We start from the raw sequence: 71,017 nt of genomic DNA, 5'->3' as shown, positions 1-71,017 counted from the left end.
AATCAGCGTTGATACCAATGGTTACATGAAGACCGGCAAAGCTGGTGTGCTTCCATCTAATGCCAGATGAAGGAGGAGAGACTGCAGCCTCCTCCTGCTGTCAGTTCTCTGCAGGGGGCAGATGTGATGAATGGCACTGCTCACATTTCCACATGGGTATAACATCTGCATTAGTTTGGCTATGCTGGAAAAGCTGGTGGCATTTTGGGCCGCAAGCTGTGCTAAGCTGCCCTTATATCTCCTGCTCCCTTCTCGTCTAGGTGGCTGGCTTCTTCAAAGGCATGTCCTTCCCTCTGGCCAGCATTGCTGTTTACAGCTCAGTGGTGTTTGGTGTCTTCAGCAACACACAGAGGCTACTGGGCCAGTTGAGGCATGGGGATGCATCCCATGCACCGGCACTGGTGGATGTGGCTCTTGCCAGCACAGTGGCCGGGTTCATCTCCGTCGGCATCGGCACGCCTGTTGAACTGGTGAAGATCAGGCTGCAAATGCAAACGCAGACATACAGCACAGGTAGGAACGCAAGCTTTCCTTCTTCCTTGCTCTGCAGGTCTTCTGTGTATTTGGAATCCTGGCGTAGATTTACCTTCCGTGGCCACTGCTACCACATACAGGGCTGTGTGAGAATTGCAGCGGGCAGCACCGATACCTGTGGTCAAATCTTTCTTCCTCAGGATGGTTTTTCTCTTTTTTCCAGACCGTTTTTCACCTTCCCAGCTAATGAGCCTGTTGCCACAAATGCTTGTTTCTGTGCAAATGAGGGGTATCTGAGGATGTATCTCTCAGGGAGGCCAACTGCACTTCCCAGGGATGCTTCTGGCTCTTAGGCTGGCTTCCCAGGTCTGCCAGTATTACAGCAGACACCCTCTTCTATCCATATGTCTCCCTTTATAACCATGTTGCCTCTGTGGCTGCTCCCATTGCCCAGAGCTGCCAGGTCTCCTGGAGGGCCCACCAACAGCACCGTGGCTGCTTTGATAAAATAACATGATGCCCATTTTTAAAAGCTTCCTTGCAGCTTAGCAACCAAGTGCTTTTCCAAAAGCATCTCACTCCTCTGCATTGGAAGGGTCAGATGCTGAAGAGGTCGAGGCTTTCAGAGGGGCATTTTGGCACCAGATGTGGAATCCTATGAAAATTGGGCACATAGCCTTCAAGTCATTTGGAAGTTCCACTGAATACATACGCATTGGGCTGCATGAATTGCATCTAAGAAAAATTGAAGTATCCAAACTTCAGGTATCCATCTATTGAAACTAGACCTAAGTCTTCTTTCTAAAAACTTATTTTCCCAGGGTTTCTATTGATCTCAAAAAAAAAAACCAAAAAACCAATGATGATGGCAGTGATCTCTGTCCGCTGGGTGTTGGGAGGCTTTTGCAAGGAACTCTAGTGATATAGCTATTATATTGTAATGTCATATCTTTTTAAAAAAAAAATACCTTTTTTTCTTTCTTTTTTTTTTTCTTCCAGCCAATGTTAAACTGAAGCCTACAGTTCCTGGCTTTCCTGTGTATCAAGGCCCTATTCACTGCTTTAGGACAGTCCTACAGAAAGAAGGGATAGCAGGGATATACCGAGGCATGGGAGCGATGCTGCTGAGGGATGTTCCTGGGTACTGCCTGTATTTCATCCCTTACACGTTTTTCTGTGGTTGGATTACCCCTGACGGATGCATTTCCCCTAATCCTGCTTCCATCTGGCTTGCAGGGGGTGTTGCAGGTAAAACACCTTTTGCCCCACAGTTGGCCAAAAAAGGACAGGAGTGTCTTGGGGCTGGGATCCAGGGCTAGCTTGGGGCTGCCTGTCAGGAGGGGACATGAGGCTGATGACTTTTTCCTTCCCCAAGGCCATGGTGGAACACCTGTGCACACCTGCCTGGATGGCTGCAGTGTGCACCTTGACAGGCCCGTGTGTGCAAGTTCACTCATATGCTCCCTACCCACTCCCTGGTGGTTTCTAAGTTGCAGATCCCTAAAGGCAGATCAATCTTAAGGTCATGTAATTATTAAAACCCACTTTATCTGTTCTTACTGTAAATAAACGGAGCCGTGGCCCATCTGGACAACTTCTCTAGTATGCCTCAACTCTCACGTAGATCCAGACTTGCTCTTGTCAGTCCAGCTGTGCCATATATTGCAGTCACATGCAAGGAAATTTCATAACCCGGGACATCTCTCTGCAAGGGAACAACGTGATGTGTCTGGGGAAGTGGGAACAACTGGAGACTATTTGCTGCACGTGTACAAGACTGACACGTAGCAGCTCTGTTCTGCTGGAAGCACCACTGAGATTTTAGAGGGGCAAGAATGTCTCATCTAACTGCAGGCTAATTGGTTTAAATTGAGGGTTTCTGTATACAGGAATGATGAGATGGCTGTATGGAGCCTAACCCTGGCTGCATGGAAAGAAAACAGCCTCTTATTCTCGACTCAAAATATTGTCTGAGGACTTCAGCTTTCCTGACATGGTCCCAGATGGCAGCTCCTTGCAGTTTGGGTGTTCTGCTTCCACCAGACCATGTCCCTGTCTGCCTGCTGGGCTGCCTGCGTTTGATTACCCGTGTAACCCCTCAAATCTCACTGTTTCTTTCTGCAACAGGGAACTTTGCTCCCAGAAATGCAGTTTCTGCACCTGAGCAGGGTGAATGCCCTGAGAGCCCCATCATGGTGCAGCAGGCGAGGCAGCGTGCTCCCATTTGCTGGCCTGAAGCCAAGGCAATACTGAGAAGTTGTTCAAACACCACTTCGTGGCCAAAGCCCAGGTGTGTGTATGGGGATAAAGAAAGGATTTGCTTCTGTGTTCTTCTTCTAGGAGCCATTTCCTGGGGGACTGCTACTCCAATGGATGTTGTGAAAAGTCGGCTCCAGGCTGATGGAGTTTATCTAAACAAGTACAAGGGGATTACTGACTGTATCTTGCAGAGCTACCGGAATGAAGGGCTAAAAGTAAGTACTGTTTGAAGGAAAATCTGGGTGTCGGGCATCTGCTTGTTAGCTGGGAAATACAATGGCTGTTATAAAGCCATCTGCAGGGTTAAGAGACAGCTAAAACCAGTTACTTCTCAATTATAGTAGTGGCAGTAGATAATTATAGCATGGATTCTTTCCAAAACATAATAGTAAGAGTAATAATCTGCATTGCAGATAGGGGGAAAAAATGGGTGACCAGGGGTCATGGTCCTTGGTGGTGCTAAATTAAAACAACACTGTTGTCATGGTCCTTAACTGAGGAAATCATTTGACTTCTTGTAATTTAGAGGTAGAAAATACTCTTAAATCAGAATTGCTTCAGCTTCCAATGTGAAGAAGGGCTGTGCGCCAAAAAACACCATTCTTTTTCTGACTTTATCTAGTAGTGTAATAAAAGTTGTTTGTTCTGTCTGCAAACCTTGTCTCAATTAGATGTGAATGGCAGAGAACCAGAGATTGCAGCTTCATTGCACCACCGATGCGTGCTTATGGGAAGTGGTGTCTTCTGATATGGAATTCCACCTGCATTTAAGCTGTCATCAAAATGTCGCGTGGGCTCTGAGCTCCCAAGTGTTAGTTTTCACATGCTGAGGAAAGAGTAACCAGTTGCAGAAAGGAAACTAACCTACAAAGTTGCAAGTGGGTGGGATTTCAGCATTTGACCACGTGCCTCTACGTTACGCCAGCTGTCAGAGGAGCTTGCAGCCTGGTTTGGTTTTGGCTGCTGCATGAAGGGAGTCATACTGCTGTAAAGCACAACACCTGGAGAGCTGCTAAGGAGTGTGCTTGGTCATCCTCACCTCCATGCTCGCTGTCCTGCCTGAATAATTAGAGTTAATTCAAGCACTCGGTGTTCTTGCCTGGGGTCTGTGCAGCTTGTGGTTTGGCTGCTGTTGCTCCTGGACAGGGCGTGCAGTAGGGCTGAGCAACAGTGGTGTGACCTTTCCATCGTAAGAAAAATCCTTTTGTGCTTCAGGAGATGGCAGACCCAGGCCTGAACGTTTTCATGCTGGGACTGAGGAGCAGCATTCTCAGTCATGCACAGAAATGTACATGTAGCACTTTTCTTTCTCTGTAGCCGGGTGTGTTTGCTCTGATGAGAAAAAATTTACCCCTCTGGGCTTTTCTTCATAAATCTTCATTATTACTTAACTTGGCTCTTTCATGTTACCTGATGGATACTAGAAATATTTGAATTTCCTTCCAGAAAATTGTGTCTTTCCAGACCAAAAAACCCAGGAAAATCAGGCAATATCCCAGATATTCAAACAGCCCAATTTCACATTGCAAACTCCATCCTAAACAACGTGAACACGTACATTTCTGTCTCTGAGGCCTGGATGGGAGCTTGCCTTGCTGATGCTAATTCCCTTGTCTGGTGTTTGGACTGCAGTGATTAGCCGCAGTGGTTAATGGGTTGATTTTGTGAGAAGGACAGATTGTTCCTTCACTCCAAATCCCCTAAATGGTGGCAGCTCACACGCTGTTCCTTCTCCAGTTCCCAAATATCTTCATAGAATGGCTTGGGTTGGAAGGGACATCAATGATCATCAAGCTCCAACCCAGCTGTGCAGGCAGGGCCACCGACCTCCACATTTAATACTGGACCAGTGACCAGTATCTTCCAAACTCATAGACCCAACTCCAGAAACTTGAACATTTGTTATATAAAAGCAGCAGCTTTCTTATGGTACCATAGGGTCTGCACAATTGCTTGTGTATGCGATGGGAGGAAGGAGCTGTAGTGAGCTAGGAGGAGCTCTGCTCTCTACCAGTGGTGTGAGGCCGCTGGCTCTTGCTGGCAGATGCAGAAGGGAGTCTGTCTACAAGGAACACAGAGCAGACTGATGCCAAACCAGCCATTTCACCATTGCTTTTCAGTTCTCCAGTTCATACGTCAGCAAAGTGGGAGAATATCTCTTGAGCAAACCATGGTTGGGTTCAGTAATCCACCATGACTTAGTTCATTGTTTTCTTCTTGGAACAGCCGGTGTATTCCTATACTCTAACCTTTCTCCATCCCCAACAGGTCTTTTTTAGGGGCATCACGATCAATGCAGTACGAGGATTTCCAACGAGTTCAGCCATGTTTCTTGGCTATGAACTTTCCCTCAAAGCAATGAAAAGAGACCAAACTGAGACCAATCCTTAACTTCCAGGTCAGCGCATAAAGACCCTCTAGTTTTTTCCTAAAATTAGAGAACTAATCCTTTAATCAAATGGAATTGCAATGGTAGAGATCCTCTGGAAGTCAGGTAACTTACATGGGTACCTACCAGGATAGTCAAACACCTTCCAAATTTGGGTCTGTGGGATTTGGAGTGCCAAAATCCGTATCAGTGGGATTTTGGTTTCATTCCAGATCTACTGGCATGTTGTTGCAATCCATCCTGATTGTTGTGATTGTCTTGACTGGTGTGAACAAGAAAAGATAATCTGAAAGGACAGTATTGTCTATGATCGTATGAGTTGTGAAATATCATTCTGACTGGTTTGTGCACAGTATCCTTTCCTCCCTTGATCCATCCACAAAGATGTGAAGCTAAGCCTTTCCAAAGTGTCTTGACTATCAGCTCACAGTTTTACTTTCATTCACAAACCCAGGCTTGATTATAGGAGCAGCATTAAAAATATCTCATTACAGACTTCGTTTTGCCAGCTAAGAACTCCACATTATACTTGGCAGTCTACTATTTTATGTCATATTTCATAAACCTCCTTTGCTCTCATTTTTAAAGCGTTGCCAAGAAGACCTGACCAGCGTCCTCCTTTCCTGAGCCCAACCAACAGCCTGGGAGAGGTGAGGGCTCGCTGGTTTCACCAAAGACTCCAGGCACTGCAAAAGCCCACAGCGATGGCATCTGCTTTCCCTTCTGCGTGGCCTTGGGCCCTGAAGGGCTCCAAACCTACATCAGCTCAACCAAATCCAAAGACCATTTTATTTTTAAATCTCTCACTGTTGTCTAGAGCACTTTACTAATTCCCATGGTGCGTTGCACTTTTTCACTAATGACATTTTCCTCACTGAGCTGAAAGAACAACTTTCCTTACCTGCACAGATGAGGTACACCCAAAATGACCCCACATGAGTTGAGTGAATGCATTTTGCGTGGTGCCATGCATAACGCTCTTCTTCTTTGTGAACAAGGATCTCCTGCTCTGGAAAGAGAAGGGATGAACACTTTGGGTACACGGGTGTGTTTTGTGTAGGAAGGTTTGGATTCCTATCAAATCCCAACTTGCTTTCACCATCAAAGAAGCAGATGGCTGTGCCCATATGAATGATTGCTCCTGTTTTGCATCACAGAATTCCCCAGTTGTACCACAGCACGACCCATTACCTTGTAAAGAGATGACTTTCACTTTATTATCTAAGATATAAATTGGGAAACATCAAGATGTTAAATTCAGATTCTAAGCTGCTCTTTTTCTTCAGGAAGTAATAAAACTAACCTCACTTCATACAGACAGCTGCCTATTGACTGAACTGACTTTTGCTGTGTAGCCCTCCAGGGGCCTGCTAGAGGCACGTGGGTACCTGATAGAGCATCTGATGGGACAGTCCAGCTGCCAAATCCTAATGACTGCCTTGCTTTGCACTCTTCAGCAGATACCACCGAAGGAAGAGTCTCTGAACTATGCAAAGTCTGTCCCAGGGTATGTTCTCTCAAATACAAAGACCAGCTTTAGATCTCCAACTCTGCTGCAATCCCACTGAGATGACTGTGGGGCACCCAGGTCTCTCTTTGGTCTACCTCAGTCTTTCAGCTCATCTGAAGACCTCTTACATTGTGATTATTTCTCTCTGTGCTCGTGAATACCTCCACTCTTTATTTCCTAAGCACGGAGCTTCTGATGCCAAAAGACCAAGCAGAACTGCTGAGCCAGGAGGACTCTTGTGGCAGTAGCAGGAGAGCTGAAGGATCGTAAGGGACGTGCAGCATGGAGGAATGGTCTGGAACAATGCTGTCCTCTGGGAAGTGCATGGCTTCCCCCACCCTCTGGAGCAGTGGATAAAGCCCAGCAGATATTCATAACAACAGCCATCCAGATTCTCTCCATAAGAGAAGAAGGAATAAGCAGCTTGCACGATCCTGTCCCTCAATGCTTTGAGGAACTGGTCACAGTACTTGAAGACCTCAACAGAAATTGCCTACAGTCTCAGGCCTGGAGCAGTATTTGGAAATGGGCTCCCTGACCACCCAGAGCAGCGTGGGCTCCTCTTTGCTGGGACCTGAATTACAGCCCCACGTGTGGCTTCACTCAAAAGCAGCCTGAAGAAGTGTGAGAAACAGCTGCTATTGCTTCATCTCAGGCCTTGTAGGCAAAGAGGCTCACAATGCCATTCAGCTTGGCAAGAACAGAAATAACTGCTTTTGATAAACAATATATATAAAATTGATGAGCCTTCACCTAAGTATTTGTTGCAGGCTACATTTAATGTGTCAATGCTTCCTATTTTAATGTATATGCATAGAACCTGTTTTAGATGTGCAATGCCTTATGTCTCCAGGGATAATGTTTAGGGACTGTATTTTCAATGCAAAGAAACTGTCAGTTATCTGCCTGTATTATGTTAAATAGACTGTGAATGAATTAAATTGATGAGCTTTGCAATGAGCTGCATACCTGTATGACACTGCCCAGGTTTGAGGCTTTCAGTGCCTCTTGGCGCGCATTCCGTGTTGGCAACGCGTGGCGATTTTTCCTGGTATCCTTCCTCCAGCAAAACCACCGTTGAGGTGGGTGCTCAGGATTTACCCGTGCAAAGCTCTGCGGTAACACTCGGGAGCTGAAAGAAAGCGCTGGTGTTGAAAGGAAAGCACGAAACGTTTAATGCAAAGTGGGAAGGAAGCGACTGCGTTTGGCCACTTGATGGCATTCTCGTCCAACGCAGGGACCGGCTTGGGCTCGGCAATCTCTTCCCGTGGCCGCTCAGCCCCAGACTGCTGCCCGACCGATGCACGCCGTCTTCAAACGCTTTCTTTTTGACAGATAATATTGATATCGCCCACTGAAAGAGAACAGGATTTCTAAGGGATTCTTTTGGCTGTTTCACGTCCCATGTATGAGTCCCAATTGCATGTTTTGGTGGATTTGTCCCTGAATTACCAGCTATGCACCTGCTCTTTTGCCAGCACGGTGGCACGTCCCCCAGCCCACAGGCTGAAGGGACAGTCCTTCTGCTTGGCTGCTCATGCACAGAGCCTCCCAGAGCCCCACGTTGCTATTACAAGAGCAGTCAAGTGCTGAACTTGGTAAAAAAAAATGAGAAGGGAGACGAGGAGAACCAGAGATATCTATTTCTGAGCTTTTCTTGCCTGGAACACAGAAGAATACTCAGACCTGTCATGCTTTAAACGAGTCTGTAATTGCTTCATTTTCTTGTTGCTGGTGGTGTTCCATCTCTTACAACACCACATATTACTTAACAAGGTGCAGGCTGTTCAGCTGCTTTTCCCAGTTCATATGCTACTCAAAACAATAGGAAAGAAAGGTAACAGTAGTTTATCCCTTCCGATCCCTTCCCTACCTCCACTCTCCTTTTTATTAATGAACAAACAGGAACCAATTTGCATTGGTTGGAACTGGCCATTTTTCTGGCCACCAGCCCTGGGCTGCAGGAAGCTCATGGGTGCTGGGAGCAGCCCTGTAGTGCCCGTGGGGTGTGAGATGAGACCAGGCTCAGGTAGGGGGAAGCAGAGGGCCACCTCCCCTTGTGTCCCCTGGTTCTGTGTCCCCACAGCTCCTGGGGACAGTAGATATTATAATCTACCTACTTGCTTTAGCTAAAGTCATCTTTTGTAGTAGAGGTTGGTATGGTAAAGATTTTTCTCCTGCTCTAGGAAGACAGGAAGGCCAGTGCTTTTCTTGTGCCTGTGAAGGAAATGTAAAATGTGGATTCAGGAAAAAAACGTTGAGATCCAAAGAGATGAGTGTGAAAAAGTTCAAGCTGCTAAATATTGACTGCACAGGATCTGCTTCCTTTCTCTAAAGCCATCTTCTTCCTATATATCTTCCTATAGAAACACATTGATGGGTTGCTACTAACTTAGATAAGTCATATGGAAAGTCTGCATCCTTTGGTGGCATCTGGAGGGAATTAAACCATGCAGTGAGGAAATCTAAGCAGTTACAGTGATTTCCAAAAGAGTTTTGCTAAACTGAGTGTTCCACAACAGCTCCAGAGTCAAGCAAACCTGTAAGAGCCATACAAAACAGCAGAATGAAAGTGTCTTCTAAGAAGCCTTCAGAGGTGCTGTATGAGCTTTCATAACAACAGATGTAAGACACTGAATGAAACAAGAAATCCTGACTTAGCATAGCTGAATTAAGGCTACAGAATGGCAAAGCACCAAATCTCTGGAAAGAATATGAAGCTTCACTTGAGTCGTAAAGAAAGCAAGGGATAATTTGGGATTATGAAAAGAGTGGTTTGGAGAAGCAAGAAGCTTGCAGCTGGGGCTGTCCTGCTGCCAGCACCTGGTGCTTGGAGGCTGGCACCCACCTGCAGCCACATCTGCAAGAGCACCAGGACAGCTCATCTTCATGGATTGCACTGGTCTGTTCTCCCTTGTTTCAAAACATTTTAATGTAAAATATTTTGCCCATAGTATAGAAAATCCTGCCAACTGCTGTGGAAGAGGGCCAACCTATCCTTACTCACGCAACTAGGTGTGACTCAACAGCTGTGCTGACTTCTTTATTAAATTGTGATCACCGCCTTTCCATCAAGCAGTCTGCAGGTGGATTTTCAGTGCTTCCAGTGTGGAAAGCAAGCTGCAATGCAGATAGAGCCGGTGGAGGGCTCTAACACAGGCATGAAGTGAAGCCTTGTGCTCTGCATTCCTCCAGGCAAAGCCCAGCTGCGGGATGTGCAAGGAAGGGTGAGTGAGATTACGATATGAGAGCTCTGCCATGTTTCTCTGTCCTGATATGAGAATGCTGAAACTTTAAAATACAGAGATCTGACGACATCCGTTGACCATTCCTGCTTTCCTCTGCTTGCTGCTGGTTGTGAGATGCAGTTGCAGTAAGCACCACACCCAGCACAGCTGGCATGCTGCTCTTTGGGCTTTCTGCTTTTAGATGCCTCAGCTCTGGGTAAGTGCTGTTGCGGCACAGGATGCTTGGCTTCCCTTGCTAGAAAGCCCTGGAAAGTGCCGGTGGCTGTAGTATTGCATGAGACAGGGATGGTTTACAGCTCTCAACATCCCTCATGGGTGTGCCCCAGCATGTTTGCTCCTCACTCTGAAAGCTCCCAAGCATCATGAGTTGTTTTGGTTAGTTAATTTAAACAGTTTCAAATTAATTAAGGAATAGGGGTTCTGTTGCCCACAGGAGCTAATGTGTGTGCTGAGGACATCCCGTGGCCCATCTGCTGGGGCAGAGCAGACTGTGTGGCTCTCAGGAGATGCTGCTGCCTCCCTTGAGCTGGCTTTTACATCTTTTTGTCACAGGCAGTCTTGGTATTACTAAAGCATGGTTTGCACTTTCACTGGGGAATCAAAATGACCCCAGTTCAGCTTTTGTTTTCTCCAACAGCGTATGACGTCATTATCAAAAAGAAAGGGGAAAAAACCACCTCCAAAAGAGCTTGTCTCTGGAAAATAAAGCTGTTCATTGCATCTTTTCATTTGTGGTCTTTGTGAGATCTTACGTCTTGATCAGCGTGCGCAGCAAGCGTAAAATAAGCTCATGTGTTATCTTAGCATTTTTCATTTACGAGGAATCTTTTATTCACATTAAAAAAAATAACCAAACCCAACTCCTCCCCATGTCCCCTGCACAGAGTTTCTGGGAAACACTACAGTGGGCTACAAATTCTCTCAGGGGAATTCAAAATGTCTGAAGGTTGGTGCATGCCAAGCTAAAATAGCAGTGCAAAATTGGAGATTTGTGTGGGGTTTTCAGTCAATCTACCCACCTTCAAAAGAGGTGCATCAGAAGAAAATATATCCCGAAGTATTTGTGCATAAACAAGAGGCTTACAGGATGTTGGGTGAGAATTCCCAAAGGAGCCAGAGGGAGCCAGCACAGGAGAATTTTGCATGCTCACGTTTTCTAAATTGGGGCTGAAATCTTACAGTTGTGTCACTGGAGAACTGTGACTGTGACACAGGCTCCATCAGCTGATGCACTGCCTCAGGTTAGGGAGCTCTGTGTCCCACTCCACGCTCTGTTTATTCACTGCACCCCTTAAGGATCCCATGTGAAATGTGGATATCTGACCTTCCACAGCCTGACCACGGCGAGTTCTCCACTCTGGTTTCCCAGTGGTGATGTAGGAGGTGTCTTTACAGGCTAACGCACCTTTGACCTCAGTTCTTCATCTGATTTGAATTTTGCAGCCAGAAAGCTTCAAAGGGAAAAAGAGAAGCTTTGGAAAGGCCAGACTGAACTGTGGTGGCTCTCCCTTTTGGCAATGGGCCATCTGAGGGTTGCAGTCTGTGGTTCCTCTGGTTCTTCGCAGGGAAGTGGGCTCAGTAGTCACCTTCCTACCTACTGCTATTTGAAGTTAGCATTCTAGCTACTGCTTTCTTTCTTTCTTTTTTTTAATTTATTGTGTAAAAAAAAATCTGAATTTTCTCTCCATGTTTTTTTTCTGTATCTATTAAAGAGAAATTAAAGGATAGGAACGGGGGGAGATCAGACACCAAGACAAAGCGTAAACTGCTGACTGTATTTAACATGCAAATTATAGCATATATGTGAAAAGTCATTAAAATTTATAGCTGAAGAATTTTAAAGTATCAAAGCATAATGAAAAATGGAAGGTTATGTATAGAAAATCATATGTATCAAACCTTGTCCTTTTGCTGCTGGGGTGGCACCAGTTTCCAGGTGTCACGGGTTTGGCTAGGATAGAGTTTGTTGTTTGTCTTTTCATAGAGTGCATGTGTGTGCATGGAGAAATTCCTGGATTCCTGGATTTAAGCTTCTGCTGTATCAAGGAGATGGATCCCAGCTGTCTCCTCTCATCCCCTGAAGTTCTCATGTTGACCCAGCAGCACATGCTTACACACGCCTTGTCCTCCTGGGATCTGGGCCCAGGAACAAGCTGTCTTATCAGTTGGCTGTTTAGCAAATGTAATTACATCTGATGGAGGGAAAGGTCTTAATTATGTATCTTACACAGCATGTACGACACCAATGATTTTCGCTTACAGAGCATGGCAGCTGTATTGCAATATTGTTCCTCAGGCAAAGAACCTCATCAGTGGGCCCTGCTAAGTGTATCAGCTGTGTAAAATCCTTCCAAAGACAAAATGCAGCCTCTACAGGAAAAAATGTGATTGCAAATGGACGCGTTTTTCTTAAAACCAAGAAGCAGTAGCAATGCTTGGCTGTTAGGAGACCTCCCCACCCTGTTCTCCCCATATCCCTTGCGCAGCTTTGGCCGAATCCGAGAGGCTTGTGAATTCCACTCTTGAAATGATGAAAAATAGTGTTTCCAGCCATCTGAGATACCAAGGGTCCCAGAGATGTTATGCAGCGTTGATTTTGCGTGGAGATTTATGCACTGAACTGATTGGTCTCGTTCTTGCCATGGGGTTTCACTGGCCGAAGAACCACAGAGCAGCATGCCCATTGCCTGAAGGAAAACCTAGCCCTGCTCAAACATCCTGGTGCCTTGCAGTACCCCATGCACACCCTCTGTTCCTGCAGTAAACTTCTGTGCAACAAGTAAAGCGCTGCCAGCTTTACCTCACCAAGGGAGGGCCCCTGACTTTTGCTAGGCAATCTCCAGAGCCTCCTGAAAGCTGGAGCTGCCAGGTGGGACGTATACTTTCCACCCTCCGTCACCTAAGGTTGAACATCAAAGCGAGGCAGGGAGCAGCGGGGCTGGGGAGAGCCATGCAGATGGGAACTTCTTTGATTTTTTTTCTTTCTTTCTTTCTTTCTTTTTCTTTTTTTCCTTTGCCCATTCCAGGATATTTTCCAGCGAAAGCGGCACTCATCTTTCAGCCCAACTGAGCAGCTCAAGGCTGGGGCTTTTGGAGAAGAACTTGGAGGTGTAATAGGAAGAAAGTTTTACAACCTGACCCACAGAGAAAATCAAAGGGCTGCCATACACTCTTGGAAAAAGAAGACTTCTGCGGCCGCAGAGAGTCCTAGGAGTCATTCAGCTGGATTTGAAGACTGTCTGAAAGTCTCAAATCTGTCACCTAGGGCTGTATTCACATTTAGTCCTTTCTGCTGAAAGGGAAAGGGAAGGAAGCAGCACATCAGTGCATAGGTGGGACCCTGCTGAGGGCTGTCGGATGCAGCAGCTGAAATTTGGAATGCCAGCTTCTGCAGGCATCACTGCACAGCTCCAGTGGTTCCTCTGTCTGGTTGACAAATTCCTGCAGCATTAGCAGCTTCCTTTGGGACAACACTGCTTTGAACTGTGGGGAGAGCTAGCTTGCAGGCTGCCCATTTGTTTTCTCAGGAACTTTGGCAATGCGGAACATTGTTGTTTCTTTGCTTTCATGGAACCACAATTTACATAAATACAAGAGGCAAAAGCCACATCTGAGAAAAAAAATGCTTTCGTAGATTTTTAACCATTGTTTCATGTTGGGGTGTGATATCATTATGTTCAAATTTATCACTTCTGAGGAGCATTAGTGAATTTCCACGGTACTGAAGAACAGTCACTAACAGTAGGTGACTCAATTCCACGTTTGACTTTTCTAAAATGCTGTCCAAGCTAGTGGGAAAAAAATGTGGGCACCTGGTATCAGTTTTATAATTGGGTTTTTCCACATGAGAATGGGAGTTTTGTGAAGACTTCATTAAAAGGAGTGGCCTCCTATTCTCCTGTCACCCATCAGTCTGACTTGCACATGAATGCCAGCATGCTGTCATACATTCTCCTCTCTTGTGTGCTGCTCTCTGTGCAAGCACATAATTGCCAAGTCAGCGAAATTATCCGCAATACCAGGAGTCTGCTTGTAAGTAGCTGCCGAGCACCTTCATTCTGCAAAGATTTGTGCTTGCAGAGCATGTGATAATAAATACTGACTTCTCTCTTGCTATTTTTTTCAGAACAAAACTGGAGAAAGTTGGTTGTGTAGGGGGACAGCTGCCACTGTGAGTACACTGGATTTGAGAGTATCATGAAACTAAACATAAATGTGTTTGTGCACTGAATGCTAGCAATGCCGAATTGTAATGCTCGCTCTTTTCACTTTCAGCCTTGTTCATGTCTCCCCATCCCTGAGGTAAGTCTAGATTTTAAGCTACTGTAGGTGTCTAAAACATTCAGTGAGATTACCACTGGATTTAGTTATTCACTTTCCTCTTTTATACTTTTGCTTTCATTAATGGGGATGATATCTAACATATTGGTTGTGGCTGAGCACAGCACTTGCTGGGTAGTGGTGGGGAAGCTGCCAGACGTCCTCTCAGGATTGCTGCAGTCAGAAGCAAACATCAGGCCAAAGTCCTGCATGGGCTTACAAACCCAAAGATACAGGTGCTTGCTTTGGAAATCTCCCAAAGACCTTGTGCTGTGATTAGGTGCCCAAATACATGGCAGACCTGTAGGGCAGGGACGCCAGGCACAGGTGGCAGCTCTGGATCTCTCCCAGCCCCATTGCACTCCGGTAAGCCTCACTGCACACTCGATGATTGCGTGTTTTACAGCCACCCGAATTTCTTCTATCAGTTTTCAGTATAACACGTGCTACATTTCTTCATGATGTGCTGTCACATGAAGAAGCACGCATTTCTTCTTGCTGTAGATAAGCACCAAATGCATTCTAGCCACTTCCCATCTCTTTTCCTAATCCATCTTTCATTTAACAGCCTGGCCATGAACTGGCATGCTTTGTGGAAGGAACCAAGCACATGATGGAGCACAACATGACTTCGAACAACAAACTTTTTCTGCTTAATCAATCCTTCCAGATTCAACTGGATAGAAACCTCTGTGAAGTAAGACATTTATTGTTTTCCTGTATATCTTTGTCTGCTTTCTGCAAGAGAAAGGGTTTTTATAACTTAAGTATTTTGCAGCTGTTTAAGTCAAAATGTGTTTTAAATACTTCTTAATTATTTTTTTTAATGCAGGATATAGATGTAGTAGCTGGAACTGGCATGAGGTGATAGAAAGCTGTTAACATTGACATGGGAAACAAGGAGGTGGTCTCTATGCCACTGTGTCCTCTTCCCTTCTCCAAACCCTGTTAGTATCAGGGCCTTTAATCACAAAACTATGGGAAAGGAGCTTTCTTTAAAGTGCTTTTTCTGCTCATCTCAGAAGATGTCTCTTACGCTGAATAATCGTAGAATCATAGAATGGCTTGGGTTGAAAGGAACCTCAAAGATCATGAAGCTCCAACCTCCCCGCTGCAGGCAGGGCCACCAACCTCCACATTTAATACTAGACCAGGCTGCCCAACGAACCTGGCCTTCAACAGCTCCAAGGACAGGGCATCCACAGCCTCTCTGGGCTGCCTGTTCCAGCACCTCACCACTCTCATAGTAGAGAACTTCCCCCCGGGTAATGATATAGAAGTTTGGAATAGATGTGCAGAAGCAGGACGGTGGGGGACAGGCAGGCAGGGACATCCTTCTTCTCTGGAGCATTAGTTCTACTGCAGCTGCAATTTCTTCAGGGATTCTTGAGCACCAAACACTGCTGTGATCTGCGGCATCCTTGCACTTGAGGTGATGCTCACAAAGACTCCTGGATCCACACAATCCTTTTCAGAGGCAATGAAACATCCTTTATTTACGTTCTGAGCAAAACTGTGATTCAGTGAGACAGGGGAGACAGTGATGCTGCAGCACCAAGCTCCTTGAAGCGAGCAGTGAGCTCACCAAGGTGAATGCTGTCAGAGCCATGCAGCAGCCACAGGGCTCTGCTCTCACCCAGCTCTGCACCCTGCTGTTTCATCTAAGTACTTCATCTTTTTGTGTACAACCTTTCATAACCAAACTTTATTGTTCCTTCTACCGCAGAGTCTGACAAGTGGAAAAAATTGCAAGTACAAGACCAAGGGAACTGTGAGGACGTTTCTGGAAAAAATCCTGAAAACCTATCAGGAAATCCATAAATCGAGAGTTTAATTGTTTTAAAGAAAAGTTAAATAAGATGAAACTCTGCAATAAGTAGGGGGGAGGGGAACATTATTTATTGTATTTATTGTCCATCTGAAAATTCAAAGGTAGAAATAACGACTGTTAAAATCAATAAAGCTGCTTATGTGAGCAACGGTATTCAGGAGTCTTCATTTGAAGTGTTTCATACTTGTTAAAAGGTTTGAACATCTGAGTTCATATCAGTGAATATTGCAGTGCTTTTGCAAAGCTCCAGTCCATCACTTTAATTCATGTGAGACAGAACAGCAAAATGCGTTTGCGCTTCTGAAGAACTTGAGCTGGTACCCATTCCCCTCCCTGTCTCAAGTACTTTGTTGCTGCAGAACTCCGAGGCTTCCATTTGTGCTTGTTAATGTTTTCATGACCTCTTTTTATTTCATTCTAACCAGTGCATAGTATCCAAAATGTTTGAGGACTTCTGATGTTAAGAGAAGTTCTCTGTTTCCTATCTGCATCAGTTTTGCTTTTTGATATGATCTGTGCACCGTCAGTAAGCAGCTTAGCTTCTTTCTGGCAAGGTTGCAGACTTTCCTGCCCATAGCTGCTTCGTTCTTTCGTTCAAGTAGTGAAGAACTCATGAATGCCTTAACAAACAAAGCAAGAGGATTACCTACGGTGAATTATGAATTCTTAGTGGGCACACATGCTTGGGACTTGTAGCTCACTGTTTCTCAGGACATACTTAATGCTGGCTTTGAAGATCCTTCTAGTGTCACGAGCTCAGATATGCCACTCGGCTCAACAGAATTGAGACAAAGGCAAATCAGTGTCCAGTCAAATCGCTTCTACAATATGGCAATGGGAAACTCTAGCAAAGAATGTAAAAACCAAACCTAACTACTGCAAGACACATCTGCAGAATATCTACTCCCATCCCCTCAGCTCCGCTCTGCTCAAAGTTCAGATGCCTGCAGGCCCCTTCTCTCTCTCTTTCTCATTTGGTTTGTGACAGACTTGTGAAACTGCCAGATAAAAACAAAAGAAAACAGATCAATTGAGGTACTTAATTACTGTAACAAATAGTTTTTTTTCTGTTATCTCAGTGATCTCTGTCTAAAAGCTCTCTAGCAGGCTGTGTTGTACTACACTCTCTGATAGAGAGGAAGCGACATGGGGACAGCAGAGGTGAAGAGGGTCAGAGGTTTGATATACAACATTTGCAAAGTATATTACATTGTGGAATAGTTTTACAATGGGAAATTTATAATCAACTCTGATTTTAGGAATTAACCCTTCATCCAACTAGCTGTTCAAACCTGTCAGGTACCCATGGCAAAGAGCACGCTGATTCTCAGACATGTGGAGATCGGTGTTTGTCTTGCTTCTGTGTCTCACCATCAGTTTCCAGGAGGCTTTGAATAATTTGCGTTAGGATTTCTGAGACAGAAACCCTAGAATTTTGAGGATCCAGGAATAAGGGTGCCTGCCTTATCTCTGCACATATTACATCTTCCTTCTGGCATCTCTGTCTTATTAGAGTTAGCTGTTGGCAATGTACAGACCACCTCCTTACTACAGACTGCCAAAATCTGTTTTGAAAGCTCTTGAACAACTGCTTAATTCTCCTGCAAGGAGTAATCCTGGAGTCCTGTGACACCAGTCAGCATAAAACACTTTCTTCTAAGGGTTTTGTTGCTGAGAGCAGTCAGCCAGAAACTCTTTCACAAGATCTGCAGTGCCATGGCTGTAATTTCTGCCTTAATTCAAGCATTCATGTAGTAGGATGGTTGTTTTAAAAACTTCTGTGCTGTCTTCATAATCCTACCCTCTATAGAACACCATGATCCTCTGCAGGACAAGTCCAAGACACTAGCAGTGTCAGAGACCTAATAAGCTGTCTCCAATGGCAGATAGGAGATCATAGATTTAGAAGATACTTTTGGGGGGACTTGATCTTGTTTTATTTTCAAGTCTCTTGTGCCTCTGTAGGAACAAGGTATATGTAACAGCATGGGAAGGAGGGGCACTGGGCTGCCATTCAAGGGCTTTGCTGCAATAGTTTACATAGCATTTAAAAGCAGTTTTATGTATTTGTATGGTCTGGTTTCCCAATTTAGAATGGAAGATTTCCAAGGGTTTTATGTGCATCTCCCATGAAAACAACATAGTCCTTATCAACAAAGTACAGCATTTTCACGGACACACGATCCAGGCTGCAAGCTGCACACCACGAGTCAGTTCAAACCAGAATCTTTTGTCTTACATAAACATCTGCAGGTACTCCTGAATGCTCATAGTACTGCTCAGAGATACTAGAGAAATGATGTCTTCTTCCTTTCGGGGCACAGAACGGACTATAGCTCAGCATCTGCACGGCTCAGCACCCAAAGGGGTGAAGGGCTGGATTGACACAACGGATTTTCATCCTGATTCAAACACTGCCCTTACAATCAAAGGTGTTTACAATAGAGTAATGTGTCTGAATTATTTCTGCTACCTTGAATCTAGGAGTGTGGTAATACACGAGAAAATTCAACACTAATACTAAGCTACATTGTAGAACAAAATGACAGCAATAAGACTGTGTGACCAATAAGAAAGTATTAATAAAGGTCTGTGTGAAATATATGTGAGATTTCTTTTTAGTCATGTCAGAATCATAATCACCATCGAGAAGCTCTACAAGAAAACGGATGTCTTTGATTTATTTATTGCATTAATATCTTCAGCTTTTCTTTTGACAACTTTCAGACTGAATAACTATTTTCCAGGAGTAATAGGTCAGTGAAAAGCCCAGGAGTGAGCGGAGTTTCCCCTGACTCCCCACAAAATTGGAATTATAAAATAACAAAAGAAGAGGGAAATCATGACTGAAGAGATGCAGATAATGATCAGCCTACTTCTGACTTTGCAAGCAGCCTGTGGGAGAGAAGAAAGATTTTCTGTATGACACCAACTTCAGGCAGGATATAAATCAGCCATATAGATACATAAATGTTCCATGGTAGAAAAAGTGTCTCAGCCTCATTTTCCTGCTCCCATATACATTTGACATCACATTACTAAGTAAAACGCAGGAGAAAGGAAAACACGAAGACCTAAAACATTCCTGTTGATACAGAGTATTTTTGGCACATATGTGGCACTACTGTAGTGTGATTAGAAATAAAGGCTGTGGTGTTGGCAAGAGAGGAAAAGTGCAAAAATGCATTTGATCGTTATCATCTGCTTAGAGGCCCAAACCCCTAAGGACCAGGAGCTCTGGTGAATCTCATGATATTTTAAGAAAATTGGCATTGAAGACCCAACAATTCCTTTCATCAGAGACTGACAGATGCAGCAAATGCTGCAGAACAGTTTGGGGGAAGAGGAAAGGGAAAATTAAATGCTTTATAGCACAGCCTCCCTGCTCCTCGCAGTCTCTGGTATTGAGGACAAGATGGGCAAGGAAAGCATAATTTTGTGCAGCTTTCACCATGATCCTCTTACTTATCTGTGTGCAGTTAAGAAAAGCTGTGTATATAGATCACATATCCTGAATATTTCAATATAGGATGCCCTTTCATATGGGATACAAAAATGTTCAGAGAAATCTAGAAGACTTCTTGGCTTAGATGGAAGCTGCTGCTCAGTGTTGCTGCTTGAAACTGATCTTACCACCAGCTTATCTTTGAGGCAAGCCTTGGGGCAGACTGGGAGACCAGAAGATTCTAATGACTAGTGTGTATTTTGTCCTGTCAGTTGTCTCCAAGAGAGGACCAGGAGCTGGAAAGATCTTTGGCACTGGAACAACCTTGTTATGGGGAACTTAGAACCAGAGTTTCCCAAGTAGTGAACTGAGAAATCCCCTTGCATAAAAGGAAACTAGCAGCCAAGTGGAGCAGTGTGGGTGAAACGGGCAAGAGCTGCATGTGGATTGCAGGAATGCGCTGCTGCCAGCCCCAAGGCTGCAGCCTTTAGCTGGCACTCATTTATACTTATTTGATACAGAGAATTAACACATAATGAATGAAGAAGCAGAACTATACGAAAGCCTGGTCTGACATGTTTTTGATACTAGAAATGTTTTGTTACAATGACATGTCCTACTAGAGTTAATTTGCTTGAACACGGATAGCTTCAGCAGTTGTGTGGCTGTGCAGTTGTAAAGGACCAACAAAAAATAACTCTTGGTTTTCCATCTGACTCTTCACCTGAGAGAGGTGTAAGAACAACAGGACTACACTTCCTTAGGTGCCCTCAGCTAAGTAAGTTAAAGCATAATGTGGAATTGTGCTTTGCCAAGCTGTCAATTTGTGTGCCTGCAAAGCCCAGTTTTAAATGAATTCTTTAGAGGTACCTTTTCAAGCAACACCAGGATGTCACTTGCAGCAACATGTTTAATCCTCTTAACATATATGAAAGAAAACTTGGCATAACTGTCACTCTTTAGAAGTACTGTCTGACCAAACAAGATGTAATAGTTGTCTCTGCAATGAGTTCTTAATGAGTCCTTATAGAACATTTTTTGTATCGTTTAAACATCGAAACACTGCCATCGTAGTTCTATGGTTGGCACCCTTCTAGCTCCATTACAAAATGAAATTCAGTTATTGCCATGTGTTGGTATCATTTCATGCTTTTGTAGATGTGTTTCTACAGTCATCCCTACCAAAGTTCTTGATCAACCTTTATTGAAATTGTTTGGAAGACCATTTACTGCAGATTAATACATGCGCATTAGAATGACCAAAATCCATACTCAGAGAATAACAACTTAATCCTACCATGTACTCTTTCCCAAAAAGGACCATCCAGTCCTGTAATTTGGCTACATTTATAACAAAAACACACACAGATAATAGTAAAGGTTATCTAAAAGTGTACCGAGACAGAAATCAATTCCAGAAGCAGCATCAAATCACAAAAATATTTTGACAGTGAAAAGATACAGCCTTGAGAAAGTCTTCACCTATGCTTTTCTGACTGTGTTTGTGTTTACATCCAGGCTGTTGTACCACATGCTGTCCTAACAACATGAGACATGTTCATAACTGTTCACCTGGCTTGAGGTCTAGCCTTGTTATGGTAGTTTTTCTTTGATCAGTCCCAAGCTTTTAAGATTTTCAAAATTAGACCGTGCAAAATTTCTTATCCCAACAAGTCATACAAACACAATGATGATATGCAGGTGTGGTGCAATTAAATTAATAATTGGATTGTTTAATAGCTCAGATGTGCAGATTATAGATAATGATTAATTATGTGTAGCTTTCCTTTACAAGTTTCAAAACCATATATCAAACCTGACAGATAACCACGTGATCGGTGGTTCGGTAACCAAACTTAGATTAGGAAAGCTCCCTTCTCCTGCCTACAATGCCTTTCATAGAATAATCCAAAAATCGGTGTAAGAGAATCAACTCCGTGCATCTGGAAACTTGTGCACGTCCCCAAACATCCACTTCCAGATCCCAAACACAATCCATGATAGAGCTCTAGGAATCAGCCCTATGGCGCCTGATAACTCATCTTTTCTCACAGGCCCCAGATTCATTGCAACACATCACTGATGTGTGGCCCAATCTCCACTGCATTTGTATCGGTGCTATCAGACGCAGCTATGGAGGGGATGTTCTTCAGGATGCAGCCCAGCTGTGTTTGAAGGGCACTAGTTGTACAGACAGAAAACCTGAATGCATTTAAGAAGTCACAAGGTCAGAGAACAACAAGGAGAGTGTGCAAAATAGACATGAGAAATCCGAAAGCCAAATCAAGCAGGATTGCATGATGCAACTGCATAATGCAACAGATCCTCCTGGAAACTGTGCTACGGCACATGGACGGCAGCAAGGTGATACGAGACAAGCAGCATGCCTTCAGCAATGACAAGTCCTGCCTCATCAACCTAGTGCCTTCTTTGGTGGAATAATTGCATCAGTGGACAAAGGAAGAGCCACTGATGTCATCTGTCTGGACTTCAGTAAGGCCTTTGACATGGTCCTCCACAAGATCCTTCTCTCTGAATTGGAAATAGGTGGATTTGGTGGGAGCAATGTTCAGTGCTTGAGCAGTGGGCCCAGGAGAACCAACCTCATGAAGTTCAACAAAACCAAATGCCAGGTTTTGCACCTGCGTCGTGCCAATCTCCAGTATCAATACAAGCTGAAGGACAAGAGGATTGACCATAGCCTTGTAAAAAAGGACTTAGCAGTACCGGTGGATGGCAAGCTGGACATGAGCCAGCAATGTGCCCTCACAGTCCAGAAAGCCAACTGTATCCTGGGCTGCATCAAAAAGAAGCATGGCCTTCTACTCTGTGCTGGTGAGAGCTCACCTTAGAGCACTGTGTGCAGAACACAGGAAAGATACAGACCTGTTGGAGCATGTCCAGAAGAGGGACACAGAAATAACCCAAGGGATGGAAACCTCTCCTGTGAGGACAGGCTGAGAGCTGGGTCTGTTCAGCTGGAGAAGAGAAGGTTCCAGGGAGACCTGAGAACAGTCTACAGTGTCTAAAGGGGGGGCTGTGAGAAGAAAGGGGGCAGATTCTTTAGTAGAGTCTGCTGTTATAGAATGAGGGGAAATAGTTTTAAACTAAGAGAGGGAAGATTTGGATAGGTTATAAGAAAAAAGATTGTTTTGATGAGGCACAGTTTGCATAGAGAGGTAGTGGATGTTTCTGGAGACATCCAAGGTCAGGCTGGAGGAGGCTCTGAGCACTCTGATCTAGGTGTAGGTGTTCCTGTTCACTGCAGGGGAGTTGGACTAGATGGCCTTTAAACATCCCTTCCAACTCAAACAAACCCTATGATTCTATGAACTATAAATTACTGTGTCACCTGTTGGCACAGTACAGCGAGTTTGCACTGGTTCACAGACCTGGGATGAACTGAAGGGCTACTGGAATGTGTGCTGGAGTCGACAGCGTTTGATGAAACAGTGCAAGGGACCTGGCATACCCTTGGGCCAGACATGGCAGTTTACTTTTACAGGATGTTTGCTGTTGATTCCAAGGAAACGTATCTCCCTGAAAGCCACAAATTAAACATCAACATATCTAGATCCAAATCTAGCTACTAAACTGCCAGCAGTTATCTCGCAATGGTCTTCGCTAGCAGCAGAGCGAGATACAGTAGATAGGTTTACAAGAAGAAGCTGCCATGCCATGTTAGGCTTACTAGTTTTGTTCATTATAACAAAGTAAATGCAAGTACACTTAATGCAACGAATTCTGGGGTGAATTTCAAATAGAGTCGAATTTTGGCTAGCAAAAGACACCTTGCTGGACAGGCCCTGCTGGCAGGGGGTATGATGTGAGTGAGCGCTGATAGCAACAGGTAATATTAGCTTTGAGACTAATCGTGAATGTGAGCACTCAGGAGTGTAAAAAAGATATTTTTAGGCCAATTTTTAGGTAAGGGTATTTGCTGCAAGCTATCATTGTTGTTATTTATTTCTATCAGTGATTTCTCTTATTTGGTAACTGAAAGATGTGTGTATGTAAATATATAGATAGATTAATAAGCACACTTGCAAGTCTCACACACATACATATCCTCACACATTTAGGCTTTATTAGGCTGCAGAAATTTCATTGTTATAAAATGAATTCTGCAGATAATACACGACTTCCCTCTTGTGACCAAGGGATGCTATAGCATCCCTGGAAGTTCAAAAAAGACACCCAAACCCAGGACCAACAGAGAAAAAATCCCTACAAGGTATGCTTAAAAATCTTTGTAGGGCAAAGAAGCAGTTTAAATTACAGAGACTATGCCTAGTTCTGTAGGTTTTTTGTTGCTGTTGTTTAGTGGCCGCTGATCTAACATTTTCCAGTGTTTACTCCATTTGTATAGAATAGAAAAAAGAATTAATAGAAACATTACTCTGAAAAACATTGCCACAAATATGAATCAAAAGGAAAGATAAAGTTGATGAAGGTAAAGGTTATTTTATCCACACCTGAACCCTAGGCCTGAAAGACAAAATCTGAGGAGGGTGGAGGAAATTGGTGAAAACTCTTTCCGGGTTTTATCTTTATTATAGTTTTTCTTCCTGGCAGAGGAATCCCTTCTTAATATTTTTCACATTCCTCATGACTTATGGTTCCACCCGTGCCTTGACTTTCCCTCTCCCATCTCTGTACATTCGGATGGTAGCCCTGCGCTCTTCTCAGGCCATGCATCTTTCTCCACTGTCCGTACATTTCCTTCTTATCCCTCACTGTGACCTTGTTCAGCCATGCTGGATTCCTGCTTTCTCCGCCTGATTTCTTATGTTGGGGAATGGATACTCTCAGAAAGGTGTCCTTAAAGAGCTGCCAGCTCTGTTCCATTTCTTTGTCCCTAAGAACAGTTTCCCAGAGGATCTCATCCAATAATTCCTTAAACAGCTGGAACTTCGCTCTGCTGAAGCTCAGGGTCCTGACTGTGCTCTTTGCCAGACCCATATTCCTCTATTGATAGATTTCTGGTGCCCTGTTTGCAGTTTAGTGGATACTTTTATACCTATTATCAGCTTTCTCTGAAAGACAGGTCTAGGCAGTATACGTATTAAAAAATAAAAGAATATATGTACTTCAAATGCTCAGAGCATAAAATGATAGAATTATAACATGGCTGGAGTTACTTCTATTAATGATTCGTGTTCATTTATGTAAATTACCAATTGCTTTTGTTTTTATTTCAGATTCAATGTGGAAACATTTACAGAGCTTGGGTAATTTCTGATCCTGAGGCAGTGTGCCTCTCACTGCCTGCCTGTGAAGCAGCTGGTGTCCAGGAGGAGCTCACAAGCCTCACAGCAAGCATGACATACTAACCTACTTTTTGAGTATGATTGCCAGTTGCTACTTCAGCCTGCTCAGTTCAGTTTTAAATCATTAGAACCGCATGGTTTGATTGTATGAAGTTTGAGTATTTGGGTTTTGAACGGAGAAGGGCCGTGAAATAGCTGTTTCCAGTACATGAGTCTTCCTAAAGTTAAGCCTTCAAACCAAGAGCAACAAAGTAATACTTATTTGTCTGAGCAGCTACAAAAGAATCTACTCAGTACTGCAGGCTGTTCTCGTGAATCCTCATCCAAAGCCTGGCACTGTTGGCCTTTTCCCTCCAATGTGATCTTTCAAGAGTTCAAAAAGGCGAGCATATGCAACAACAAGCACCCTTCGGTTATGGCAATATCACTGCTGATTAAAGTACACAAAGAGTATGTTACAAAACCTGCGTGAAATACTGTGGTGACTATTCCCATTACCATCATAAGCTTGAGACGAGGGCAGAATATCTTTCTGCAGATCTGCCTCCAGGAGACACAACCGCAGGATGAAGGCTAAGCCCCACTTTGGATGACGTGAGCAACTCAGTCATAGGGTCAGAGAAGGAGGGCATATGTCCCTCCCTGCCTCTTATGCATGAGATGAAATACCTGGAGAATACATGCAGCAGCTCAGTGCAGAGCACTGCTTTATACCTGGAAGATAAACAGAAGGAAGAAGCTGCTGGTGTGTGCCCACTTTTGTGCAATTCCAACAAATTCAGAACTGGTGTGTTTTTTTTTTTCTCATATATATTCTTCTCTGCAAGCATTTTATTGCAATTACATGTAATAAAATGCATATGTTTCTATATTACTCCTCCCCTCCTTTTGTTTTCATTTTAAGTTGGATCAGATCAGAAGAGGAAACTCATGTACACAGTCTCAAAGTTCTGCCAATATCAGTCTTTAAGTATGTTTGAACCTGTTTCCGTGCAGCAGCCCAAAGGTTATTGGCGGTGCACCAAGAAACCCATGACTGGCAGATTTAGACACAAGCTACAAATCCCCATTAATCTCTGTTTACAATCCATCCTCTACTACTATCTGCAGACAGTAATTCTAGAGCTAACTGTGCTTTTTGGTAGCAGGACTTCATATCAGTTTATACATCAGGAACAAAAGACTTGAACAGTTATCCAGGAGACTCAGCCTCCTGCTCTCAAGTGCGAATGCAGCTGCCAACAGCCATACAGGTAGGAGCATTTCTGGTAGGTTTTCTAAACTCAGCAGGTTTTTTTAAACATGCAGCGGGTTTTGCCATTCTCTTTGAGGAATTTACTCTGTACTCTGAAGGTGTCAAAATCTCTGCATGATGAATTTTCCCTCTGTTTGTTTCGCTAGCCCTGAAACCGGCTCTATTTCTGGTTCCCAGATTGGCTTGAAGAAGCCTTACTTGAGCATCACACCAAGAGTTGCGTTTTCACAGCTTTGCTATTACAGAGGGAGATAAAAATCTACCACCGAAACACCTTGAGCACATTTATTGTTATCTCTTTCTACGATGCTATAGAGGTTTTGTTGTTACTCATTGCTCTGTGCAAGAGCCAGGAGATCTGCTGTGTGCGTTTTGTATTAACAAATATCCGATAACTCAGATGCTCCAACGATCACAAAGAAATGCTGATTAACATGATGCTGCACATCCGTACAAATAAAATCTGCTGCTCATTACACTTTAGGTCTTGAATTAAAGGGGAGCTTTCGCAAGCAGAAATCCAAGACCTCAAGCAAGGCGGCCACGTTTTCTGTCAGTTCTGGGAGGCACATCTTTCCTTATGGAGGGATCTCAGTCTCCACCCAGCTGGGAGAAAGAAACACTCTTACTGCTTGTGAGTGGGAAATGGGGGAGCACACAGAACAGCTGGCACACAAGCAAAGCCGCCTGTGCGCCCACTGCCTCCCGCCCTCCCATTTTAGCAGCGAGGCGAGGCTCGCCGGGCGCGAAATGGCGTCGCCGCGTCACGTGCCGCTGTTTTGGCGGGGCTGAGGCGCGCTTGCGCACTGCGCGCCGTGCCGGGGCTGGGCGCGCGTCGGCCCCTCCCCTCCCTCCGCTTCTCGGCCGGCGGCGTGGGCAGGTCGCTGGGCTGGCTGCGAGCTTCGGGGCTTCTCTGCGACCCTGCCCGTGCGAGGAGCCGCGCGAGGAGGCGGTGAGCTGCGGGGCGGGGAAGGGGGCCGTGGGGATCCCGACCGGGGGGGAGGGGAAGGAAGCGGGCTTGGGGAGCGGTACCCGGCCGGGCCTGCTGGGGACCCTCGGCGCCGGGCGGCTGTTGGCTCTGGCGGCGGGGCTCGGGCCTCTGCCTGCCCGGAGCTGTCGGCTCAGCCTGATGGGAGCTGCCAGGCTGCCGGAGAGAGCTCTTGTGAAGAGCTGTGGGGCTCTGGGTGTGTCGCTGAGGAAAAGAAAGGAAGTCTTGGGGTTTGTTCGCAGTTGGGAAGGGGGGTGTTGAGGTGAGAGCCGCTTTATTTTTAAAGCGGTGCAGCAGTCGAGCTCGCACAGCTAGCCTTCGCCGCCTAGATAACGCTCCAGTGGCGATACAGCTGTATTTCTGCAGTTAGAGCTAATGCGAACGCTCGAATGCAACTGAACGCTGTTGTTTTTAGGTCTCCAGGGCTTTGTCGTAAGCGTATTTTTAAGTGGTAAATCCCTGAGGAGACAGCTGAGGTTGAGAAAGATGAGGATTGATTGAAAACAATCCTGCCCAGAAGCAGAAATGCTCCCCACGCCCACCCGTAAAAAGGCTGCTGTGTCCTAAATGAAGGAAAAGCTTAATCTCGGACCTCACTGCACTCGGTGGGTGGATCTTCTGAGTTTTAGGCTTGAAATACGTTTCTGATCTCTTTGTGCTCTGCCAGAACTCAGCAGTTCAGCCCTCTGCTGTGTCGCCCATCTCAGCAGCTCTGTGGCACTGCCTGCATGCAGTACCTGTTCTTGTTTCCCACGCAGGTTCTAATGTTCTGAGAATGATCACATTGCTATCAAAATGTGATTTTCTGAAGGCTATTGGATTAACATGGCAGGTATTTCAGCTGGTAAGGGCAGATCTGTAAACTGGCATCCAATTTTTTTTAGTATCTCTATTGAAAATCTATTTTATGCTATTTTATTTTTTCAATTGCAATTGAGCCTTGGCGTTAAAAACTGCAGGTGGGATTTAAATTGTGAAAGCAGTTATGTGGCCTGAATGTGTGATGTGGGTTCTTCTTTTTTATTTTTTGCAACTGATGTTTGAGCATGGGAAACAGTGAACAGCTGCTAGCTTAACTGAGCCACTGCTTGCCACTTCTTGGAGTCCCCTGCTTGGAATCCCTTATCGTGGGAGACTTTTGCAAGTCTGAATTTTAGCAGAAGTTTGTGGTTCTGTTACCAGGATAAGCTGAAAAAACAGCTATTGACCTTGAACTTTCCAGGATTCCTGCTGATAATATGGATTTGGGTTTGTTTTGGTAGGATAACGTGCCACTGTGCAGCGGACTTCAACAGCAATACATTGAAGTCAGAAGTGTTTATAGTGGAAAACAGCTGTGTGAACTAGTGCACCTGTATTTGATATTTTCCTCTACTCGAATGAGGGTGTGACTAGACAGGCTGAACCCCATCAGTTTATCAAGTATTTCAACTCTGCTGCTGCTGTTTATCTTTGATAATAATTTGGGTAGCTCTCGAGCAGCTCTGTTGAAGAGGAGCTTGCTTCTTGAGCACTTAGTTATGGTCTGTAATTAGTAGGAAGTACTCAGCTGTTGAAAGTAGAAAGTTTTAAATCTTTGTGGTATGCCAAATACTGAAATCCAGAGATAGAATAGAGGGGTAGGTTATTATTTTTTTTTTTCCTGATGAAGATCAAAGTATTTGCGTGAGAAGGGCTCAGTTTTGAGAGTGCTTCTATAAAAAGCAGTTCAGCGATGTGCTTGGGTGTAAAGCTTAGTGACTGTTTATGATGAAAGACAATGGAACACAAACTTCTCTGAATACTTCTCCTTGATGTATTAAAAGCAAGCAGCTTGAAGGGATACAAGGGGCTGTTAAAATAAACGCCCTGATATGGTAGTTGACAGTAGACCTGCTAGCTTGGGCAGGCTGTCACTGCTCCCTGGGAACTTTTAAACAGGGAGGAGGAGGCAGCAGGCTGAGAGATTTGTTAATGATGGACTGCAGTTCATGGACTGCTCCTTGCTGTGTGACTGTGTGCCAAGGGTTGGACTGGGTGGTGACTTCATGCTGCTGGCATGGTTGATGGTAAGAAGCTGTGCCATGTGGTAGAAGTGAATGCTTGCATTTAGGTCATCTGTCATAGAGATCCCTGGGCTGATAGCCTTGCCAAGAAATAGAGAAAGGCAGAAAAAGTATTTTTTTTCTGTGTGTTTTTTTTTTTTTTTTAATTCTCTATTTTCCACGACTCTGGATTATTGTAACAGTTACAGGCAGTGTTGTTTAACAGACTTCACAATTAATAGTAACTATAATGCAAATATTGAAAGCATGCTGTTTACACTGTACTATTGACAATGTACAATGTAAATGCAGTTGCAACACTTGTTTCACATCAATTTTGGGCTTAACCTGACCTCACTGTTCTATCGGTAACAGTATTTGCAATGTGAGACAAGTTACTTTGTGTTAAGATGATTCCTCAGAGACCATTCTTGTTAGCAAGAAAATGTTTAAATCTACGTCCAATTCCTATTACTTTTGTATGGGATGTATTATTAGGTTTTTGTTTTAATTACTAAAGATTTTCATTTTTGGCATTTTATCTGGACAGGAGAGGAAAGCAGACAGATGGTTCTGAGTGCCCCATGGCTGCAGCTACATCAGTTCATTCGTTTCTTGCCTGTTGTCACTTGGAAGCATTCTTCAGGTAAGAAAGCTGCTTCAGAGTACTCCGTGTGGTTTATAAACTTACCCTTAATTAACTTCTGCCTAAAATCTTTAAACTGCATTCAGTGTTTTGTTCTCTCTGCTGTCATTTGTGTTCTGTTCACACATGTCATTATGAATCTGCCTTTTGTGTTAGCCACTGAAAGCACTTCTGCAAATGAATGTCATTTGTATGTGCCATGTGGAGTTAGGAGGCCCGTGGTGAGCAGGGTACATGCAGTACCTGTAAATCCTATGTGCAACACAAGGCCACCATAAATTACAAAATTCTCCAGGTGTGCCATCTGCACACACTTCTGTAAATGCAAATCAACTCTAATTACAAACATGATTTTACAGGCCTTGAATTTTCTTCTGTGAGCGAGCTGAGCAACATTATTTGCAAGGCGTTTAGCGTTTGAGTTTGGTTTTGCTTAAGAGATGAGGGGCTGCTGCTCTGTTGTGTTTGTATCTAAAATGTGTGCTGTGTCTGTGTTAAATTATAAGGCTGATACTGACTGTGTAGTTTTTAAAAGATGATGTTATGACTTAGGACTCAGGACAATCTAAAGCCTGATGTCTCTGGTTTTTAAAATAATTATTAGAAAGTTTAGCAATAAAAATCTACTAGAAATCTTATTTTTAATTGAAGAGACAACTTTGAAAGCATCCTAATGTTGTAATGCCATTCAGATTTTAAATCTGTGTTTTCATTTTGAACCTATTGTAGTTTAGCCAGGTAGGTGTAGCTGTTCCTATAACTTTCCGTTGAAACTTCTTCAAATGCTGTCCAATGGGTAACTGATTTTGGAGGTCTCAGGTATACCTTCTTACAGCAGACCAAGATACTCCTTCATGCTATTATTCATATATTAGCAGATGGGAGCACATCCATTCATGCATCAGTGTCTTTTTCTTCACACAAAGTTTAATTAGCGAAAGTAGTTTTACTGTCATGTTTATAGTGGTGCAGTAAGTACACTTTTATGGTACAGCTGAATAGTATTTTAAACTAAAAGTCCTTACATCTTACAATATTAGGGGTTGTATCTTTAATTATTGTACACAGAGAGCAGAAAAAAAGACAACAGTACTTATTATCTAGGTGCATAACTTCCTAAAAAAAAAATATATATATATATATACACATATATACAAATCAAGAATTCGGAAGTGTTTTCTTGCTGCATAAAAACACTGATGTGGATAAAACTGTAGGTGATGCTAAATCTAGATTTATGCTAACACGTGCACCTTTCCATTAGTTAAATGATAGTTTTCAGATGACATTTGGTAGAACTAATTTCCTTTCCACTTTTGTTGTTCTGCTGCCATATCTGCCTTACAGCACAGTGTACTATTCCTCTCAGTCTTGGTTCCAAAACTGACCTTAGTCCTTCCTTTGGGTCTCCCAAACTTTGCAGAACAGTTTTGTTTTTTTGGTCAATGGCTTCACAGGTCAGTTCATCTTTTGGGACCCATCCCTGCCTTCTGGTTAAGGAATCCTTGCACACATACAGGATGACTCAACAGTGGGATGGATGTTCAGATACCAAAAAGGTGCTGGTAACTTGACAGGAACTTCCACATTCTTCGGAGGTATGTGTGCATGTACATGTTTCATTGACTACTACCCTGGTTATGTCACGTGGAACTATTATTTACTTCAATTAAGTTCTGAAATAGAAACAAACATAATCTCACATACTTTTCCTCACTCAGGTACTCGAAGCAAAATAGGCATTTACACCTTCATAGTGAATATTAGGGCTTCACATGTGGTGAAAGCTTTGTTGTAGACAACTGGTGGAACTTTTTGCTGACTTTGCATCTTGCAAAGTAGGACAGTGTAATTTTGCTGCATTAAAACGTACTGCAGTACTAAAGGTAAAACTTGCAGAATTATCAGTGTTAAAGGTATGTAGTAGCAACGAGGACAAATTGTGGCCACTCTCTGTCGCTGAGAGTGTGTATATTATATGTACCATTTGTACCTTGTCACATCGTTTTGGTCTTTGGATGTACTGAATCTCATGCATAGCCTGGCCTTTGTGGTGGGGGAATGGTGGCTTTTCTGGGGGTTTTTTTCTATGTCAGGACCTCTTTGTGGGAGCTAAAGCTGCACCTTCTGAAGCTCAAGAAAGTTTAAAAAAAGAAAGTGAACTCTTATTTCTTGTTTTCAGGACTTAACATTCTACTGAGATGCTATAGATAGGCATGACAATTTCAGAAGCATAGAAATGCTTCTCAGGCAACAGCATTTAATTTTTTTTGTCTTGACCTCAGTTTTAGAAAATAGCTGGCTTCTTCAGCACCTTCAAAGGAGAGAGGAGGGAAAAAAATTAGATGGTAATTGACTCAAACTAAACTTAGCTCAGCTACCAGTAACTGAAAGAGAGAGTATGTATTATGCAACTGTTGATTACTACATCCACCTGTAATACTTTGGAATGCCTGTTCATTGTGTGACTTAAAGAACTCAAAAGTCATAAAATGTTGTCACGTAGATGACAATTTGAATTATGTGGATGATAATGGTAGTAGCAAAGTGCTTATTCATGCTGAGCTTTCATCTTCATTACATAAGTAATACTAATGTAGAAATACTGCTTTGTTTTGAAGCAGGGTATGTTGAAATGTATGCGTACCACTCACCGTTTTCTCTGAGTTGCAGGCTTTCCCCAGTTGTTACGTAAGGCACGTGTCTATTCAGGGAAGAACAGATCCAGTTATTAAATATAATGCAGTGTTAATACTTATTTCTCTGTGGGTATTACTTGTTTCTATCATAAGTGTAGCCTTAAAGAGACTGAGGGGAAAACTTCTGCTGGAATAAATTCCTTGGTGGTTGAGACAGTTTGTTAGGTCAAGCATTAGAGAAGCTGGTCATGCAGACAGCTCTGAGTTGTGTAGGCTCTCCTTCCTCTCTTCTCAAAGGAGGTGTGTGCTTTCTTTTTCATAAGAGTGGATTGTTACACTTGTATGTCAGTCACTCAACAGCCTGCAGATCAGGATGTGTCAGCTGTGAAAATATCAGCATTTTTGGCAGGATGGTCTGGCGTTTGGTGGGTATTCCTGGGTTGTTTTGGTTTTTTTCCACCATAATGAGATACTAAGGAAAAGTTTCACCCTAAATGTCAAATACATGCTGTGCTTCTTAGTCCAACATTTTGGGCATTTAATATACTGAAATCAGAACTGTGATTGAGTTGCTCTCTTTTAAGAGCTGAGAGCAAATGCTTATACTCTTCTTAAGTGCAAGATAATGCAGATATGTGATTTTTTTTTAATATCCTGTCAGAGAGAGCAGAGAAGAGGCTTGCATTGGGCAGAGGTCAAGGGTTAGTGTGGTGTTACAGGGTTAGTGTGGTGTTACAAGATGGATATTTTCTGTGTGCATGGAGCAGTGATCTCCAAAGGCCTCACTCGTGCTGTGACGTGTGGCCTTTAGGAGCAAAAAAGTGTGTAAGTCAGGTGGAGCAGGTCAGTAGGCTTTACAGCTGCCTGAGAATCACAGTAAACCAAAGAACTCAAGAGAAGGGATAGAATAAAACAAAATGTGAACATCAGGCTGAATTTGTCTGTGAATATTTGAAATTTACCAGATCTTTATTCTTATTGCTACATTTTGTTTTTGGAAATGCATCAGAAAAAATGAATAAACTGGAGTAAGAATTAGAACCAGTGTTATTTCTTAGTTTCTTTATTTAATGCTTAAAGAGGAGAGAAATAACATTAAATAGAGTTGAATCCCAGAAAAAGCGTCCTGTGAGGGTTGTCATGGAAAGACAGTTCAACCAAAAATAGTTGTGTTCTGTTGATTTGTGAGGAATATGTGGTAAAGTAATGCAAAATTTCCCTTCAGGCTGGTTGCAGATAGGAGATCAGGCTGAATGTGTAATTAGCAGAGCCTTTGGGAAGGGTCCTCAGCCCACTGTAAAATGAAGCAGCTCTTGAAACAGTTAAAACTGTTGAGGATTAACTGCAGAATAGAATTCAGTGTTGAATGGATTTAGGTAGGCTGCCCTGTGCCAGAATATGAAATCGAAACTCTTCCTGCTCTTCTTTAATCCCTGGTTCAGATGACAAAGGTGGTTTGGTGGAGTACTGTACTTCGCTGTGTTGTGAGATCATTGTCTTCTGTGCCAAAAAAAAACCAGCATGAGAATCTTACTTCTTGCTCTTGTTTTGCTGACAGGCCTGTAGAGTATGTTGTTGCTGTTAGTTGTGCAGGCTTTTCTATGTTTGGCAGCTGTTTTTGTTTTTTGTCTTTTAAAAGGTCTGTGAAGGAGGTGAGCAAGAGTATTGAATTGGATTCTTCTGGAGGCACGCATGTTAATGTTTGTTGTTGCTTGTAGGAAGTTCTTGGGAATTGGCTTCTGTAGATGTTAGAATTCTTGTAGTCTGAGATTTGCTTAAAGGTATCTAATTTGCTCTTACTAAAGTATATTGCTCTTAAATACTACTTTTCTACAAAATGATCGATACACTCTCAAGTAGTAACAGGTTAAACTGCACCTGGTAAATTAGGAAACTTTTTTTTTAAACTTGTTTGTACCAAAATCAAGTAGTATAATTTGTGCGAACAAATGGTGTTGAGAAGCAAGGTCCTTGCTCGTGTCTATATGCTAGACATTAACACATGGACACAAGTTTTTAATAGCAAAAATGGCAGGTTAGTAACATGGTTTATTTATCTCTTACTGTGTTTTCCCTGTCTTTATTGCCTTTCTTCCCTAATTTCTTTATTTTTCTAGAGATCTACTGCACGTGAGGACTTTCAAGACTCTTGCACAATTTGAATACATTGGGTTGGTCCAGTGCCTGAAACTTTCATGATGAAGAGAGCTAGGCAGAAAGTTACGGATGAAAATGCAGTTCCTCAAACATCACAGGAAAACAAAAAACAGAAAACTTGCTTATATGGGTCAGCCTTTAGTGAGTCTGACCCCCATGCCTCAATAGACTGGGGAAGCCTTCCACACCACGTTATTCTGCGCATTTTCCAGTTCCTGCCTTTGGTAGATCGAGCCAGGGCATCGTCCGTCTGCCGAAGGTGGAACGAAGTTTTTCACATCCCAGATCTCTGGAGGAGGTTTGAATTTGAACTCAGCCAGCCGGCTACTTCTTACTTAAAGTCTACTCATCCTGATCTAATTCAGCAGATTATCAAGAGGCACGCTGATCATCTGCAGTATGTCAGCTTCAAGGTAAAGTCTTGGGTGAATGGAGGCTTTTTTGTTACATTGCTCTGCATGATGTATGCAGCTTCTCTGCCTGCAGAGAATCAAATCGTATGTGTTGGTGGTCCCAAGTGTTATCCCTGGGAAGTGTTATATTTAAAAAGACAGTTACTGGAACAACTTGTTTTTCACACATACTCATTGTTTCTTTCTGATTTCTACACTTTAATCTCTGCAAAGTAAGGGAAGAGCTAACGTTATGTGATACTGCACTGAAGATTAAATTATGTTTTTCAGAACATGCTGCAGAGTTCCTCTGCTCCAGTGTTGGTGGCAGTCTGAGATCTCAGCAGATTGTTGTGTGGATAAACATTTCTTACACACTGATGAATTGGAGGAAGTGAACTGAAGTCTTATGTGTGTAATTTTGCAAAACTGTCTGTACTGTGAAGAACAACTTGAAATTTTAAAATTCATGTGAATGGGGGGAAGATGTTCTCCATGTATATTCAGGTGCTTGATAAGTAAGGATGTAGCGAAGTAACAGTAACCTTGATTTAAAGGAAGGTTATATTAGTAGTCTCAGGACTGTATAAACTTGGTCTTATTTGATTAGTTGGTGTGGGTTTACTAATAATTTATCTGAGAAGATCATTGTTGAAATTGAATTTGCTTTGTTAACAGTTTATAGTCACTTGTTAAGAGGAGGTAGTCATATATATGAAGGAAAAGTAGAAGAAAACTGATGCTAAAACTTGGATACAAATCCAAAGCTGCTTTTTATTAGCAGTGTTAGGAGTTTGATGTTTGGAGATCCATGGATGATAAGTTATTAAATACCTCTTACTTTTGCACACCAGGTAGCAGATGATAGTGAACTGGCAATCTAATATCTGTTTCTGCAGCTTGTGCCCTTTTTCAGGCACTTAATTATGCCTCAGTTCTTCAGGTATTGAAACTGTCTGTCATCTTGGCTATTAAAAGGAGGAACACAAGATGAAATGGTGATTTGTCCGAAGTTGGTCATTGATCTTACAGCTGAATGAGGAAATCAGTTCATTATTCGAGATGCAAAGCTTTCCCCATGCAGGCAAAATGGTTTAGTTTGCTGAGGATGTCTAGATCTTAACTCTGTTTCTGCTGTAAAAGTCTGGAAATTGTACTTAAAGTACATATGTACCATTGTTGATCAGACTGGCGCTACTTGTAGTTATTTGGATAGGCTTGAGCTTATTTGAAAAGACAGCCTAGACCTGTGGGTCTGTTCATACTAGAAAGAACTGTCAATACTTGGACATATTTTTTACTACTGACCTTTCTAAACTCTGTCTTGAAATTTCTAATTATTGTTCCTTTCCTGTTTTTGTGGTAAATGAAGCCTGGTGTGGTGCAGCTTGAGTGGTTGTGGACCTTGCAGTATTGGCCATCAGTGATGCTATTTTCTGAAATGTAGTAAAGAATAACTTCATGATTTTTAAATTGCTTGTGCAGGTTGATAGTAGTACTGAGTCAGCAGAAGCAGCCTGTAACATCCTTTCTCAGTTGGTGAACTGTTCTATCAAGACACTGGGTTTGATTTCTACAGCAAAACCAAGCTTCATGAATGTCTCTAAGGTACTCCATTCTTTTTTTTTTTTTTTTTTTAAATAAAATATAACTTAGAAATCATATTTCAAGAAAAATTAATCTAAACAATGATAAGCATATATTCTTTACACAATAAAGGGGATACCTAAGAAGTAATTATTTTTGAAGTTTTTATGGTTGCAAAACCTGAAGTTTTGATGAAGCTCCACCTGTCTTTCATAAAACTTTTTTTTCCTCTTTCAATTCATTCAAACAGGCTCACTTTGCTTCAGCATTGACAGTAGTTTTTGTAAACTCCAAGTCATTATCATCAATCAAGATAGATGACACACCACTTGATGATCCTTCTTTGAAGGTTCTTGTTGCTAACAACAGCGATACTTTAAAACTGCTTAAAATGAGCAGCTGTCCTCACGTATCACCTGCTGGTGAGTAGTGAATAAGCATGAAAAATATAGTAGAAAAGCAACATAAAACAATAGTTGAGACCTACTTTTGAAACAATTATTCATGTACTGTATTTAGACAGTTTATGTAAATGTGCAACCTTGTAAATTGAACTGACATTTTGTGGGATTGTATGTGCAAAATCCCAGATGAATTTATTATTAATTGATGGGCTGAGGGATATGAAAGCAACTATGAATAACTGTTTTGCAAAATGCTGTGAGTTCAACTTACTGAGCAAAAAAAAGTTAATGCTTCAAAGTTGTATTAATAAAAACAGAAGGAGTAAATGAATTTTAAAACTAGTAGTGAAAGAGCAAGAGTCTTTCAATTTCTATAGTGTCCTCCTGTGCCCAGATCTAGCAGCATGAACTTGCTCATTTAAGTATAGCTTGGCAAGTGGCTGATTCCATTGAAAGGCTCTAGATGGGAAGCTCAAAGGACCTTCAGTTACCTTTCTCCTGAAACCCTGGAGCAAGGTAAAGGGAAAGCTGGGTTAGTCTTTCTCCTGTATTCATCCACAAAAGGCAATTTAATCTGTGAACCCTGTTCCAGCAGATCAAGAGCAGTGTGTTATTTGTCTTAGCTCAGGGAGGTTTTAGCTTTCAAGCTCAACTTGGCAGCTGATGTTCACTTAAAAAGAGCTCTCAGATAAGTGCTGAAGGAATGAGCTCTGGGAAAGGGAACAGTGGCAAGTTCAGCTGGATCTTACCAGACCTTGCTGATAACTATTTGTGGCCAAAACCCCATGAAAGTATACTCTGAACTTCTATCATACTTTGGTTTTTTGTTGTGTTTGTTTTGTTTTTTGTTTTTTTTTTTTTGTTATAGGCATGAGCATTCAAGTCAGTAGACATAATATTTGCTTGAGCATTGCAGCACACTGCTGTGCTTATGTTCACTTGTCATTTTACAGATCAGTTTCTTTTGTTTCTCAGGAGTTCTTTGCGTTGCTGACCAGTGTCATGGACTTAAGGAGCTGGCTCTGAACTACTACATACTGAGTGATGAGCTGTTGCTGGCTCTTTCAAGTGAAAAACACGTGGACCTTGAGCACCTCCGCATAGACGTTGTGAGTGAAAATCCTGGACAGGTGGAATTTCACACTATTAAAAAGCAAAGCTGGGATGCTTTTGTTAAACACTCCCCCAAAGTCAACATTGTGATGTATTTTTTCCTATATGAAGAAGAATTTGATGCTTTCTTCAGAGAGGAAACCCCTGTTACGCACCTTTACTTTGGTCGTGCAGTAAGCAAAGCAATGCTAGGTCGTATTGGCCTGAATTGCCCGAGGTTAATTGAGTTGGTTGTGTGTGCTAATGGACTTCAACCTTTGGATGATGAACTTATTCAGATTGCTCAGCGCTGTAAGAACTTAACAGCAATGGGACTTGGGGAATGTGAAGTAACTTGCAGGGGTTTTATTGAATTTGTGAAGATGTGTGGAGGCAGGCTCACACAGCTCTCTATAATGGAGGAGGTACTGATTCCAGATAATGATTATAGCTTAGATCGACTTCATTTGGAAGTCTCCAAACACCTTGGAAGAATGTGGTTTCCTGATATGATGCCAACATGGTAAACACTCTTCATCTGTGGGTAGACAGGTAAAATCAGGGCGTTACTTTCTATGCAAATAAAGATTTTTTTAAAACAAAATGTGAAAAATTATTTTCATATTAGATTTTTTTTTTTACCTTGAGAACCTCTAGTAGAGTAACAGTAAGATATTCAAGAATGTTAATGATATATTAAAATAGAAAATAGATTAAGTGTACTTGACACTGAAAATAGGTCTGGTTTACAGGTGCTTCATACTTCAGTCAACTTGAGCTTCTCGGAGCTCCAGTTTAAATGTTTCATTCAAATTGAACTTCTTTCTCATGTCTGTCTTTAAGTCTTTCTGCTGTAGTCAGAATAATAGAAGAGAAATTTTTCTCCTTGGGTAAAGCTAACTTTATGGGAAGCTGGATATAACTTGGAGTTCATTAAGACTTTTATTTGTCATGAAATTTTATGCAGCTGTTTCTCAAAACATTCTTGTTACACATGTAAAAGTTTGTACATAAAAAACACCAGCCCAGGTTATTGAAATATAATCTAGTTTAAACTCCTGACAGTGTATTAAAATGTTGTAAATGAGTTTCTGCAACAACAAAAAACGCTTTCAGATCTTCAGTTGCACTTTAAGTCACTTTATCAGATTAGCTAAACTATAGAGACAGCATTGTACAGTATGTTGTTTTTCTATCTCATGCATTAAGTGGATGGAGAAGAGATTGCATTGAAGTTAACGAATTTAAAAGTAGATTGATTGCTTGGAAGAATGACAAAGCACTTCTGAGTTTGAGAGTTCCTATCTTTGATTACAAAGGTTGACATCTGAATGCTGTTCTGGGCTCTTTTTATTAAGAGATAAGAATCTCAGGAATGTGGCTAGTGGAAAAGAAGGATCAATGGAATGCAATTGTCTTTAATCACTTTCTGAAGTCAAGGGTTTAGAGCATTTCAAAAAAAATTGCCTGTTAGAGGTTGAAATGACTTTCAGGAGTCTTGTCTTGCCTTTCTTGTATAGAGCTGTGCTGTAAGCCCTGATTTCTAGAGTTATGTATTGCTGGAGGAGATGCTGAGACTTCTGGTTTGGGAGGGATTGTGAGATTGTTTACTATTTGTTATTAATTGCTTTTTTGATGAAGATTTTTTTCTTTACAGTGGAAAGGAATAGGGAGTTGATGTGAAGTAGAGTATGTATTTTTGCGATAACATTTTTGCACAGTTTGTGAATTGAAATGTGTAGTATACAAATTTTTCTGTAATTTTTTTCATACTGCATTACTATATTCCTGTTTGTAATAAGAAGTCTACATCTAATTTACTGGTGGTATTTGTCACATCTGATAAAATGTCAAATAGTTTCTTCTATGGTTATACTTTTCTACAGTTAAGAAAAAAAAATAGAGGCTTAAACCTCTGTTGTTTTGATCAGACTTGTTCACAGTTACAAGCTAAAGGAATTCCAATAGCATATAATGCATGTCTAAATCAATAATGTGTTGTTGCTTGTTGCACAATTAAGAAAAGAAGCATCTGGCTCTGGTTACTAGCACTTACTACCCAAGCATTTGCTTCCATAAGTCAGGGGATTGAAAAAAAGACTGAGGTATTTCCAAGCAGTTCTTGGTTTAAGATGTGTGATTTGCTTTAACTGTAAACATAATAAACTGATCTAATATCTGCACTGATCCCAGACTCTTATCTGTCTGTTGCACTGCTTATCTTCCCTTTAGGTTGAGTTGTGTCACGTTTCTAACATGACAAACCTAGAGAGGTAGTGGAGCTGTTGGAGTAACAGGGAATTAATAATTGTCCTTTCACATTTGTTCCTCAAAGTAGAGATTTAGATATGCTGGCAAATCTTTTAGAGGGTTCAGTAGTTCTAGAGTCCTTTATGTCCCTGTAGCCAACATGATGGAATTCACTAATGAATTAATGAAGTACAAGTCTCTAGTGGTTACATACAGAAATGAAACACGAGGGGGGAACTTTAAAATGCTTATTTGAATATTGTCCCTTTCTCTGTTAATGGAGCAGCTTTTCTGTGAAGTTGCTGATGTTGGATTGCTCCAGTTCCAAGCTTGAAAATGGGCCTGTGTTTATTAGCGAAGAAAATCTTTCTATGGTGACTTCTTTTGGTATATTTGTTCAGAATGATGTGAATAAGGAAGACCAACTGATAATATCAACCAAATTGATTCATTAGTCTTCATGTGAAATACCAATTTACGGGTAGCACTTGACATGGTTAATGCTGAATTTTAGTTTTAATGTTAGATTTCAGTGTTGTGTTGGTGGTACAATGCGTGTATTATTTCTACCTTCTCAACATCCCTCTCTTCAGTGTGTAATGCAAGGATGTTGAATAACTAAAAACCTCCACGTAAAGTGCAGAATCTACACCTAAGGGATGAAGATGATTTGTAGGGTCACTCCAGAAAGTCCAAGTTCCAGCAAGAAGCTTGCAGCAATGCACCTTTTCTGCCACATGAGGGGGTAAGCTGATCTCCAAGTTTCTTGACTGACTCATTGACAAAGCTTATTGTGACTCATTGCTAACTTCCCGTTTTGTGTTTTTTTGTTTGTTTGTTTGTTTTTCCACAAATACCCATTCAAACAAAATCTCATGTTCTATTTTGGAGTCCCTCTTGCCAATCTATAGAGGCATCAGTCGTGGTATGACAATTCTAAACAGTATCTTTGTCTTCTGGAATGTTCTTATAAATTTCCCTCTAATTTTTCTCAGTTTAAGATGCCTTCAAAAACTGAAAGGAAGATTACTTCAGTAACTTTGTTTTCCAAAATGCAGTAAAGTTTGTAAGCTAGCCTAAGGTACAATATTCACAACTACTAATACTTAAAAATCAGTACCTCACTGGTACCTGGCAGAGGTGTTGATGCTGGGCCTTACAATAATAAGTAAGGCTCAGATTGCTGATGCAGTATTTTATTGTCGTGCCTGCTGTGTACACTTCATTCTATTTGTAAAGTACGTTTTCCTTCTTTCATTGAGAGAGACCATCCATGTGAGAACAAAAACAGCATTTGGATGCTGAGATGTATTTATTCAGAACTTATTACACTTCCGTTTCACTTTCTTCTCCGTTTCCCCCTTTCAAGATTGCTAGTAGGATCTGAGCGATCGCAGTTCTCAACATGAATGTGAGATGTGATCCCAGGAAATACTCTTTGCATTGGCAACATTCTGCCAAGAGCTTGTCCCTTAGAAATCCTACCACTGTATCTGATGGGATGGATGCACAGCAGTTTTACGCAGAAGCCTGGTTAAAAAGAAGAGGAAGGAAAAAAATCAGGTGATGTACATTTGTTCTCCTGTATTAATTCTATTTGAAAAACTCTTGTCCTTTCCACTGAGATAGCAATTTTGGAAATGCAATAATATCAAAAGTATTGTAAGAAGTTTAGAGAGTGGTTGGAGTTGCTGGCTTATTAGGGAAGGGAAAGTGAAGGGACAGGTGAGAATTCAAGCACTTCTCTCAGCTGAAGCAAGAAGACAATATACAGGACTCAAGCTCCCTGTTTTTAATTTTTTTCTCATGCAATTTGCAGCCCAATCAAACTTTTTAGCTTTTTTTTCCTCTTTGTAGAGACAAAACTAAATAGTAGTTCATAAAGGCAAGATCTTCCCTCACTGTCTTTAAGACTGAACGCTTATATTTGTATGCTAAGAAAGGAGCAGAAATTTCTGAATGTGGCAATACAGCAGCTGGAAATGTGTGCTTTGCTGGTACACTCAACTACCTGTGAGGGAACATATCCTACATGAACTTGAGTCAAAATGAACTGTTAAATAAAATAAATGAGAACAGCTATATACCTGATCCCCTGATTTGGACTCCATCATCAATGGCGTTTCCATTATGAAAGAATTTAATGGGTCCAGACAGCTCACCAGAAAAGGGAGCGTACACTGTTGCACCATCAGCACAGATGACATCCACACCCTTGTGCTTCTCTCCTTTGCCATTGCGTCTGAAAACAAATACATAATTGGAGAAGTCTCTGCCAGACCTAACATTATGCAGAGAGAGGTCGCTTAGCAAGTTCTGAAAACAGGTTAGTAGTACTAAGATGGTGCTGCCATGATTGACCATGGCTGAAGAATCTGTAGACATTCTCTTTTGGTAGCTAAGCTAATGTTATGTAGTCTGTTAGATTTACAGCTTTGGGAATTGTGTGGGTGGAGGCTTATTTCTCCCTAGTTTTGAAATAGAACTCTAAAGCTACAGAAGTACTGGTTGGAAGGTACCTGTGGAGGATGCTTAGCCCTACCTTCAGCTCGGGTTGTTCACAACACCAGATCAGGCATGGCTTTGTCTAACCCAACGCCTCCCAGCACGGAGGCTTCATGAACAGTGTTGGCAACCCATTCTTGTGCTGCATGACGTCTGCAGTGAGAGTTCCCTTATGTTCAACCTAAACTGTCAGAGCTTAAACAGGGTTCAACTCTACCCCAACAAAGCAATGATAAAACCCCACATGTTCAAAGTACCTCGGAGCTCCAAAATATCCACAGCCATATTTATCGCAGCCTCTTATCTCGTTCGTAGGATTCCCAGAACATACTGCTGCCCAGTGAGTATCGTGTTGTGGGAATGGTGGGCGGGGTGGTAAAACATCTATGAAATATAGAAACAGGAAATAAAGGTAGTGTTTTTATTTGATGTATTTCACATTTGCAACTTTCATTTCAGTTAGGAAGGAACATGCTGGAATTGCATCATGCAGTGTTCGGTTGATGTTTGATCCTCCACAAAATTTGTCACCTGTTTGGAATTGTAAGTGGAACAAATGCCTCAAACTACATTTTAATGCTTTGTAATTAGGGTTGGCTGATATAAAGAACGTGCTTCCAAGGGGGGGGGGGGAGGGGAAACCAACACAGCAGGATTATCACATTTATAAACCAGAGTGCAAACAGAGGGGTAGGAGAAGATTTGGATTTTTCTTATTCTATGCCTACACTAATGGAATCAAAGTCCTTAAGTCTTTCTACATCATCACCAAAAATCTTTAGGATGATTGTTTTCAAGTGCAAATTTTATGCCTGATCTAGTTGAGATGTAATTTTGGAAACATTGCTAGTAGTTAGAAGGATCAAAAGAGACATCTGACTATCTTTGCTGGGACTTGATGCTTCTGTGCCATGGGAGGGCATTGAGGGGTGAAAAATAAAGCATGGTAAGCTAAAACATGTTCTTTCCTTTCTATGGTCCTGTTATGCTATAATGCATGTCTTCTCTCTTACAGATGTCTTGAGGAGACCCTATGATGGAGGAGACTCCTATTGCTTGATATTACTGTAATTTGCAATTAAACATATTTTCATTCATGATAAACCTCAAATGTTTGTTGCTTGGTTTTGTTTTGTTTTGTTTTTACCAGGTCTGAGGAGATGAGTAGGATCAGATTGGTCACAGTTCTCGACGTGAATGTGAGAGACAATGCCAGGAAACACTTTCTGCATTGGCAGCATTCTTCCAAGTTGTTGCCCTTTCTGGATTTGGCCGTGGTATCTGATGGGATGAATGCAGACTAGTTTTACACAGTAACCTGGAAAAGATGGGAGAGGAAGGTCAAACACCAGCTGCATCTGTTGAGGCAGAGTGCAAGAAATCTTCCTTACTGGGCTGTTACTGGGGGCTACAGTGGTGAAGCAGAAATGGAGTCAAGGTACCAAGAATCCTGAAAGTACTCACATCCTTATAGAAAAGAAGAAAAAGAAAAGAGGAAGTTGGAGAATAGGGACTGGAAAATATCCTCTCAGCAAAACTGAGGACTTCGGATGCTTTGTTTTTACTTTTTCCTTTGTTTGACTTGGGGTTGTTTTTCTGCTATCTGTGTTTCAGCTCCCTTCTTCCTTTCTATCTAAGAAAAAGACTGCATCCTGCTGGAGCTTTTGGTATTTCTAAGCAGCAATGTAGTTGTGCTTCAGTATAAGAACTAGAGAGACTAAATCAGCAATCTGCTTGACTTGAAGAGGCACAGAAATATCTTACTCAGGTAAATAAGATTGCTCGTGCCTGCCTTGTGACACATGTGCTGTTATTGCTTACCTGACCCAGAGATTTGGACTCCATCATCAATGGCATTTCCGTTATGAAAGAATCGAATGGGTCCGGAGAGCTGGCCACTGAAGGGAGCATACACTGTTGATCCATCAGTGCAGATGACATCCACGCCCTTGTGCTTTTCTCCTTTACCCTGTCTGATGACATAATTAAGTAGTTATGCAATCTGTCAGGCCTAATAGGTAAATCACTCAGACTACGTACAAAGCTTCTCTAGAAACATAATGTTTTACATCTGCAGTGAAATTGGGAGAAGTTAGTGGTTTCAATTGTATTCTTATTGCAGAGTGTTTGTAGTGGTCCACTTTAAAGGGGGGCAGAATTTCAAACTCTAATGAATGTTTTTAATTCTCCCAAATTCATGGGACACCAGACCATCAGAGTACACCTGTTCCACACCAGCATGCATCTATGCCATGTCAAATAGAATTGTATATTTGGCATTTTCTCACTTAGCAGTCCTTAAGTTCTATGCTGGAGATCACAGAATCACAGAATTTCCTGAGCTGAAAGGGCCTCTGAGTGTTTTTTTAGGACAGCATAACCTTCTCTGTTACAAGGTGCCTATGCAGAGGCAGTGGTGGCTGCAGATCTTTAGCTTGTGTGAAGTAATTTGTAAGGCTTCCTGTAAGCTCTATTGATGATTGTTAGTTAAGAGTCTGGTTTAGAAGAAGCAAAGATGAATTACATTAGTCGTTGGAATGCTTTCCGTTGCTGTTCCCACTCAGCCTGCTATTTTATATATAGTGGTCTCTCTTCTTTACTCTTTACCCATACATCTGTTAGTCAAAATCACACTGATTTCCTTCAGTGAGATTGCTAAGTAATGTCTCAAAGCGACTAAGAGAAAACATGGAGAAGCTCTCTTTCATTTGAAGTGTAGCAGAAAAATCAATGAGTGATATATGAAAGGCACTGCTGGTGATTTTGTGTATTGTCCTTAAATCTTGGAGAAAGAAGGCAAAATATTAAGTAAGCCTTTTAAAAAAACTTGGTTAAATCTCATTCTTGCTTTGTGAACACTTGGTGTAGGAAAGCCAAGAAGCACCCCCTGCTCCAGGTCCTTAATGCCCACCCTGTTACCTGCTGGCTCCGTAATTGCCGCAGCCGTATCTGTCGCAGCCCCGGATTTTATTGAAAGGGTTCCCGCTGCATATCTGTGCCCAGTGCCTGCCCTGCTGGGGAGGGTGCACCTCCCACTGCCTGGTGAAAACTGCCCGTGCAGAAGAGGAAAACGGGGGGGGGGGAGGAGGAAAAAAAAGATAGGGTTGTGTTAGTGCTGTACATCTGAAAGTGGTAAGCTACAAAATGCAACGGTTAAGATAGAAGAATGGTTATGACTTCTGCCACAGAGGAGAGGTTTCCTCCCCAATTACAAGCAAATGATGGTTTGTGGGCTTTCATAATGCCCTGAACTGCAGCTATAAGAACATCAAGCAACCCGTTATGCATACTTGACTGCTTTCCTGGAAGCCTTGGGCCTTGATAAAGTACATACAGCAAAAGAAAGTAAAGCTGTAGACACAGATTTCTAATATTAGTTTCTGCTATAATACCAACTACTTATTCTGTGAAACCAAAGCACTTCAGTATAGGTCTATCTGTAAAAACACTACTATATTTCATCATAGAAGCAGATTTAAAGAGCTTAGCTTTACGTTGAAATTAATTTCAGTAATTGATTAGTGTCTATCTGTACAGATTCAAGACAAACCAACTCACCAGTGGACACCAGGCTGAGCAGGGCGATCAGGCTGAGGGCTGGCATCTCGTGCCTTTGAGCGAGTCAAAGATGTCCTACAGTAGCACTCTGTAGTATTTATGTGTTTTCCAAAGTGAGTCTGTTGTGTTGGCCAATCAGTCCTGAGCCAAGTGTTACAACTCCGAGCAGACAACGTTGCCATATTAGGCACTGGAGATATCTGTACAATATAACGGTTTTTTAGAGCTGGTTGGGAAAGACAGGTAAAGCAACGGGTGTCTTAGCTCACATTAACAGATGGAAATGAACAATCCCACTTCTCAGGAAGCTTTGGTTGAACCGTTTCTTAACGCTTTTTCTTCTCCTTCCCCAAGCAAGGACGCACTTAGGCCAAAAATGATAAGGAACAAGAATATGATCCAGAGGATTCAGCTTGTGGGAGAGGATGGGCAAAGTTCCATGTATTGTCTGTTGTGGGCACCAGTTTGTCTTTCTCTGCTGGTTCCAGTACCTCCTCCCCAGCTGTATGTGCCCATTACAGCTTTCTAACAGCACAGCAGAGAACACACGTAGGTGTAACGTTTGTTTTAGTACACATATTCACTTAAGCTAACAAGTGCAGATGCTTTTGCATAGAAATCTGTTCTTCCCGTTCATCTGGTATTTTCACCAAGCCTGGACATCAATCCATGGAGTCTTTTCTCTGGAACCCTGTTTTTTGACAGTGAAGTTCTTGTTAAAACCTCTTCAGATTCTGAAATGGATGGTCGCAAGCCACAGTTGCATTGCGTAACTGACATGGAGTTTAAAAAAAAAAAAAATCTCATTAGTTTTCTAATGGCTCATTTAGCATCTGCTTGACTTCAGCTATTGAACTGTTAGGCAAGCTGATTAATGTATTTTAATTGTCCCTTCCATTCAGCTTTTCCATATTTCTTATAGAAGGGCAGTCATGGAGCTTTCCCATAAGAGGAAAGAGCTCCAAGAGACAGTGACCTCTGGAAGGCTCGCGTGTTTTGTTCAGAGGAGAAACAGATGTTACTGAGTACTTCTAGCTGATAAAGAGCATCTGCATGTTGTGTTTTCCCCAAAAAATAGCTGCAACAAGCAGCTGGAGACGAATTCCTGCCTCGTGCTTCCAAGCTTTTTTACAGCCAGTATTAGCCCCTTGGAATATTTTGGTCTTCCCTGGCATTTTTACAAGCAATTTCAGTGATTTTATCCCTGCTGCTTTCTCCTCTGTCCTGCCAGAAGGAAATGCTGTTTTTCACACTTGTAGTCACTAAACAAGTATTTCTATAAATATGTTGTTTGCATCTTTCCAGGCTTACTCACCTTCATTTCTCCAGCTACTGAAGTGCTCAGATGGAGAGCTGCATCCTCCCAGCAAGAAGTGACCTGAGACTCACGAGCGAGCTCGTGCTTTTCCATGACCCAGGTCCCTCACTCCCTCTTGGACTTCAGCACACCTCAGATTATCATCTACATTTGTTGGATCTTAGGTTGCATATCTTGGTTAAACTACTTGGAACTTCCAGAACTCGTTAGAGCTCTACACCTGTCTGCATAACAATATTTGTGCATGCCAACAAACTTCCATGGCTACTGTCTGTCACCTATTTTCAATCCCCAGACAGCTGTTAGAGGACAGCAGAGCCCAGAACTTCCCTTCAGAAGGTGGTGCAATGCCAGGTGCTGCCCCAAGGCCCCATCTCTGAGTTTTTCCCATCTCATTTGTCACAGAATTTACTTCACATTGCTTGTAGCTGCCTTAAAAAAAAAAAAAAAAAAGAAAAAGAAAACAAAACAAAACAATTTTCAAGCTCGTGTTACGGTGGTTCAGGCTTCTTAGTGCATTCTCTGTCTTTTCCAGGGAGCTGCAGACCTGGCCTGTTGGGCAACAGGGCTGTGAACCGATGCTGGTGGGATTCCTGCGTTGGGCAACAGAGGCGTTAATCCAACAGTTGGGAGGTGTGGTTGTGAAAGAGCCCAGCCAGGCTCTTAGCACACACCAACAGAAGGATATGGAACAACCGCGGCGTTGCACGGAGCTGCACTTGCACCATTTCCTCCTGTGTGACAGGATCGGGCTCGAAGGTGGGTGCTCAGGGATGACGATGCTCATAGCTACAGATTTTGGAGAAGGACAGAGCTGAGTTATTGGAATTGTTCATTAGTGTCTTCCTATGTGCCTCCGACTTCAGTCTGAACAATTTCATGCTTTACTTGTGAGCACAATATTATGGCTGCTTTGGTTTGAAAGGAGAGAAATGTCATTCTTACCTACTTTTCCCCTTCAGATAAGCTTAATGAAGGCGCTAGGTGTGGCATTTGTGCTGGTGGTGGTGATGTTTTGGTTCCTCACCATGTCTTCTCTCAAGGAGCCGATGGTCCCACCTAGCAGATAGGAGATTTTTGGTTCCTTTCCTTTGGGGGCAGTTCTGCATGGCTTTCAGGACAATGTTCCAGCACTTAGGACTAATTAAACTAAGGTTTAACTGGGTTACTAGTCAACCTTTTCTGCTCATACGAACCCATGTTTTAGAAATACATCTGCTTATAACTGCTCAGTGTTATAACCCATATGACTTTTAAATTGATTTTAAGATGGTTAGAGCACATTATAGGTGAGATAAGATAACTATTCTCACTGTGTGCTCTGCAGTATGATCAGTTTTTAAACGATGCCAACTGTCTGCTCAAGCTCATTCATCTGTGGGTGTCTAAAGAGACATCTGAGACTCAGAGATTGAAAACAATCCTGGGCCTTCCGCTGGGTGCTTGGCGCTGCCAGGTTGGGGTCTGGTACATATGTACAGAAGCAGCTCAGAAATATTCCTCATCTTGCAAGCAGAAGGAACAGATGGTAAGTGAGGCATGTCAAGCTTCATGTTGTAGGTAGAAGTCAGGTACAGTTAGTGGTACATCCATCTTACAAATGATATAAAGGTTTAGAATTTTTTTATTACTTTTTTTGGAAGAAAGAGCTAGAAAACTGAGATACTAGTGGGAAATCACAGCAAATCCTATGAGTAGGAGCATGAATGAAAGGGCTGGTTTGCCACGTCATCTCTTCTACACATGCTCCAGCTTCTAGTGTCTAAAACCTGATCATTTGGTCCACGAAGTCCTTCCACTTTGGGGTGTGTTCCCAGAGAATTGGATAAGCAAGAAGCACATGTCTTATTTCTTGGTTATGCTGTGGGATGGTAATTATAGGTTTGCAGTTCTTCTCTGAGATTTATTTTGAAGAACATTTTGGGAACAAATCACTGCTGGGCCTCTGCCTTCCAGCTGAGCTTTGTGTACCATGCCATTAAAGGAAATACGTTTTGTTCTCATCGTCAACATTGAAATTATAACTTAAAAATTAACTGTAGAATTATTTTCCCGTGCAATTGGTGTGGGCTTTCATGGAAAATCAATCTGGCACAAAAGAAAACAAATTGCTCTTAATCTATAATCAGGCTTCTGACCACTTGAATAGGCTGAGATAAGAGAGGTTTTTGAAATGAGATTTGTCTGGACAGTTTTGTTGTAGTATCGCTGGGAAACCATTGGGCTGTGCTAGCTAACCAGCCACCAGGCTCACTGCCTCACGGAACATCAGTATGGTGCTGAGAGCGCGTGGCCTTTCTTTGCCCAGGGTGAGTTGAGGATGCCCGGTGCTGGTATGCAGCTCCCATTGAAACCAACACCTCGAATTTATTGTGCCTCTATTAATATGCTAGTAAAGCCTGAGTTGAGTTTTAGCAGGGATTATAAAGGAACATAGAGGAAAACCTTTCTGCTGCTTACATCTGATTTCATGAGGACGACTAACTTCTTGCTGAGCCATCCAAAAGTCCTTTGATGCTCTGACAAGGAAAAGGGCGCAGCCCAGATATATGGGATTTTCAGAGTTAGGGGTTCCACCTCTGTCTGCAGCCTCGTGGGACAAACTTATAATACAAACAAGGTAGGAAGGACAAGGATCCCTTCAGACCTGGTGAAGAAGTGCTGCGCTGGGGCTGGCAGAGCTCTGCCACTGCGGAAATGAGGGCCATGTGGGAGGGGTCCCTTGGCAGGGTTTGGGGCAGAAATCATTCCATTACCAACCTCTGTCTAGCCTAAAGTACAGCAGAGTGTTTGAGCTATCACATTTCCACTGCTCATTCAAGGGTATTTTTAGTATTGGTGGATAAAGTTGCTGACTCTACATCAACTAATCCTTCCTTGCTGCCATGATCATGATGAGGGAAAAGCAGCCATTCTCTCAAATGTGCTCAGGTGGAAGCCTCCCTCCTTTGTGTTACTATTTAGAGGTCTGTCTAAATAGCATTTCTCTTATAGACATATTTTCATTGCACGTGCTTTTGCATGAGCAGAGATGAGCAGTGAAGGAGCTGCCACAGGCAGTGTTGGGGCAGAGGCTCTGATCGCTGGTTTTAGCACAAACCTCTTTCACAGTGAGCATTCACAGTGAGGCATTAACCTGTTGTAACACCAGTGATGTGGTTACATGGATGAGCCACAACATGAGCCCATGCTCCTCTGAGCAAAGAGACACAAATGCTGTGGCCAGAGCTGGCTGCTGAGGTCACCCAAATTAATTCTTGCTTTAACTAGGAGGAACATTCTATTTAAATGCTAGCAATGTGTATCCAGCAGCAGTTCTTCTATTTTGGCTGCCTCAGAGCTGAGGATTTGTGCTGCACCCCGAGCACATCCTGGTGTACCTGGGGGTGACACTGCTGCTTTGCAATACCGTAAATGCTACCAGCATTATCAGCCACTCACAGCTGAAGGTGTACTTTGGGTATGATAATGATGTTGTGCCATTAAGAGAGGATCTGCAATAAATCCCTCTTGCACCATTAAATTCATTCCCTCATTCCCTGCCCTGTATCTTATCACTGGGGCTGCTGATAGCTTTCCTGTATGGCTTGGAAAGCAGCCTGTTGTGCTGTGCTATTTCCTTCTGTTGGCAGGTGAGGGTTAATTAAATCCTCCCCAGGCTCTGTTGCTTTGATGCTGTGATGGCTAGGGAAGTCTTTTTTTCTTTTTTTTCCTTTTTCTTTTAGGGAACATTTAAGTGTCCGCAGGCTGCCTGCGTTCTCCTGCAGCTCTGATAAGAAAATCCTGATTGTTTGCAAGGCCCTGCTTGGACACATGGCTTTGGTTTAGCAGTGATAACGTGAAAAAGGAGAGAGCTGTGGCTCTGGAAAACCTCTGGTCCCAAAACCTTTGTGTTTTGGGTGGCTGGTGTGGGTGCTTTAGGAAAAAAAAACCTCTTAGATTGGACAGCATCATGCAGGGAGATCATGTGCTGTGCCTGCACGGCTGTGCTCAGAGCTCCCAGCAGAGGGTGCAGATGCTTCTCGAGTCCGCACAGCTGATCCCAGGGGTGTACTCTGCCCTCACTTCCCTTTATTTTGAAAGAACAAAAGGAGGGCAGGGGCTTTCTGCTGTCTGAAAACTAGAATTATTTAATGCCCACATCTCTAGTTACTTTCAGAGGAAATTGTAACGGTGTTATAGTTCATCCTGGGAACTCTTCGATATGCAACTGCATGGAATGTCTATCGGTAGACAGCAGGGCAAGCAGAGGGCAGGAGATTTGTTCTCAGCATCTGCACAGTGTTTGTAACAAGGGCAGGGCATTGCTTTCCCTGCGTTGTGAGCTCTCAGTATCACAGGTAGCAAAGGAGCACGTTACTGTGCGGATATCCTGCTGGGGAGTTGACAGGGATCAAGCAGTTGCTTTAACCAGCAAACTGACTTTTTACCTTAATTTATTATTATTATTAATTTTTCAAACCCAGTTGCTGCTTGAGCAAAAAAAAAAAAAACAAAACCAAAACCAAACACAGCAGGTGTTATTGCTTGTGCAACAGCATTATGTATGCTGGCAGTCCTGCTCACCAAGCACTGTGCTCTCCTCAATTAACAGATTCATGGAACCACAGACCCAGGGCTGATGCTGGAGGCTGAGCAGTTCAGGGCCGTGTTACTCTCATAGCAATGGGCTTTGTGCTGAGCTCACTCACTGGTGAGCAGTGCGATGCAAATGCCAGAGCTCCAGCAGGTTCCTGACCCCTTTACAGTGGTGCAGAATTTATTTATTTTACAGTGCTGGTTATGATTGACAGCAATTGGCATGGGAATAATGAGGACTGCAAAAGTCATCTCATGGCTTGCAAAACCTCCTCTGTAAATATTCAACATGCAAACAGTACATCTCAGATGGGAATGGGGATTTCGTGGTCTTTTTAAGACCTGGAACACGAACTGAGTGCAGCCTAATTGGATGCAGCCTCTATCTTCTCTTCATAATGAGCTACAGATCTAAATTAAATTGTGCTCCCTGTGAAAAATATTTGCAAACTCTCCTTGCTGCTTACAAAGATTATTGAAGGCTGTTGCTGAGTGGGGTGAAAGCACTGTGCCAAATTTATTCCTCTTGCAAAGGAAGAGAGCCAAGCCCTCAGCTGTGCCATCTGTATGGGACAGAGCACCCCTTACTGCCTCGGCTGCTGCTGGGTATTAACCTAATTAGTGTCAAAAAGTGATCTGTTTGCTATAGGAATTTCACTGAGAGCCCATATTCAGACCTAGTGCTTCCACCGACATCCAAGGCTATGCCAATGGCCTCAGCTCTGGTCTAAGTACAGCATGGGACAATTCTGCTCTTCTTGTGGCTGTGTGATTTTACCCATGTATTTTGAGCCATCTCTAGATGTCACTAAAGGGTATACAAATCTGTTTGAAAACTCCGTTTATCTAGAAAGAGGAAAGCTCCTCATTTGTTCCTATGTGCCAATGCAATCCTTGGTCTTGCACTGAGACTTGGGCAGCTCCCACCCACCCTGCTCAGATCTGGCTGCAAGAGGCACAAATTTGCAGCTCTATGACACTCCTTTCATGGCAGAATGTAAAAATGACTCATTCCAACTTCCTCTTTTCCTTCTGCGTGAAGAGGCTGGGAAATGAGGTGAGCAACGCTCATCTCTGAAACAGGAAACCAAAGTCTTGCTTCACCACTGCTTGTAGCGTGAGTCCCAGCTGGCCCCGTGGGAAGGGCCTGTTGTGTCCCTTCTGCTGGCTGGTCCTCCTTGGGAATTCTCAGCCATCCAGGATACTCCAGAAAGCTGTGGCAGAGCAACACAGGAATGTGGTATGAGGATGGTTTCAGAGCAGGCTGGGATGAATTGGTGCTGATTCCACCCATTTCTCAAAGCAAACACTGCTCATCCTCCTTCCTTGCCTCCTATGGTTCAGAGCAGCCCATGGTCAGTAAATGCCTCTGCACGTTCTGAGCTCCTGTGAGTTTTCCAGCAGAGGAAGGAACCAAGAAGAGTATGACAGCCCCTGAGAAATCCCTCCTGAGACATTTCTTGTATTCTTGAGCCAGCTCAACATCTTGCTGAGGAGGAGGGCTGCTGTGGCAGATGAGAAGGTGGGCTCTTCTGCACTGAACCAGCGGTGGAAGCTTCCCCTTACCAAGGCATGAATATCTTTCAGCATGCTCCTTGTTGGTAATTAGTAGGTGAATAATTAGTATTTGGTGGTCAGAGTCTGCAGTGGGTGTTCCCCTAATGACCAAAGGAACTGAAGCTGTGCTGTGCAGCCTGAGCTGCATCCCTTTGGGAAGGAAGCTTTGCTCTGCTGTCTCGCCACATTTCCTAAGAGAAAGTTCAAATCCTAGCATAGCTGTATATATTTTCTTCAAAAGTGGTGAAGCAATGTTTTCCTACTGAAATACAATTCCACCCTCCTTGCAAGCAAGCTTTTATTTTTCTTTTAATTTTCTTTGAAAAACATGCTTCTAGCTTCAGCTTTGCCTCTGCTCTGGTCTCAATCTTTTGCATTTGCAGTTAATTGCCTACTTCAAAGAAAAACAGAGAAGTCTTTGATTTACTAGATTGGCTAAATTCAATATCTTTCCCAGAAACAGTGGCTCAGTGTTTCCTAACAATAAGCTCAAATGTTTGAGCGATATAATTTCCTCGCTTCTGACACTCATCAAAATCAGCGTATTGCATCCAATTCGGTCTCCTTCATATCCCAGTGGCGAGCTTAGCTTCAACTTTATCCACTTTAAACAATACTCGGGTTTGCCACACAGTGTCCTAAAGCTGCAAGGTCTCGTTCGTGATACGAATAACATGCACAGTTGGATACCTACATTAAGTATGTATGATGAGATCACTTCCAGTAAAACCTTGAAATGCAGTAATGTGAAAAACATCTGGGTGTTGTGCATTTGATTTAAAGTTGGAAGTCGTGGACAAAGGGACCATACACTTATTAACGTGTTCTGTGCTTTGCAGAGGTTTCTGTGCAATTTACTCATTAGACTTCAATAGCAGAGAATTATACCACCTCTAGATTGAAATTAAATTATTAGGCATCAAAAGGAGGAAAATACATAATCTCTTGGTGGAAATTAGTAATTGCTTGTTTAATAATAGTAATAATCTGAATTTAACGCAGCAACTTCAGCCTACAAAACCACCCATCCATGTGTGTGCTTGGCTCTGTACGTGTGCCAAAACCAGGGGAAGGGCTGGAGGTTGGGAGTTGGCCACTCAACCACCACTGATTCCCTAGCAGGAGATGCTGCTGGATGTAACAGGGCAGGCAGCCAGGAGCTCCCACGGTGCAGTCCTATGGCCAGTGCCAAGTATTTCAGTCCGTGTGAGATGGCTGTGTGGTATCTGTGCCCAAAGCAAGGAGGAGGTTCCAGCTCTGCCACCGCCTTGCCATGGCCACAAGCACTGGGGCAGTTGGGTGAGCGTGACCGGCTCGGCATCGTGTCAGCATTCATAGCTCCCCTGCAACTATGTGCGGTATGTTTGAGGAGTATCAGTAGTGAGCTGTGGTAACCATGGAAATGTGGCTGTTTAGCAAATTGTGGAGGGGAAAATTCAACAGAAACGGCCAAAGGAATGAATTAGAGCTACCCCTTGGCAAGGGTGACGTAGAAAGTGGTGCTATTTTTTACTTTAAAAACAAGCAAACAGAAAAGCCCCAAACACGTACGTATGTGAAACTTGTACTTTTTCATTCATCGCTAGCCGTCTGCTCCGACATGTGGAAAATATTTGCAGGGATGTTGCCATGTCTCCCACGTTTTGTTTGTGGTCCCACCTCGCCTTGCTGAGACGGACATTTTTCACAAAGCCGAGCGCATTGCCAAGTGGGCTTCCCTCTGTCACCTCTACAACCCTCTCCCCTCTGTTTGTGCAAAAATGTGCTCCTGGCAGCCCCAGGTTCACCTCCTTTGGAGGCAGACCTGTGCCAGCTCTCCCTTTCCTCCTGGAGTTTTTCTAATGTTTGTGCTGGAGAGGAACTTGTCAGCAAGAGGCTTCAGGCTGCATTGCAGTGGGAGTCCCCAGCTATGCTGTTTGCTGTGCGGAGGTGCATCTGTTTCTGTGTTTTATCCAATAGGGCTGTATAGCTGAAGAATTTACTGCATTATTTAGCCTTAGTTTCTTCTCAATTGCAATATGTTTATGTATGTTGGTCTTCATCACTGTAACTTCCATTTGCAGAGAAAGGCCAATTGCAGCGCAGTGCTGATCTGCAGCAGCCACGACTCTGTCCTTAGCAATATGGGCAGCCAACCAAGTGCAAGGGAGGCAGTTTATTCTGAAGAAGGGTTGCCTCGCTCTCCCCTTGGGCTCCCTTTTTGGGAGGCAGATATACAAATCCCACAGCGTGGACGTGTAGGGTCAGCTGCCACCCGTGTCCCTGTGCTGGACCCTATGCACCCACCAGGGACGTGGCTGGGGAACCTGTGCTCTGGGAGTGCAGACAGTGACAAATGAGCAGTTAGTGGAAAGTATTCTTCCAACAAAACTGCATGCAGCATGACTCATCTGAGAGCAGACTAGCAAAGCAAGTCACCTCTCATCTTAAAACACAGAGCACAGCTAGGTTCACCCCGTGTATAGCCATCCTTCTCAAGGAGCCCCATTACTCTATCAGCAAGGCATGCTGTGTGTCGCACAACCACGGCACGCTAATCCCAACTGCCATAGAGCAGCTGCTCAGTGTTTGCATGTGATTTATGGCAACACACTGCAAACATATACATATGTGTGTATATGAAAGAATAATACACGAGCACTGTTCTGAATGGAATAGAAATCCTAATTGTTACTACAGTGGCAGCAAATTTATTTCCTGCACGTCACAAGCTATATATTGTCCAAATTCCTTCACAGAGTACATGAATAATAATAATAAAACAACAACAAACTCGATTGATCTTGGAAACCAACTGCATCATTTTTCCAATATGAAAAGATCATGGAGAGATTTCTGTACAGTGTTTCTTTGTTCCTACAGTTACCCCGGGACTAAGTGCAGATTACCTTGGGACTATATGGAATCATTTATCTTAATGTAATACCAGTGAATGTCTCTAATTATTTAAGAGCTTACAGGGTTCAAACAGTAGCTCAGATTCCCCACGTCAGGCACTTCATTTGCTTTTTATTCTGAAAAATGTGATAGCCCTTGAAAGGAAGGAAAATGTTTTTCTGGATAAAGGGAGGCCTGAACTAAGACTTAGCAGGAAATTTTCTTGATGAGTGTCTTATGGACTGGATTTCACCTGCCTTAGCTCATCCACTCACTGCTTCGTACACTTTTGACTCTGCTCCCCCGTCCCCGTCACATGCTTTTCATTTTATGTCTAGGACATTTTCTTCCTCATTTTCTGCCTTTTACAGACCACGCGGAACGTGAGGCGATACCACCAGGGACTAAGATTGGTGCCAGACTTTTCCCAGTGGGCAGACCAAATGGGAAAGTTCAGTTCTGCTCTAAAAACGTGAGAAATTCTCTGTGAAGATGCACGGGGGCCTAAGGCAGTGTTTGAGCCAGGCATCCAACCACCACTGATGCATAGGGATTGGTGAGTACCAGTTGGGCATTTCCATTTCCCAGTGGTGCTGGTTCACTGCTGGTGGCGTCGCCATTGGGCTGACTGTGATGGGAACCATCTGCAAAACTGATGGGTTTGACTGAAAATGAGGCAGCATTGACTTTGATGAGATGGCTCTCTGTTTTTACAGCACGTTTGTGTTTTTGCAACCAAAACTCCCAGCCTGGGATTTTGCTGAGTTGCTCTGTTTTCCACTTCCCCCGTTTGCGGTGTGTTGCTGTGGGAGCTGCCTGGCACCAGGCAGAACATCAGCCCACAGCTCCTGCAGTGCATGGGGTGAGCAACATCTGTCTTTGTGCTTATTTAGCAGATCCTTGGTGCTTGTTCCCAGCCTGCACTCAAAATGCTTCCAGAGGTGTTTGCAAACCTTCCCTGGTGCCTTGGATGCCTGGAATGTGCACCTCACCCCCGCTGCAGAAGTGGCAGCCTAGGCTTGGATCCTGCCCAGGTGAGCCCCAAACCCAGGGACAAGGGATAAAGCTCCATGAATTGAGCCTGAACCTTTCATCCTGCCAGATGACTTACACTAACATTAATGGAAACTGTGTGCAGAAACCACAAGCTTAAATCAAGAGGATTATGTCAAAAAAGCAGACTTTACATTTGTAATTCCAAATGACAGACTGTGAGTAGTGGTTTTTTTGCTCACTGTAAAGAACCCATCACTATTTTCAGCTTCTTAAAGCTGACACGATGCCCAAACTTCATGGGAATCAAGTTCTGAAATGGTTTTTGTAATTCGAAGGATAAAGGAAGAAATCTCCCCAAATGGGGTTATGCTAATAAGCACCTATGTGAAAAGAGTAGTTCTCAGAATCTTCAGCCCAAGTTTTGGCTTGGCATCTCACTGCAGCTCCTGTGCCAAGGTAGGCAAGCTGCTGGATATCATCTCCTTGTGGCGTGGTTTGGAGCGAGGTGAGCCATGCTGCATCAGTCTGTCTCTCCTACCCATCCCTGATGCTTTCCATGGAAGAAAGCCTTTCCTGGCCCTTGGCACTTTTCAAATTCTGTCCACTAATTAAAATGAAAGGAAGGGAAAAGACAAACATCAGGAATCTCCACTATGAATGGTGTTTATTTGTCTGAGGCTGACTGAGCCTGGAGAAATAGCTCCTCAGCTTTTGAGCAGCTAGGGATATAGGGCAGATCCAGCACACCAGTCAGGCACCGATCAAAATGCATTTGAAGAATGGTGTGAAATTTAATGCTGTGAACATTGCATCAGGTTTAGAGGACAAGAACCAAACTTTTTGCCAGGAAACAGTAGCCATCACTGACAAACAGGGAGCAACTCATCTTGTCAATGATGGACGTGTTTGCAGCTCTGGACATCTGGAAGGGATTTAGCAGAAAGGTCTGATTCCTGTGGCACCGCTCATCTCCCTGCCTGCTGGATTCAAAGGGGATGAGGTAAAAGGAGAAAAGAAAACTGAAGATTCTCAGGAGGTGCTTGGCTGCAGGCCAGCAGGCTGCTGGCTGCGTGGTTCTAAGATTGCTCAGTCTTTCAGAAAGCTGCAAAGGAACAGGCTGGTTCTATAGGAATGTGACCTGACTTTCCAACCTGCATGGTGACTTGGCTGTCAGGTTATTCTGGCAGAGGTTTCTCCCTTCCTGGGGTCTGGGAAGCCTTCCAACTGACCGTGCAGCATTTGTGGCTCGAGACACGCTGTGCTCGTGCCCTTGGTTTGGTCCTTGTTGGAGGTGACCTTCTTAGGCATCGTGCTGCTGTACAGCATGCTGGTGAGCCACATGTTTTATAATCCCATAAGGTTTGGTGTGTTATCCAGTGCATGACGTGCCTCCTTTACATAAGGATGAGACTGAAGGAGAATAGCTGGTCTGTGTGTTTAACTTGCTGTTGGAATATGTCACTGTGTGGCTCATGTTTTTGAGATGTTTTCTTTTAGTGCCCTCTGGGCTAAAATAATAAGGGTCTGTCCAGGAGTCAGAAGTCAGCCTGTTGGCTCAGACCTCGGTGGGATTCAGATACAATTCCTAATTTGGGAAATTCCTGCTCCAAGAAGTCCCTGGAGGAGAATGGCTGAGGAATTCCCTGATTCTTATTTTAAAGTGTAAAGCACTGAGATCCAGAGTAAGGCTAATGGGCTGACCGAAGACACAACCACCTATGAAAGTAGTCCCAGCAATAATATGCTGGGAGGAAGATCTTCAGATGACCCTTAAACAATTTTATTTTATTTCATTTTCCACTTTGGAGAATGTTTGTTTGTTTAAAAGAGTTTTCAGGGAGTTTGACAACTGGAATTTTAGACAAGTCTTGAAAATCTAGAGCAACAGTGTGGGTGCTGGAAATGTCTATCTTGCATCCTGGCAGCTTGCTGCTCCCGGAGCAAGACTTTGTGCTTCATGTTCTTGGGTGTGTGTTTGCACAATAATCACATCCCCTGAACCCTTTGCTTTGCTCTCAGCTCTCCTACCTACCTGGCCTCTCGGAGAAAAAAAGAAAAGTACAGTTTGGGATTTGCAATTAAACAACCATGACCTCATCCTGGGAGTTTCACATTGCTGCGAGGATTAGGACCATATGACTGCAAAGGCTGTCTGATAAATATTTGTTCCTGCTCATGGACGAAACGTCTCTCCCACAGCAGCTGGAGGAGGGAGCTCTGCTTCCCGCTGCGATGGGGCTCCGCAGCAGCTCCCTGTGCTCCTCCTCGTGTCAATTAATCCATCATCCCTCCCTTGTACTGAAAGGAGAAAGCAAACGTGTCCGCTTGCCAGCTTGAGAGTCAGAGTGATGAGTACAGATGGTGCCAAAGCGTTGTGAAAAGCAGACGTAGAAGAATTAAAAACTAATAATGAAGAAATGTGTCTGTCTTGGTTGTGCTGCAACTGCCAGACTAATCCTGCTGGCATCCTCCCAGGTTAGAGCATCACTTATTCATGTTCTTAGTAGCTGGCAATGCCGCTTTGTAGGAGCAGTGGTGGAAACAGCTTTGGTTTTAAGCAGCTCTTTAGTTGTGCTGAGGTTTTGCTTCATTTGAATTCCAGATTTCCAGGCACTTGGGGCTAATCTAATACAAAGTCCTATTGTATCGCATGAAGAAATAACTTCTGTGACTCCTCCCGTCGGTGCCAGAAGCTCAGGTTCTGTTTACCTTGCACCACTGAAATCAAGAGGTCACTTTGCCTGAGCAAGAGGGGCTGGATTTGGCCCAAGCCATCTTGCTTCACAACGTGCTGTCTACCCCATAAAAATCTGTCTCCACTTTCACCCAGCTATGGCTATGCCCAGCTCCTGGTGCATGCTCAGACATCCCCTGCCAGACCTATTCCCACTCCTGTGTCTCATGTAAAAAGCCTCAAACCCAAGTGCACGTGGAACATCAGAGATGTGTGCGCTCCTTGCTGGATACAGCAGTGTGTGCCTGCCCTGGTGCCTGACTGAAACCAATGGAAAACACTACTCTTTGCATTCTACAGAGAAGGAACTACATAGACCTGGCTGGTTGTAGAAGTGGTTTATCCAGGAACACATGTCTGTACGTTGAACTTGCATAATGAAGGCAATTATTTTCCATTCAGCCCTCCGAACGCGTTGCAACATTCGTTCTCAGCAGCGGTAAGGAAATGGATCCAAACTGTTCCAGCTCTCCTGGCCATTTATCAAGGAGCCTTTACAAGCTGTGTAGACTGCATTACTAAATCATTCCCTCTCAGAAATGATTATGAGCCTTGTCATGTTATCTACTCAACTGTAACTACAAAACCACTGTGACTAAATGAAGCCATATGTCCCCTGTGATTCCTTGCAGTGATGAGGAGCCCTCCATACCTACCTATGTGTGCATGTGTTTCTGTCTATCTGTGTGTGCATGTAGATGGGTGGCAATAACCCCAGAACCATGTTAGTGGTGAAGTTCTGCTCGGCACGCAGCCGCCCAAAGCAGTCAGTGGGGAATGAGATGTCTGCATCTTCACAGAATCACAGAATGGCCAGGTTGGAAGGGACCTCAAGGATCATGAATCTCCAACCCCCCAGCCACATGCAGGGCCACACAATGTCTTCCCATTGTCTATTTCCCCATCCCAGGACTGGCTTGGTGCAAGTTCTCCTATGCTGTTTTTGTTTCACACTCTATTTCTCCTAGTTGCAGCATCTTTTCCTGCTGTTGAAGATGTGACTCAAGTGAGACATTGCAACCTCTGCCTTCTGCCCTGAGAAACACTCTGCTGTTCTCCCAGCACTGCTCTTGGCTTCCCAACACTGTAATTGTAAGTATTTTTAGTGTGCTCCTAACTGTGAGAGCCCACAGGGCTTGTATAAGCCCTTGGGTTTACTTCAGAAATGTGGGTAGTATATTGCAAAATATACAGAGGGGAACGTTCTTGTGCTTTCTTGCTCTACTGTTTGTTTTTGTTCCTGTGTTTCCTTAATACCACATGAAACATACCAAGACGCAATGGCAGCAACTGCTTTGTCACATTGAGTGCATCGTGTTCTGATGGAGAGGTGGAGGAGAAAATGGCTCCTGCAACCTTGCTGGAGAAATTATGGTGCTGAGCTGCACAGGGCTGTTCTGAGGTTGGTCTTCAAGTCAGAGCTCTGTCATGGTTTCGGTGAGTTGAGTTCCATCCAAAGTCTATAGGATAACAGGAGCAGCCTCCTGGCTATGTGTGTCCCGTTACAAGATGGTTTATTGACATAATGTAATTGCAGTATCTTCTTGGCAGAGACTGATTTCATCTGCTGTATTTAACAGAAATTAACTGCTATCTCCCCCCCTCCACCTCCCCTTTTATTAAGGAAGTTTCAGTATAACATAATAAAATAAATGAATTCAGATTTCAAACCTTAGCATCCCAAAATAACAGTCTGCTGTAATTTGGCTCAGGATGCTCCAACATTTGCTCTCTTCCTGCATTACCAAGTGGCCAACAGCCAAGCCCAGCAGATTACAGCGCTGACATCGGGCGTCTATCAGACCTTAAATCAGTCAAAGTGGGCCAGAAACAACTTGCTTTTATCCATTTTAAGGTCTGTAGACTGCTCTTCAAGTGGTTTGCTCTCCAGTGATGGCACAGACTTTTCCATGGCTTATGCAGCAATGCACGGAAACGAATACTCCCCAGAACAATACGTCAGACCAGGATTTCTTGGGGTTTTTCTACTTCATTGCTGGCTTGCTGAAAACAGGATGATAAATTGCGGGATAAGGAACAAAATGAGAACATGTGAGAGCTATAGAAGTGCCTTGTGGGAGCTGTTCTCTATCTCCTTTTTCTTATATGGACAACCTGACTAAGTGATGCTGAATTATTCCTTGAGAGTTGGATTGCTGCTCCTTGTGACTTCCTGCCCTATAATTTTACTGTATCATATATCTGCAGCATGGGCAGAGGGAAATAGAAAACAGATGAGGGGATATCAGCTCGGCCCCACAGTGCTGTTCAGTAGTTTTGGTGGGTTTGTTTTGTGTCTGTGCCCATCGGTGTACGCGGGAGAAACGGAGCAATGCAGAGACCTTCTGAAACAGATTTATCTCAAAGCATTTAATGTGGGAAGACAGTTACAAGCTTACACAATGAGGTAAGAGAGTTGTTTTGTTTATCCCAGAGAAGATGAAACACATATTTCTTCCATCTCAGTGACACATTAAAAGGAAGCAGAGTATGGTGTGTAATTGCCTTTTTGGCCAATGCTCCCCAGAGCCAGGACAGCGGGGTGCCTTGCAGTGCACAGGGCTGCTGCACTGCTAAATGCCTGTGGGGTAGTCATTCATTAATTTGGGCAGACCTAACAAGGCATCCAGCAATAACTCTGGCCTTAATGAGAAAGGAGAGCCTAAACAAACAGCCATTCCACCTGGTTTCCTTCATGCAGAGTTGGGTTTGGGATGGAGCATGGCAGCTCTGGGAGCCGCTGGGTACCCAGAGGGGCTGGGAATGCTCTGTATGGATGCTGCAGACTGAGAAACTGGCAGAGCTTTGTGATGGGGATAAATTCAGAGGGATTTCTTTCTCTCAGGCTCTAAAAAGGTAGTGGACTCACTGTCCTGGGAAGGGTTGAAGAAGGATGCAGTGCGGTACTTAGGGACATGGTTTAGTGGGCAGTATTGGTGATAGAGAGACCAGGAGATCTGAGAGGTCTTTTCCAACCTTAATGATTCCATGATTCTATTTCTAGTATTCTAAGGCAATGGTCGTTGGCCCTAAATTTGACAGCCAAAGCATGTTTCACTTTCTCTTCTTTCTATAATTCTCTATTTTCTATTTATTTTTCTCCATTCTTCCTCCGTCACCAAACACAACTCTGAGTTTTATTTAATTCTCAATTCCCACCGTATGTCACATCCCCCAAAGGCCAGGCAGGCTGCAGGGTGTACTGGAGTATCCAAGACAGCCTGTGCTGCTTGCAGCTCTCTGCATGTGTTACTGCAGCAATAGCACTGCACACACACGCAGTACCTTTTGGACAGAGCTTTGAGACGAGCCAAAAGATAAACCCCACCAATTCCTTCCTGCAGCACAAGGGGTGGTGAGGAAAGCAAGATTAGTCTCCTTCCTTTTTCAGCAGACTCCAGACACGTCAGATGAAGCTGCCTACAAAGGGAAACAATGAGGATTATGTGGTTTTAACCAGGATTTTTTTTGCAAGACCGATGTGTGAAAGAGAGCTTGGCGTAAAGGAGCATTTGCTGAGCCCTCAGTGTGTGAAACTCAGTGGAGATTCAGTCTGTCTCAGGGATTTGTGTTGTACCATATGTAGCTAGAACTTTTCATCATGGAAATTACTGGCTATACTACTATGAGGAAAGCAGAACTTTAATATGGCAGCCTTTAAATTCCACGCTGTTGATCATAGAATCATTAAGGTTGGAAAAGACCGCTCAGATCACCAAGTGCAACCACCAACCCATCGCCGCTGTGCTCATCAGTGCCCCTAAAGCTGTTACTGGGGAGGTGGAAAGGTGGTGGTTTGTTGGCCTTCCTGCGCAGCGATGGAGCAAAGCAAAAAATATTTATGCTCTGAGCAATTCAGTAATTTCAGATTTGTTTACGCAGCCCAATCTTTCACTAAAGATGCTTGTGATTGCTGTAGGTTTCTTTGCTGAGGTTTTGGGGCATGTCTTGCCATCCCTTCTGTCAGCGGAGCAGCTGTAACCCTGAAATGCATACCAGTGTCTGTTTGTGTAAGTGCAATTTTCCACGTGATTGATTTCAGAGTATTTGTGTGAGTGTGCACAGAGCCCGCTGCACATGGATTTCATTTCAAACTCAGCATCTGTCCGAAAGCAGAGGTTAAAGCAAGTGCAAGGCAAAGCGCTGGCCATTCACAAATAGGTTCGTCACAGTCTGGTGGCCCTCTGTATTGGAATGGTCCTTTGAAACAGGCAAACCACTCTCAAAACGATTCACGGGAACTAATTGAAGGCTCACTCAGTACACAGAGTCCTGCTGGCACGGGGTAATGAATGGAGATGCACTGAAGAGGAACCAGGAGGCAGTGCAACCAGGAGTGAGGGGCAGGGAGGAGGAAAACTGCAGCAGGAGATAAAAACATAAGGTTTAGGTGAGGAAGGTTGGCGTTAGGCAATACCTAACAGGGTTTAAAATCTCTCCTTTTTTTCTCCATAAGACATGAACTCTATTTCTCATTTTTGGGATGGAGACACGAGCCCTTCCAGGTAGGACTTTGAGATCCATCTGTTTGATGGAGACAGCATTGAGGAGAGGAAACCTGACACTGGGGAAAGGCTTTGTGTATTTTATCCCAGAAGATTAATGCTGTTTACGCTAATCAGATTTATTTACTGCAGTGAGAAAAGTATTTTTGGTAAATAAAAAGTGTTTATTATTGCTGAAGAGTTCTTCTGTTTGGCTCAGTGGTTGCTCCCTGGCTACATTTCAATTCCTGTCCATTGCTGAGCTGCTGCCCTTCCTGTAGCCTGCAGCTCCCCTCGAGGCTTTTGCAGAAGTTTGTCCCCGAGGACAAGTGGCCACAAAGGGCCCCTTCTGCCTTCCAGAAAGACCTGGGGATAAAAGAGCCCTTAAAGTTTGGTGTTGGTCCAACCAGATTGAGTTCATCAGGAACACGGCTGGGATGTTGCAGTGCATCAGGCTGGAATTTGGGTGCCAGGTGACATGAGGCTTCCCTCGTGGACCCATCATTAAGGTTGGAAAAGACCTCCAAGATCATCTAGCCCAACTGTCGGCCCATCCTTGCCATTCCTGCTGAACTGTGGCCCTTGATGCCACATCTCTGTTTCTTGAACACCTCCAGGGATGGTGACTCCACCACCTCCCTGTGCTGGCATTGCACGAGGAGCTCTGGTTTGTGCTCCAGCCACATTTCAGGCCCTTTAGGACTTTTGCACTGCCTCTCCTATGGGGCACCCATGGGGTGGGAGCAGTGATGGCTTTGGTGCAGCTCTGATTTCTCTGCTGTTGTCGCTGTTATGAGCACTGATCGCTGTTGTCTGCTCTTAGCTGGGATGGAAATTTCCCATGCAAGCTGTTGCGCTGCCTGGAATGCCAGGGCTGTCTGCAGGGCTGCACTGGCTCCCAGGGCACCATCGTATCAGCACAACAGGCTGGCACCTCGCAGAGTCTGTAGCCCTGCAATGCAACGGGTTGGCTTGAGGCTCACTGCTGAATTCAGCCCTGGGCTTAACTGACGGGAAACAACCAACTTGGTGTAGCAGAGCATACTGAGGGCAGCCTCGCTGCTCCTGCTGGCCTAAAGAAGCCTCTCACCAAGCATGGCACTGAGAGCTGGGAGCGTGAAGCAGCCACGTGAGAAGGTGCAGCACGGGTGGACAAAGGCGCTCCGCTTGTGGGACAGACCCGGCAGCTCCCCGGGGGCTGGGATCAGACGGGACACCCGGAGCGCATCAGGGACCGGACTGGGGGGAAGTGGTCTGGGGGTGGAATAAAGAGTTCGGGAGGAGAAGAAAAAGACTGAGGACGAAGCGAGGCGCCGGCGGGAGGCTGGAGGAGCGCTTTGCTCGGGGTCCGGCGGAGGGCCGGGCAGGCGGCCCGAGGGTTGGATGCCGTCCCCGGGGCGGCCCCCTCTCCCCTCCCTCTCCCCCCCCCCCGTCCCCTCCCGCAAGGCCGGCCCGGGCGGCGGCTCCTCTCCCCCCGCGGGGCCGCACAGCCGCTCCCCGCCCCCGCGCCGCCGCCGCATTTAACGGGGACGCGCTGCTGCTCCGTCCCGTCCGGCCCGTTTCCCGAAGCGGCCCCGGCCATGGCGCGCCCGTCGCTGCCGCTGCTGCTGCTGGCGCTGGGGCTCGCCGCCGCCGCCAAGTCCCCGTACCAGCAGGTCCTGCAGCACAGCCGCCTCCGCGGCCGGCAGCACGGGTAAGCGGCGGCTCCGCTCTGCCCGCGGGGAGAGGGGGGAGAAAAAGCAATAGAAATACCCGCAGAACTTTTCTTTCCCTCTATTGGTGCAGCTGGCGGGCTGCGTGCGCGGGGCGAGCCCGGCTGCGATCAGTGCCGTGCTTCTTCCTCTGCACTCTTCCTTCCTTTCTCTGGCGACTTTTTTTTTCCTTCCCCCATGATTTTTCTTCCTTCCTCTGACAGCTTTCCCCCTTTCTCTCAGGATGCTTCGTAGTCCCGATGCCCCGTTGGATGGCTCAGTGATGCTATCAGTCTCTCCTCATTAAGGAAAAAGGGGAGAAAAAAAGAAAAAAAAAAAGAAATATCCCAGATTTGGAACTGCTGAGCATCCCATGGAAGGAATTGTTTTCATGAATGTGTAGGAAAAGAGAATGGTTTCAATGACAGAAGGGTATCTCTGTGGGTGAGCACCGATTTAATCGGACTGTACATCCTGAATGTTTTCCTGACTGAAGTCATCACTTCTTTAATCACAGACTTTCTGAGATAGGAGTTCCCCAGCAGTGCAGGTAGAGCTGTTGCTGGATGAGCAGTGTGTGATGGGCTGCATAGCCCAGTGTATTTACTGGCAGGTAGAAAACCAACCAGATCTTCATGGTTGCATGTTGGGAAGGAGTTGGAGTGAAATGAGAGCAGCTTCAGGTGGCTTTTGTTGCTCGTTGTGGTGGCGTTGATTGAGCTGTAACCTCCATTGAAATGCATCACCGAAGGGTCATGAATGGCTTTCAAAAAAACCCCGGGCTGAAATATTGCAGTTTGATACGTGTCTGGCAGGGATCCAGCCCACTATTTACAAGAAGGGGAACTGCTTTGCCTATGTGACCAGATAGAGAATCTAACAGGCGACCTCTGAGCAGACGTCTGTTTGTAAAATCTCAATGCTGAATGGATGGCAGTGATTGATGTACAAACACAGCCTTGTTCTTCATCTCTGAGTGATTTGAAGCAAAGTAAATACCTGGCGCTGGTGCTGTTCCTAAGGCAGAAGTTTGCTCAGAGCTGTGAGTTGGTGCAGCTTCGGTGTAAAGTGCTGTGAGGGCAGCACAGGGGCAAATGTGGCTGCGCTGCATGGCGGTGTCTGTAGAGGTGGTGAGGTTGTGCTGAAATGAATCCCGTGTAGCTGACAGCAGCACTTGACTCGTGGGTCCCTCCCTGATGGGGAGCACAACTTACACCACGCTCATTTTCAATCTGACTTCTGAATGACGATTGATGATGTGTCAGAGGGATGCAGTGATGTCAGACCTCAAAGCTGGTGGCTGCAGAAGGGATGTGCAGGAGGAATATGCCCCTCTGCTGCAAGCATCCTCGGTGTCATCAGTGTTCCCACTGAGCCAGCAGCGAGCTGGGTGGGAGTGCTGGGCTCTGCGGCAGCACTTGGACATCTTAATTAATCCTTAAGTGGATCAGTTCAGGTCTGGGAGGGGAAAAGTATAGAGGGAGCATTAGGACTTGGAGATGAAGACTCCTGAGCATTGCCTGGGTGCAGGTCATGGGGAGCTGTGCAGGGGTCCTGCTCCGTTCTGCCCCTTTCCAGGGCTGCCCCCAGCCCAGCAGCTCTGCTTGCTGAGCGCTGGGCTCCAGCACAGCCCAACAATGGGCAGTTTGATCAGCGTGGAGCACTGGGAACGCCATGGCAGAGGTGATGAACTCCAGTGAGGAGAGGGGAGAGTGTTGACAAATTCGTTTTAAGCCAGACTGGGCAAAGACCCAGAATGTGCACAGCAGGGAGCCGCTACTACAGCCGGCCTGTGGGAATCACTGACAGCACAGCCCTGGGGGGACCTTCCTGCATGGAGGAAAACCAGGGAAAAGCCTTTCCAACAGGTCACCCCCCTGCATTGCTGGGTCTCAGCAAGGGAGAAGGGGGAAAAGTAGCACCGGTGTGGGATTTTCTTGGCAGGCTGCTCCCTGTTCGTGGGGGAAGTGATCAAACAAGTCCTTCAGTAGCCAGCCTTGTCAAGAGGAATATTAGAGGGATTGTCCACCGCCGTCAGCCAGACGCTGAAATCGAGGCAAGATTTGGAATTTCGATCTAATTGGAACCACATTTCAGTGTGGCGGGGCCAGGGGAGCTGAGGTGGGCTGAGTCACAGAGCACAGACGTGTCTCTCAGCCTCTCAGCTGTGATTTGGTGTGCGGAGCGCTGAGCTGCTGCCAGCCTGCGCCAGCTGAACGTTCGGATTTGTGATTTCTGCTCTTTTATAATAGATTCTCTCCACTTGTCCCTCTCCTTATATACAAAAGGGAATGACATTTGTGCCCGCTCACACAAGCTGTGGGCACAGCCATGCCCATGGTCACAGCTGCTGGCACTCGAAGCACAGAGCGGTGGCGATGGGAGGAGCAGGGAAGCACTGTGCTGGCCAAAGGAGGAGTCAGCTCCTGTTTGACCACAGCTTTGCTCTCAGCTTCTTAGAAAGCTGAAAGGCTGCTGTCAGCTCTCACTGAGATGATTCACACACGCAGTGCCCCATTCTTCTGACGGAGATTGGAATCTTACAGCCACTGCTGGCCTGTGCCACCCCACACCGTGCTGCCCTTCCCTGTCAGCATCCACCTCCAGCACAGGTGGAGCCCATCAGACAGCAGAAGGACCCATTTTGGGTGCTGATCCGTATCTGTCTTCCATTAGCTCCTAAACCATAAAAATTTGGGAAATGTTTTGAATGATTGCCGAAATATATTAGGTTTCAATAGGGATTTCAGACTGTAAATTGCTGTTTGCCATAGAAATCTCAACCAAACCATTGTCCCTATGTACTTTGGGGGGAGGTAGAAGATGGCAAGATGGGGAGCTTTCGCACGTGGTAAAGAAAAACATAACATTGCAGAACGGATAGAGAGCTCTTCCCTTTCTGCCTTTGCTTTGTGAGCTCCCCAGCACACCCCACTCCCTGAGCTCCCTCCCCACCGACCCCTCTGGTTGCTGTTGGGCCCCTGACAGACCCCGCTCTGCTTTGTCCTTCCTGCAGCCCCAACGTCTGTGCCGTGCAGAAGCTGATTGGCACCAACAGGAAATATTTCACCAACTGCAAGCAGTGGTACCAGAGGAAGATCTGTGGGAAGGCAACGTGAGTACTTGGGAACCCCCCCCAGTGCTGCCCCAAGGCCTCTGCTGGGTGCTGGGATGGAGAGGCATGTAGTGCAGTGTGTGTTGGGTGTGTGCATTGGATGTTAAGAGTTGTTTTAGCCTTTGGCTGCTGAAAACATGGCCTGTGTCTTGTGTTTTTCTCCTGTGACAAACGTGGAATATTTATGTTTAGATGTTAAGAATGGAAAATACTGTGTTTATAAGTTCGTTGGCAGGTTCTGTTGTGATTAGACAAGGTTTCAAACAAAGAGAGGAGAGATTTAGATTGGATATAAGAAAATGTTGTTTACAATAAAGGTGGTGGAATGCTGGAGCAGGTTGTCCAAAGATGTATTGGGTGCCCCATCCCTGGAGACAGCCCAGGTTGGGCTGAGGGGCTGTGAGCACTGATGGAGCTGCAGAAGTCCCTGCTCACTGCAGGGACAGGATGGCCTTGAGGGATCCCTTCCAACCCAAACCATTCTGTGATTCTGTGCTATTCAAACCCTGATGATTTATTCTAGTTGCATTTCCATATGTACCTGTATGGCTCTCGGTGCTCTAAGTGTGGATGCTATAATGGAGCATGGACCAGATGTCTTCTAGTAGTCAGTGTGTCTCCTTCTTTCACTGCTAAGCCCAATGCTGAAAAAAACCAAATAACAACAACAACAAAAAAAAGCCAGGTATAAAAGACAGCCTGATGGATATTGGAGAGGCCACAAAATTCATCTGCGCGTGTTTTCTTTGGAAGTAAAAACAGAAGTAGAGAGAGGTGTCACTTTTAGCCAGCATTCTGTTGACCCCACCAGGAAAGTTAATTACACTCGCAGGCCAGTTCCACATCTAAATGATAACAGTCAAGTAAGTGTTGCATAAAGTATGGGCACGAGCAGCCTGGGGACATTCCTGCCAGCGATGCAGTCAGCAGATAATGATGGCCATGCATGCCTGACTCAGCACCAGGCTGCAAATGGGAGCAGGGAAGCTTTTTGGAGTCCAAACAGACAGATGAAACCAAAGTCCGGGCAGCTTCTTCTCGCTTGAAATGATGTGTTGTGAGAAGTCACTGATCTAGAGCAAACAACAGGAATCATCCGCTGTGCGCAGCCCCTTGTGATGTGTAATTGGATCTATAGGAACGTGCTGCACTTTACTGCTGATTAAATAAACTCTGGTTCTGTAGTAAACAGCAGGCGTTGAGGTCTGTAGTGGGGGTGAGCTGTGCTGCTGTTGCCTTTGTTGGCTGAGCTGTTTTTGCTGGCTGTTGGCTTTGGTTTTATGGATCTGCGTTGGTATTATGAGGAGGGAGGTTGAATTGCCCCTTATGCAGAGCAAACCAACTCCCCCCTAATTCTGTGAAAGCACCAAATCTGGGGAGATTTAATTGGAATGATCAGAATTCGAACTCCCATCTTGGCTGAA

General features: G+C 44.0%; 5 protein-coding genes across 5 annotated transcripts in view; 4 read left to right on the top strand and 1 right to left on the bottom strand.

Annotated features, from left to right (window-relative positions):
* SLC25A48 (solute carrier family 25 member 48) overlaps positions 1-5,124 on the top strand; it is a gene marked incomplete at both ends in the record, with an annotated part of 9,616 nt that extends 4,492 nt beyond the window's left edge. Inside the window, 4 exons of the mRNA XM_079542134.1 lie at positions 261-513; positions 1,474-1,722; positions 2,815-2,948; positions 5,002-5,124. Coding sequence (XP_079398260.1) covers positions 261-513; positions 1,474-1,722; positions 2,815-2,948; positions 5,002-5,124 — 759 coding nt within the window. The remainder of the gene's footprint in view (positions 1-260; positions 514-1,473; positions 1,723-2,814; positions 2,949-5,001) is intronic.
* An 8,680-nt stretch (positions 5,125-13,804) lies between these two features.
* Positions 13,805-16,034, top strand: LOC306951761 (uncharacterized protein; the record flags this gene model as incomplete). The annotated part of the gene is made up of 5 exons (XM_079542292.1): positions 13,805-13,912; positions 14,007-14,051; positions 14,156-14,182; positions 14,769-14,897; positions 15,927-16,034. 5 exons carry the CDS (start codon positions 13,805-13,807, stop codon positions 16,032-16,034), a joined length of 417 nt encoding a protein of 138 aa, XP_079398418.1.
* Positions 16,035-34,493: 18,459 nt separating this feature from the next.
* On the top strand, positions 34,494-38,457 carry LOC306951667 (F-box/LRR-repeat protein 21-like; the record flags this gene model as incomplete). Its single annotated transcript, XM_079542212.1, has 4 exons — positions 34,494-34,868; positions 36,333-36,455; positions 36,685-36,856; positions 37,814-38,457. The coding sequence occupies 4 exons, from the start codon at positions 34,494-34,496 to the stop codon at positions 38,455-38,457; spliced, it is 1,314 nt and encodes a 437-aa protein (XP_079398338.1).
* Positions 38,458-41,519: 3,062 nt separating this feature from the next.
* LECT2 (leukocyte cell derived chemotaxin 2) lies at positions 41,520-46,289 on the bottom strand (the record flags this gene model as incomplete). The annotated part of the gene is made up of 7 exons (XM_079542271.1): positions 41,520-41,710; positions 42,268-42,422; positions 42,943-43,069; positions 43,833-44,003; positions 44,507-44,658; positions 45,605-45,734; positions 46,244-46,289. The coding sequence occupies 7 exons, from the start codon at positions 46,287-46,289 to the stop codon at positions 41,520-41,522; spliced, it is 972 nt and encodes a 323-aa protein (XP_079398397.1).
* A 20,078-nt stretch (positions 46,290-66,367) lies between these two features.
* Positions 66,368-71,017, top strand: part of TGFBI (transforming growth factor beta induced) — a gene marked incomplete at both ends in the record, with an annotated part of 19,637 nt that continues 14,987 nt past the window's right edge. Inside the window, 2 exons of the mRNA XM_079542479.1 lie at positions 66,368-66,480; positions 69,495-69,593. Coding sequence (XP_079398605.1) covers positions 66,368-66,480; positions 69,495-69,593 — 212 coding nt within the window. The remainder of the gene's footprint in view (positions 66,481-69,494; positions 69,594-71,017) is intronic.

The sequence above is a fragment of the Tetrao urogallus genome (genome assembly GCF_951394365.1).
Source record: "Tetrao urogallus genome assembly, chromosome: 14".
Classification (NCBI taxonomy): Eukaryota; Metazoa; Chordata; class Aves; order Galliformes; family Phasianidae; genus Tetrao; species Tetrao urogallus.
Note: the sequence above shows the minus strand (reverse complement) of the source record. Positions and strands in the feature narration are given on the sequence as shown.